Raw genomic sequence first — 72,089 nt, forward strand, 5'->3', positions numbered from 1 at the left:
CTTGCATCCCCCCATACTGCTTCGAGTGAGACTTCGGTCCGCGCTCCATGCACTGATGCCGAAAGGGCCAGTAGTGTAGGGATTTGCTTGGATGAAAAATGCTAAACCTGGGTCAGGGCACATCAAGCCAACAAATGGTTCCGTTTCCGGGACCAGGATCTGCATAACGAGATGTGTGATGTTGCATCATTGGAATCCAACTAAGAAGGAGATTGAAGACTGGTTGGATAGGAAGCTCCATGAATTCATGGCGCAAGAAAACAAGAATCCATGATTGACAAAGGAAAATTGGTTGGACAAACATCTGTACATAGAAATTCATGAAATCTTCTTTTTTTCTTTCTCGGTTGAATTATACGAGTGGATCGCGAAGTTGGCAGACAGCTAGGGAAGGTGGAGGCTTGACAATCCGATTGTCTAGACCATGGAGCTAGTGTAGAGATTGGAAGCCTCTGAAGATAAGATTGCGTGTGCCGTTGATCACTCACTCGACCATATCATAGGAGGGTTTGTGATAGAGTTCGTGGTTGATACTTCGGTCAGCTACAACGAAGCAGAGCGCCGCTTCTTCAAAGGACTGTAATGTAAGTATTTGAAATCACTAAATACTTGGATTAATATGCTCTTGTGTGAAAAGTAGGTTATGCAGTTACCTTGATGTTTGGAGCTATACGAAGTGGAAGGTCTTTTAGGGACAAAGGTAGAAAAGGTCCTGGGTATAGCTCACTGATTGAGCCTCCTTTGAGTGACGACGAAGGAGCAGCGCAGGCTTCCTTGCTAAGCGCGATTCAATTGATAAGACAAGGGTTCCCAAGAATACCTACACTGCCCCAATCTTCATCCCACCCATCCACACCACCTCCATCCTCACCTCCACCACTTACCCCATCACCCACACCACCGCCACCTCCACCACTGTTCAACATGGCGAACTTCATAAAGCTACCTGTATTCAAGGGCATAGGAAATGAAGATCCGGACCAGTTTTTGTTCGTCGTGAAGGCTGTATGGGAAGCTCAGGGTATCACGGATGATTAAATGAAGAAAGAAACGCTAGTTAGTGCTTTGTAGGACTACACACTAACATGGTACATTAAGTACAATACTGATAACCCAACGTTCGCATTGGCAGATATTCAGACTGCACTGAATAGGAGATTCAGTAGACGTAAGTATCAAGCGCAATTAATTGTGGGATTGAAGTAGATCATGATGAAAACTGGGGAGATGCCTTGGGATTTGGATCAAAGATTGAAGTGTACGATCTATTAAGGCAACATGAACCTAACTGATGGGAAGCACCTCGAATGGTTCGTGGCCTTGCTCCTACCCCACCTAAGGGTTGCACTATCACAACAGAAGATCGGGACCCAGGTAGAAGCTCTCGAAATCGTGATTAGATTGCATGAGACACCATTGTACGATGCTAATATGGGGGTTCAACAGATTCACGCGCAGTTGTAGAACCTTTTCCTCGAAATGCAAATTCTAAAGAAAGACAGAACAATTCGGCTGGAGGCGCGCGAAGAAGTCTGGTTCCTAAAATGCAAAGGTCAGGGGCATGACAAGGATCGCTGTCCCTTCTTTGTGAACTGTGTTGCAACAGGGGGACCAAGGCCTCTAAGGCCAGAGGCTGCAGCAGGACCAAGTACAGGGCTCGTTTTATGGTGTGCTATATGCTAGGTAGCTGGGAAACATGCGACCGACAATTTCCATTTGCTGCAGAAATTTGTAAATACACCACAACATCTCTTATGCAATTTCTGTCAATTAGTAGGTCATGATGAGTGCAATTTCCATAGTTATGAATCAATGATGGACATGAAACCTGCATATAGGGTGTAGGCAGAAACATGGCCTCCGGACCAAGGCGCTGGGGGAGCGCGAGGTGAGTATCAGGGGCGCAGCCGAGGCCGAGGTGGAGGGGGGCCTGGTAGAGGCCGAGGGAAACTTATTTGTTACAATTGTGGAGGACCAGGACACTACGTGAGAGATTTCCTGAATCCGACGCGACTGTCATGCCACTATTGTACTCAGTTTGACCATGCGACTGAGGATTTCCCTATATTGTTGGACAAGATTCACGAAAGGGGGTACAACCTCCATAGCCAATGCATAACCTCCAAATTATGAGGGCCGAGCCTCGTGAGGAAGACCCGAAGTTAAACATTATGCTGCGGAGTGGAATGACGACGGGCGAGGATAAAGGGAAGTAGCCTGCAGAAGGTGAGTGGGTCCGCAAAGCACCAGAAAAGGAGACTGGGTTTGATCTGGAGCGTGCAAAAGAAACATTTATGGAAGCAAAGAAAAGCTTCGCTGAGGCCTCTACCTTAAGAAGTCAGGAGAAACTAGTTGAAGAAATGGACCCATCCATGATTACCACGTTCTTAGAGACCTGCATGAAACTACTCCGTGATAGTAAGGCTGTGAAGGGACTGCAAGAACTGATCAATTGGTGTGCTGGAAAGGACAACGCTACTGGTGAACTGCGCGTAGTCAGAAAGCTTGGTAAACATAAGGCAAGGACTAGACGTGAGATGAGACTCACCGTGCAGATAGGGGAATACAAAATGGACCAAGTTATCTTGGATTTGGGGTTCGACCCGAATGTTTTTCCAAAACAAACATGGGAAAGGATGGGAATACTTGCACTCCAGTGGTCTCCGATCCAGTTAAGGATGGCGAATCAACAAAAAATCATCCCAATGGGGAGCTTGTAGGGGGTAACATTTGACATTGAAGGCACGAGTGCACTAACAGATTTTGAAGTAACATAGATTGTGGATGATAGAAATCCCTACCCTGCACTCCTTGGGATCGATTGGGTCACTGAAATGAATGGGGTAATCAACTTGAAGAAGAAAAAGATGATATTTGAAAAGAAATCACTCCGCGTAGTGGTGCCACTAGATCTTGCAGAAGGACTGCACTATACAGAACCAGTCCGTGATTATGAAAGTGATGATGATTTGGACCAGATTTACAAGATAAAGGCATGAGACCAAGATTGGGTGAATCTGACAGTAGATGGACGTATTGCATGGGACCATGAGAGCTCCTGCACATTGGATTCGAATGGGGAACTAAAGCACTGGAAAAACCGACTGCATGAAGTATCTACACTGCGCTGTAATATGATGACAAAGTCATTGCATTGCGTATCATTAGAGGTAAGGAATCTGCCTCACTATGATGGACTAATTGACGTTGATCGCTTTTTGGATGCATTCGAAAGGGAAGTGCCCGAGAAGCATCGCTTCCAGGCATTAGATTGGGTGCTGCACGCTACACTTGCAAGATGGTGGGGTACGCACAAGGGTAGTTTTGATGATTGGTGCGAATATAGGAGGATGATGAGGATACGCTTTGGCCACCCGAAGGTATGACTAACAGAAAAATATGATGGGAGGAATGATCCATGTGATCATTTGGCCAAATGGACTGAAGTATATGGAGCGAAGCCTCAGCCGGAGTGGGTCCATCTGTTTTGTCATACCTTGGAGGTTATACCAATGAATTGGTACTTGGAGACAAAACTCCGTCATGGCACTGAAGAATGGGATGTTTTACACCAAGGATTTCTGATGATGTTTAGTTTTGAGGATGGATTTGAGTCCATCGATGAAGTGTTGCAGGAGGTTAAGACAACCATCTTTAGGATACTGTAGGATCCTCTAGACCTGATTCAACCTGATTGGACTACCCAGCTGAGCCACGCGCTGGAATGTTACAATGTAAAAATGGAAGAAGAAGACAAAGACCTTAGAAGGTTAATATCCCAGAGACTGAAGGTCACTGTGGAGTTGAAGGACCACAACTAGAGAACCTAGACATAACTGGGCTGCTCAAGACCAGGTAAGTGAACATTGGCATGGAGGCAGAACCGAAGTTTGCAAAGGATGGGGACTATTGGGACGACGCGACAATAGATAAGGTCGCCGAACTGCTCCGCGAATATCAAGACTTATTCCCCATAAAGTTTTATGATCTGAAAGGGATAATAGGAGACCTGGGCATCATGAAGATCACCCTAAAGCTAGACGAGAAACTTGTGAAGCAAAGACCATACCGCCTCAACCCGAAGTATAAGGAAAGGGTCCGAGTTGAGTTAGATAGGACGCTCACGGAGGGTATTATTGAAGCAGTGGAAGAATTTGATTGGGTAAGCCCAATAGTGGTTTAAGAAAAGAAATAGAAGGAAGAAATAACGATATGCGTAGATCTTAGGAAATTGAATGATGCTTGTGTGCATGATCCTTTCCTGACCCCGTTCATTGACAAGGTCCTGAATAATGTAGGTGGCCAAGAAGCATACTCTTTCACTGATGGGTTCTCTGGGTACCATCAAATCAAATCACATATGAGGATAGAAGCAAGAAGACCTTCGTGATTGAATGGGGATGTTTTCAATACACTGTAATGCCTTTTGGGCTGAAGAATGCTCCAGCGATATTTTTGTGCGTAGTCATTGCAACATTCAAATAATTCATTCATAAATTTATGGAGGTATACTTTGATGATTAGACAGTGTTTGGAATGGTCAAGTGCCATGTGGCAAGTCTGCGCTTGATGCTAGATACATGTAGGAGATACTAGATCGCGCTCAATCTGAAGAAGTGTCTATTTTGTGTCCCTTTTGGGATCCTACTAGGTCATGTGGTATGCAGACAAGGATTGATGGTAGACCCTGCGAAGATTGCGGTGATAATCAGATAGGAGGCACCGAGGAATGTAAAACAGCTGTGTGCAACTCTAGGGAATACCTGATACTATATAAAGTTCATCAAGAGCTATGCCCAGATCACTGTGCCTATGGAGAAATTGTTGAAAAAGGATGCTACATTCTATTGGAATGATGAATGTCAGAAGAGCTTGGATGTGCTGAAAGAAAAAATGGTCACTGTGCTGATCCTAGTCTTCTCGGATTGGAATAAGGAATTTCATGTGCACGTGGACGCATCATGTATTGCGCTGGGGGCTGTACTGACACAAGATGGTGAGGGAGAACTGGATCATCCTATAGCGTTTACAAGTAGGAAGCTATCTAAAGTAGAGAAAAATTATTCCACGATAGAGCGCGAAAGATTAGCTATGGTGTATGCGCTCCAGAAGTTCAGGCACTATTTATTGGGCGAACACTTTAAGATGTATACAAATCATTCCGCGTTGAAGTACCTAATCAACAAGCCTATGTTGGGGGGGAAATGTGTAGGTGGATGTTGTTTCTCCAGGAGTACGTCTTTGAGGTTATTGTGAAGCCAAGATGGTTGAATGCAAGACCTCATCATTTGTCACACATTGAAACTAGAGAGGAACCTATTAATTTGGAAGGACTTACTGATGCCCATCTCTTTGCAGTGCGTGTTGTGGACAACCACTTTGAAGATATTATCTAATTCCTAACGAAAGGATTGGCTCCGGAAGGTTATCCAAGTCAACAGAAGAAGGAACTGGTAGTGCGTGCGACAAGCTTTTCTATCATTGCAGGGCACTTGTATAAAATGGGGTCAAATGAAATATTGCGACGTTATGTGCCTGACTTTGAATGAAGTAGTATCCTTGCTGAGGCTCATGGAGGAGCTGCAAGAGGACATTATGCAGGGAAGTAAACAGTGCAGAAGATTCTAAGCGTTGGGTTGTGGTGGCCAACCATGCATAAGGATTCAAAAGCATATTGTAGGGCATGTGATGCATGTCAAAGGACTGGTAAGCCGTCGCGAAGGGATGAGATTCCTCTGATGCTGCAGGTGATGTTACAACCATTCGAAAAATGGGAAATTGAATTTGTGGGGCCAATTCAGCCATAAGGAAAGAAGACGGGTGCACGGTACATTATCACCGCGAATGAGTATTTGACCAGATGGGCGGAGGCACAGCTTGTGAAGGACTGCACAGGCGTGAAAACAACAAATTTTTTTTTTGAGTTTGCCCTAACGAGATTCGAGTGTCCAAATTACTTGATGAGCGATTGCGATGCATACTTTCTTAACAAAACAGTCAGCACGTTGACAGAGGAATTTCCAGTGTATCATCAGAAAAGTGTGCCTTATCATCCATAGGATAATGGGACGGTGGAAGCATTTAATAAGATACTGGAGAGCGTGCTGATGAAGGTTTGTAATGCTCAGAGAAATGACTGGGATGTGCGTGTACTTGCTGTGCTATGGGCCTACAGAATGACTTGCAAGAAGATGACTGGAAAAATGCCTTTCAGACTCGTGTATGGTGTAGAAGTTGTGATGCTAATGGAGTACATTGTACCTAGTCTGTGCATAACGACACTCACAGGAATGGTGGATCGCGAAGCCCTAGAAGAGGGGCTCACGCAGTTAGCAAAGCTTGAGGAGTACCAATTTCTAGCTGGATTTCATCAACAAGTTCAAAAGGAGCGTGAAAAAGCATGGCACGATCGACACATCAAACTGTGCACCTTCAAGATAAATGATTTGGTCTTGTTATATGATAGGAAATTTGATAAATTTCCAAAAAAATTTATGATGCACTAGCTAGGGCCATATGTCATCAAGGAGATTACTGATGGTGGAGCAGTTCAATTGGTCAAATTGAATGGAGAACCCTTCCTAGGGAAGGTGAATGGTAGCCGATTGAAGCCATACACTAGTGATCCAACTAGGTGATATATGAGGGAAGCACGATATTAGCACTCCAGGCAGCTGAAAGGAAGCTTGGGACTATAAACTACACTGTGTGGGTCAGAGAGCTATGCGATCAGGGAACTGCGCGGAACGAAGAAATGTCACATAGCTCACAGAAGCGCGCAGGGAGTCGCGCTACCAAAGGGAAAACCGTGCAGGATAGCTGGAAAATGACCGTTAAAGTCATTGTTCATGATTTGACGATGAAAAAATGGCCAAATGGGGAGGGGGCGACATTTAAGTTAGAATTTATGGACTAGATCTTTGAAAATCTGCTGCCAATCTAGCATTAATGAATCAATTGTGGGGCGAATGGTCGGATTTGAATTAGAAAATGCCTATAAATTAAAAAGCGTTTCCCAGTAGAAAACACTTGGCATTTTGAGAATTGAGGTGTTGAGCTCTCAGACGCACATGAACCATGAAAAATTTGAATATTTGATAGCTAGTTCAGTGTTTGAGACGTTGCCAATGGAGACACATGAGTTGTTGCATAGCATAATGTCGATGTCGGTTGAGACTGTAAATGTTGGGGAAGCAATGACGGCCGAAGGAGATGTTCTAGGGGTAGCCATGGCAGTCAAGGGAGTTGCGCCACAGGTTGTAACTGCAGAAGTACCACCTGAAGTACCTAAGTCACCATGGTTGTCTAGGTCGAGGCCGACCCTGACCAAGGAGGGTCCAAAGAACAAGAAATGCAAGTAGGCCGTGTTACTGCAGCTAGTGCATGCATCACCTAGAAAGAACCCACAAAAGGATACGCCCTCCATGCAGGAAAATGGCAAGGTGATTGACTTAGAGTCGAAAGAAGAGGTCGAAGAAATCCCCATGGATGATGAGGATATTACGATGGAAACTGAGGACGTTGAGGTTGAGGGGTCTGACCCAATTTCTAAACTACCTGAGTACATTCCTCCACGCAGGGGTAAATCGAAGGTACCGAAGGATATTGATGAGAGTAAGGTCACCCTGCACATACCCTACTTCTAGAGAAAATTGTATTTGAAGGACCGCGCTTGGGGTGTGTCCCCCTTTTAAAATTGGAAGACTCAGATTTCACTGACACAGAGAATTTCTCTCATTTAGCAATAGACCAACTTATGCACCATGTCTTCCACAAAAACACTGGAGTGACTGCTTTGGAGCTGAGGAAGTGGCTGAAAGGCGTGGATAAGGCAGGTCTGCTAAGCCTGCTATGGGTGCCACATTACAACTGTGCACCCATCACAGTGATCGTGATCAAGCAGCTGCTGTGCTTGGTGCACAATGGGTGTCTATGGCTAGAGGAGTCGATACCCATCACTGACATGCTGATCCATAGGGTCACGTGGCTACCACACTCAGGAGAAAATTCGGCCATGGCATTTGGCGGAAAGCCTGGCGAGCATGCCCTTGTTAAGGCAATGAAGGAAAAATTCAAGCTAGTAAAGAAGCTGTGTGGCTATACCATCACGAGTATTTGTGACACCGCGGTCAAAGTGGTGATGCAAATCTTGGTAGGAAAGGCCATGAGGAAGTGTCATGCAGATGAAGTGCCGGCACCAGTGATAGCCTTGGTGGCCCAATGTACGGAGGGCATACAGTTTAACTAGGCGTGCTACCTCTGTGGTGAATTCCTTGCAAACTTTCGTGAGGCGTAGGATCATAGTAAGGTATTCCACTATGCATGGTTACTGCTGTCCATAGTGCTAGTTGCGTTGGAGCTTCCCGAGGATAGCCAGTTTCCTCCATTCGTGCCAAACCTACAGGAAGCAACGAAGTTCGCTTCGCTATGGGCTACGAAGGATCGTCAATGGATCAACGCAAAGAAGGTATTCTGGATCTTGATGGAGATGAACATCCATATGGCCATCAACCGCAAGCCATGATTGTCACCAAAAAATTTTGATAGGCTGCAGGAGTACGTGGAATTCAAGGCCGACTTCCACCATGTCTCAATACATGTGTGAAAGGACCCTGAACAGAAGTGGCATGACCTGCCATACTTGGCCACAGATGACATGATTGCAGTGATCCTCAACCGCTGGCCAGTAGATTGGCGCACTGCCACGGACTTGACAACAAGATCTAGCAAGTCCGCCACGTAGCGAAAAAAGGAAGAAGCCAAGCTGAAGATGGAATAGTTGGCCATGAAGAAAATAAAGGAGGCCGAGGATAAGGCCAAGGCGGAGCGCAATGCTGTGCATAGATAGGTGGGCAAGCGGAGGAAGAGGAGCACGGCTTTGATCGGAGTCAAAAGTCGCCTTCCCTGAAGCCAGAAGAAGAGGATGAACAAACAGAGCAGGGAGGAGCAGACCTAGAGACGACTCTGTTCTACACCAAGTGCACAAGAGATCTAGAGAAATTAGGGTTGTAGAAGAAGTCCAAAGCTAGCAAGACGTCTCTTGACTCAATCACGGTGAGGGATGCCACCGCGGAACTACTGCAGCAGTTCGAACAACAACAAAAATTAACTTTAGGTGCTATCAAGACGGGTCTGTGTGAGCTGCAGATCCACATATCATAGGTATAGATCGATGCGAAATTAACCAGTTTGGCGCCTGGCACCTCCGAAGCCGTAGTCCCTGAGCAATAGTGCTACCGGATGGAGCACTGACTACAAAGGTAGAAGTTGACAGGCCCGCTGTCAACACCCTCAAGGGAGTTGGACTTCACTTGGCTATGCTTCCCAGTGAGGTGCTTCACCTTTTGCAGGATGGCGTGATCATGGAACTGCAAACCCGTGAACAACGTGCGTTACAGGTCATCAGTGAGTAGAAGATCAACAACGCCCAGATGGCTGTACAATGAGACTCTGCCATTGACCTCATGAAAGACCTTACAGACAAGAGTCAGCGCATGGCTAAGGTCATGGCTGAGGCATGCAGATCTGTCCTGGAGCTGGACATTCCCGAGGCTGAGCCAGTAGATGTGTGGGTTCAAAAGCTCACTGCTGGAGTACGCGACACACGCACAGAATTGGAAAAGGTCCAGTTGGAACTGAACCTCAAAATCACAGAATTTTAGTTGAAGGCCTAACCTTTGACTCCCCTAGAAATCAGAGAACAATGTGAGTCAGTCATGAAAGACGCCATAGCAGCAGTAGACACCGCAGTAAAGGACTGCATGACACTCTTTGAGTAGTCACTCGAGGTGGTCACCAGCCTACAAGAAGACCCCACTCCGCAGAGGCTGGAAATAGAAGCGTGGGAGCTGAAACATCGCTACGATGACGTTAAAGTGACGACGCGCACTGTCGCCATCACACAATGAATGGCAAAGATGCAGGAGGCCAAGGCTTTGAAAGAGCAAGTAGATGTAACTCAACACAAGGAAGCAGTGTTGAAGGCTCACTTACAACCTTGGTTGGACAAGGCCTATTTGATCACGACCACAATTGAAGGCAAGATGGCTAGTCTACAGAAGACCCAGTAGAATATTTAGTCAGACGACATAGGGCCAACAACGAAGTAGCTGGTCAAAGAGATGAAGCAGGTGGCAGCATAGTGTACCGCTGAAGTTACAGTAGTCCAAGTCGAGCTAGGAGTTCTTCGCGACAAGTTCTCCACGCTAGATGAGTGACTTAAGGGCGAGTCACCATGTTTGTGTTGGGGGTCTGTTGGGAGTGGGTCCCTTGGGGTCATTTTTGGGATTAAAAGCCTAAGTTTGGGGCAGAAATCCCGAATTTTGTACAAAGGAATGTACAGTCTGCACATTTTGCAGCCACGAAGATAAAAAGAGTCAAAAAGGGTTTCCACCCTTAATTCAGATAGCTTGTGTCGGCTTTAGAGATCTACCCTTGGTTTGTGGACCATGGGATTGTATAAAAAGGGAGTCTTAGAAGTAGAGCAAGTAAGTTTTTAGTGCTTGAAGAGTCCGTGAAGAGCTAAGAGTGAGAGTCTTAGCATAGGAAGAGGCTCTGCAACTGAGTGCGTAGAGGCCTAGGGTGGAAGTCCATAGCTGAGTGCGTAGACCCCTGCAGTTGTGTGCGTAGGGTAGATAGAGTCTGTATTGAAAATCTGAATCATCAATAAAGAGAAGTATTCTGAAATTACTGTGTATTTTTCCTTTATGGATTACTTGTGATTATGTTATATTAAGTTCTGGGTTTATGCTATAATGCTAATTTGATGCACGAATGTATATGTTTCTACTTGTTATATGAATGCAAATAAGGATATATGTTTATCCGAAGATAATCTTAATTGCATGGTAATTTGGCGAACACTTAAGATAATTCATGAAATTATAAAAAAACGCAGTAACAAAGGCGTGTAAGTACTTGAGCCACTAGTTAGGGTTGTGTGAAGGATGATCTTATACCTTTGCGGGGGTTCTAAGAGATGGAAGATAAAGTACATCGATAAGCCCTAAAGTCTTACTGATCAGCGTGAAGGAAGGGTTTAAGTTATAAAATAGACATCACAACCATCTCAAGGTAAAAAAACTTGGTTCCTGCATCCCACCATATTGCTTCGGGTGAGACTTCGGTCCACACTCCACAGACTAATGCCGAAAGGGCCAATAGTGTAGGGATTTTCATGGTTGAATAATGCTGAACCTGGGTAAGGGCCCATCACGCCAACAAAATTGAAGATAAAATTGATTTTCATACCTCTTGTTCATGCACATACTTGACTAGGGTTTCCTTGGCATCATAAGTAAGATCTCCTTCTCATGCATCTTTTCAAGAAGCTCTTGCTTCTCCTCCTTCATGGACATCAACTGCTATTTAAGTTTAGTGTTCTCCTTCCTACCTTCAATCATCTTTTGCACCATATCTCTCATGATTAAAAACTCCTGCAACATCTCTTCATCAAATAATCTTGCTAAGGAAGAGAGCTTAGAAACATCACTTGTTGAAGCTGCCATCACAAGTGTAATGAATTAAAGAGATTCAAAACACTTCAAAAAGCTTCACAAAATTCTTTACTGTGATTTGAGAACCAAGCTCTCAATCTTGAGCTTCTCCTTGCTTCAAATTGTACACACAAACTTGCACATAGTTAAATGATCCTTTCGCAATTTCAAAACCAATAGCTAATTCTCTAGCTAACCTTGGTAAACCGTCTCAGAGTTCAAATGAGCTAACAAGTGCTCTGATACCAACCTGATCTGAAATCTTGGACAATTTTTTTTAATGCTATGCAATCTTCCTCATCAGTTAAAACATGTTTATGATCATCTCATTTACCCAGTTATGCAAGAGGTTTATGCGTCAAGTTATATGTATTTTATGTGTCATGTGTGAGAAAATTCTGAGTTAATTAGCTTATTAAATAATATGGATAGAAATAAATGTAGAGAAATATACACAGAAAAAGCTTAAGATAAATCTGATGAAGGAGTTCACCCTCCAGTACTGGGCTACATCTCCTAGGACCTCCTTCAATGGCTAGGCCCTCTTGGAATTATTTGGTCAAATGTCTGATTACAAGATTATTCTCAACTCTAATGGATTTTAAAACTATACCATTGGATTCAGAGGACCCAAAAACCCCAAAAATGACTATTAGATCTCTAAAAACTGACTCTCGCTGATTTGGGCATGACCTCTTTCCCTGGTGGCCCTAGGCTTCCCTGAACTTCCCTGTGGAAAAATCACATGTAGAAGTCTTCTATTGCCTCTGAAACCTATTCCATTGTCTTTAGAGCATCAAAGTCATCCAAAATTTACTATTAGTTTTCAAATATTGGTCGAAATCCCATCAAGTTATGGTCTTTTCAATGTTTCCCTAGGAATCTCCTCCAAATCTGGAAAACTTCAGTTAATCCCGCTAAATTTGGGGGTGGTTTTGGATTTGGCGGAATCCGCCAAAATCTCCGCCAAGTTAACTGCATGTTTAATTAGTGGTTAAATGTGATTAGTGCATAATCCATGTTTATGGTAAACTGTTAGTGGTTAAGTCCTGTAGTGGTCACATGCGCATTTAGTGTTAACCACTAGTGGTTAACTCCTAACCTTCACACTTAACCTTTAACAATGTGTGCATGCCATTACATGTCAAGTCTTAAGGTTTGGTTTAGCCATAAGAATTGTGGTTTGTGGAGGGGTGGTCATGGGTTCCAACCCGACTACCACCGAAATTTTGCCCAAAACGTATTGACCCTATTCAGCCATTTGGGAGGTGCCACGTGGTGGTCTCCGGGCTTGCCATGTAGTGGCCTCTCATTGTCCCATCCAAAACCAATAGAATTGCGCCACATCACCCAACTGGAAACCAACCAAAAGATGACACTTGGCATTCCCTCATTGGGCATTGACCACCTTTGACCTTCTTAGTCATCTGCCCAATCACCTACCACATCAACAGTACAGACTGCTGACTGTGGAATACCTGCAATTGTTTTTTGCTGTTTGGAGAAACGGTCAACGGGCTCTAACTTCCTCATACGAACTTCGTTTTGAGTGAAACGAGTTGCATTGGGATTGTATCACCGAGACGACACGATTGTTCATGTTTAGAGAAATTATAGAAACTTTGATTTTTGAGCTATTTCTTGCCCCTAATCCAGATTCTGATCACCATCACAACACGGAATTTGTCTACTACATCCATAGGTCTCAACTCCTTGGTTGGCCTTTCATTCAATAAATGAATAAACCTCTGGGAAATCTGGGAGCTCTTTATACTTATTTCTTTGGTGTTCACGATTGATGATTCATAATCCCTGATAATGACCCTTTTCTCATGTATTAAAGTCACACATTCCCATTTGCGATTCATTTCCTCAATAATTTCATCCCACACCAATTTCCTAGCTTCGAGGAGAGACATATTTCACTTAAATTTGGTCTTCAACTCATTTATTTCTTGTGTTTTAGCTTGTAGGTTTTTATTAGCATGTTCAACATTGGTAACTGTGACCTGAAGTTGTTTTCCTTCTTACCTAACTTAGCGTTTTCAACATCTAAGTCCCTTTGTGTCTTCTTCAGTTCACTTTTAGAAATATGAACCTCATTCAAAGCCTGGGTGAGGTGCTCAATGGGGTTTTGGGGGTCTTTAGGAATTGCTACCACACATACATGAGTGTCGATCTTCTTCTGCAATTCGGCGACCGTTTGTTCCAGAGCCAATATTTTGTCTCTTCTACTAGTCAGCTCCTTCATCAATTTCTCTTTCTCCATATCGACCTGTGCCAACTCCTTTGTCTGGGCATATTCACTTCCAGGAATTTTTAGCCTATGCCTTAATTCCTGATTCTCTTTTTGAGTTGATTGGAGAATGAATTCCATAATTGTTTGTCATCTGGGTTTACACCCAATTTAATTATCAACTCTTTATATGATTCCTTCTGGAGATATAAAGCTCTGGAGTTGGCCGTCTCCATTTTTACTCCATTGGAGACTTTTTTTATAAATGTCTCATATTTACTGATGGTCATGAGGTTCTTACCCAGATCATTACATAACATCTCCCTTAGTTGCTTATGTAAGTTGACCCTATCTGACAAAGGGACACTGGTTAAGTTTAGAGAGATATATAAGGTTTTGAACTTGGATCCTGCAGGAAAAGATTGTACTGATGGATGTTGTAGTGAAATTCTCATCTCATCCCTCTATAGGTCCATAGCAGTCAGTGATCGAGTGTGACGAGGTGTTGATTGGGAAGCCATCACTCTCTGTATTCTCTCCTTGACCTTTCTGTTGCTTTCCTCAATATATTTTCCTATAGGCCAACTAGATCCTGTAGCAGTAGAATTGTCCTTAGGGTCTGTGATAACTACTTCATTGGTGGATGAAGCTGCAAATGGTGGTAGATTTTCTAGAGTAATGTGAAAGCCTGGATGATCCTCCACTGGTTCCTCTAGCTGTATCCCCACTTATTCTTCTTCTTTTGGGCTTGAATCCTAGCCTTTTTATTTATATGGGCCTCTTCTATCTCGATATCCCCAGCTGAGTCAGTGGTCCTCTTTGACGCTTTGCCCATGTTTACTAGGGATTTAGTCTCCATTTCTACATTAAGAGTCCATGAATCAAAGTTAGATTTCCATTCAATTTCGGGCTTAGGGTCATGTACGTAAGTTGATGCTTTAATCTTTTCTCTCCTTTGGGAAATGATGCCTTGGGGATCATAATGCCAAGTGTCTCCCTTTTCGAGCTCCATGGACTCAAGTAAGGTATCAACTATTTTAAAAGCTTGCCTTGTGTTTAACACAAAAGGACCTACAGGCTATCCCATTTTAAAAATGTAACCTTTCTTTGTTGGTACAAAATGAAGCAGGTCTACACTAAGGATCTGTCGAATAAATTCAAGGGAGAAAATCCTCATAGGCATGAATACTGGTAAGCGATATGGATGAAGTTCACAACCGTAAACCCAAATCTCTGTGTAATCCTCATAGAGGTACTAGTCTCCTATCATAGCATCCTTGCTGAGTTGGAGGAACTCTTTTTGCTGTGGGAAGATTCTGGGTGGCGGGGTCCCATGGATGATCCTATATGCAATGGCCATGAAGGTCGAGATGAATTGGGAATACCTGCCTAGGTCAGGTCTTCTTCTTACAGATATATTCTAGTCAAAGACAAAATTCATTGTTTGTTGGGAGAAATCACATGGAGGTTCAAACATTGGAATTATTCAATATGGGTATATAGGAATAGGTAGAAAAAAAGGGAATAATAGCGAAAGTAAGAAGTGGTGGGGAAGTAATGAAGCTGGAAACATATGGCCATGGATACATAAAGCAGGATGTTGAGAAAGCAATCAGGTTGTTTCATTTTATGTAGACACCCCAGGATGCCATTATTTATCATGTGCGAGCTATCTTCGCCCATCAAACAGGCAATTACATATAGGATGGGTTGAACGGACTCTTGGAAGAGGGATATTGGGAAAAATTCCTCTCAGGGAAGGTATTTAACTTCAGGGGCAAATATTTGGTCTAGGAAGGACTGTTGTTCATCAGGAGGGAGAGTAATGAAGTGATGAACCAGGGTAGCATTGGCGAATGGTTGCATTATGGAAGAAATAGGGAAGATTAAAGCTCTTTGGATCATGGTAGGGGTTACTTCCAAAATTTTATTTCCTGAGGTAGAAACAATGTAGTTCTTGTCTTCTTGGTATGTTGCAACAAGCCAGGATATAAATTCAGGGAAATGATGAACTAAATGTGCAATTTGAAAATACAAACCCGAGTCGACAACCCTAAAAGTGTATTCTTCCCTCACATGGTTATAAAATTCTTCAAAGCAGAAGTTAGTGAGATGATAGGAACAAGTGGGGTTTGCAATTTGACTCTCGGAATCCATTAAGGGCTTGATACCAGAAGACTTGACTTCATAGGTTTTAGGGGTTGCGGGCACAGTTTGCTTCATTTTATTGAGTGAATCAAATTAAAAATGCAGGTGTTCAGGGTGTTGGGTTACCTAAAGCCCAAAGGAGTATCTGAAAGTGATGTTGAGAGTGGTGCTTATATGGTTTAGGTATGCGGAGAGGGAGTTCCTGCACAAATGATCAGGCAGGGATATTCTTGCTGGGACTGTAGAGTAGCTATTGGGAAAGGTAGGTTTTAGCGACAAGTTACTATATAGTAAGGAGAGAATAGTCATCCAAGTGGTGTGTTTAGGGATCATAGGAAGGGTACATGGCGACATAGGTTTGGTCAGGAGAAAAGGGAAGCAAAGAATATGAGCAGGAGCGGATAATCATGAATTTACCTTTATCTTTACCTTTGGGCCATGTGGCTGTTGGTCATGAGGAGCCAATGGGAGGAGCTCATCTGGCAGGTAGCTCCTACTATTCTACTATAGGCAGTCCCATGAGTGGAGTGAACTCTCTTCTTGCCCCCAGAACTAATAATAACGTTGGACTGGGGTTTGAATTTTCAACGCTGACTTTGTTCCTCCCTTTAATCCTCATGCAAGTTATGCCCTCAGAGTTGGTTTAGGAGTGTTGGAGGGTCATGAAGGATGGTGGTCTTAGTGAAAGACACATGCCCTTTACCTCATGCTCAAAATAGCATCGGGTCCCTTGATCATTTGGGTCAAGGTTGATTCTGAGCCTCTGATTTGCAATACATGCTTCACTATGGATTCGATACCGAAAGAGGTTGGCCCTCATGATTTATCTTGAGAGTGATTATTCCCTTTAACTTATACAATCACAGTCCTATTGCAATATTCAAAGAAGCATATCAGGGTTGGAGATAAAAATTAACATGTAAGATGACCTCACTAGGATCTCTTCAAGAAAGGAACAATTTAGGTTCAAAGCTCCACATGGAAACAATTTTCCTTCTACGATGAGACCTAGGAAAGAAGGAACAATACCTAGAGTTTGATAATTTTGATGAGTGTTGGAGTTTCTAAATGTCAAGTCTAAGAGAAAAGGTTTCTAACAATGTGTACTAGTAATGCCAAGGCTCATGAAACCTTCTAGAAATCCATTAAGTTGAAGCAAGGAAATACAAGGGTTTCCTTCTTAGGCAAACAAATAGGGAAATAAATTTTATGGATGAAATTGAAGTGGATTCCCATTGTTGTAGTCTAGCAGAAAGCATGCATTGGCTACCAGTAGAAAGGACAACAAGTACTTACATAATCATATGCAACATAAGAAGGATAGAAGAGACATAAAGTAGCAAAGAACCAACAAAGCAATAATTTTATATTATATATTCTTAATGAGAAAATCGAACCAGTACATTGATGTGCATACATTCATATATATATATATCTATATATATATATCTATATATATATATATATATATATATATATATATATATATATATATATATATATATATATATATATATATATATCTTATCAATACAGTTATAACAATTTACTTTTTGGAACTGACTTTACCTAACTAACTCAGACAATCGACTTGACTAGGGGATCAACCGACTTTACAATATATGCTTTCCTGTTGAATCAACTAGGCTAGTTGACTAGCCCCTCCAACATCTCCCCCACCCTCAATGCCTGTTTCATCTCAAAGAAGGGGGAGATTTGGAGACGTACAATTTTTTACAAAATTTGATACAATAGAAGAAAAATAAGAGAGAATAAGTATTGGAAAATATCATTGAGCTGTTGAGGAAGAAGGTTGCAATGGCACTTTTTCATGAGATGGTTGTTCCTCGGTTGTGGTTGATTGATCAACTGATGCTTCTTGTCCTCTACCGGATGGTTTTAAGATTTGATTTCCCCTTATTTCTCTTTCCTACATCAACTGTCTCCTTCTACCTCAATTTATTGTCTGTTTGGTCTCTGTTTAGGGGTTTGGCCGTATCTTGAAAAACTTGGTTCAAAGAACTGGTACTTAAGTCGAGGAGAATTTAGCTCAGATGATCGTGTTGGGCTAGAACCTCTAGACATGTTGTCTAGTGAATGATGGGTGCGAGTAAATGAAGGTACCGTATTTCCTCTGGGATCAATTGTACCTGCATCTTCTTCTCTTGCACAAGCTTACTTTCTAGTGAAAACTTTGCTCGAGGGCTAAACACTTGTTGTGAAGATAGGTCATGGATATTGAGAATTATATTGAGTGTGGCACCCTTGTCAAGTGTTGGTTCCAATTCCCGCTTTTCTTAGGCAAATTCTCTACAAGAAAATTGAATGAAAACCAACATTTCCTGATTCCCATGTGTTGTTACATGTTGCTGGAGATTGATTATCTGAGCACTTAGTTGCCCCTCATGGTCAATCGATTGATATAATAGTTTTTTTTTATTGCAGCAAGTGGATCTTAAACTTCAGTCGAAATGTCAATGTTAAGTTTTTCTACTACCTGGTTCATATAGTCTAACCAAACCTCCGTTTCTTTTTTCTTTCTGTGTTTGATCTTGTTACTGTCTATCAAACTCTTCTTCCATATCCTCTTGGCTTCTAGAACAAAATTTTGTAAGCAAGACAATACTTGTTGGTCAGAAGCATCCTTGAGTTTAATTACCCTACCAAAAGTATCCTTTAGTAGAGGATTTTGTATCGACGATGTAGAAGTACCAGTTGTAGTCGGTTGATCCTGTGGACTATGTCATTGGGTCATCAATGTACTTAATGTATATACCATTTATGGATTAGTCTTTACTGACATACCTTTAGTTATATTGTCCAACTTAGTGTGCTCTAATGAGCCTACTTATGAGTCGATCTGTTGGGTAGTTTGTGTGTCGACCTATTGAGTAGTTTGTGTGTTGATCTGCTGAGTAGTTTGTGTGTTGATATATTTGGTGGTTGTTTTCCCTTGTCCTCCATTTAATTCATCAATAATATGTGTTGAAGAGTTGGGAAATGAGTCTGAAGATAGGTCGATTTCCATGTATTTTTCCTTTTCCTTATCGACCCCAATTGATTGGACTTGGGTCTGTTGTTGAGTTGGAGTTTCCTATGGTGTGCATGACTTTACTATAGTAAGATGTTGTTGTACTTGTGTTTTTTTTCTCATCCATTAATTATTGCTTGATTGTTTCAATAAATATGTCGTTATTCTGCCCCAAGAACCATAAAATAAGAGGTCCAATTGATGACCCAAGAACTTGTTGTGATCTCCTTGGATTCTTAATTGCTTTGCTTTTTGCTTGAGTCTCCTATAGGACCTATTTTAAAATGGCGTCTAATATATTTTGCATTTAAGGATCATCAACAAATACTTCTTTCTAGTTTATCCTGACTACTAGTGATTTGACCTAAGTCAAGCTATGTACTTCTTTGCTTGTAGTATTTTGAGGAGATTCCGACAGAGGCACTGATAGGTTGAATTTGAATGGTTCTATGTAGAACTATGCCTCTGATTCTTCTTCTTTCTCTGCATATGAAAGTGGTATAATTACATTTGTTTGGGGCTCTGTAGTCGATGATGGAATTGGAAACACTGTATTGGTTTTCTGACTTAATTATGCACATATCTGATCGATAGTAGGTTGGTATGGTAGTTCTTAGGGGTCAACATCATTGATTTCAACATTCTATACCTTAGTTGTGTCCAGAAACAATTGAATATGCAACGTAGTGGGAAACAAATGTCATATGTGTGGGGAACCCTCCATCTATTTGACACTGACTTTGAATTCAATAATAAACTTTTAAATATTTCATGGGGGCTAACCGATTGTAGTTTTCATAACCACCCATGTGAAAATATTTTAAATTTATTCATAAGGGGAATGGATTTCTTGGTAAATGAAGTTTCTCCAACTCGAGAGACTTGCCTCATAGCTAGCCAAATTAACAAGGATGGGAATCTGATGGACTTCACGAAGTTTTGACATTCTTAGTAGTTAGCTCTAACCATGTCAGATACATGTTGTGCCTAATTGTATACCTTCCCAATCTACATGATTTGACCAATTTCCTCAAGCATATTCAATTTGACATAAGAGGCTCTACCTGCCAAAGTGAGGCAAGCAGCGACAATGATGCCTGCTCATTTAGCTTGTTACACACGAACTTGACTAATAATTAACCCCTTAGAGTTCTTGGCTGTTGTTCTTCCTATAAAATTATGGATCTAAGAAGTCATATCAAATGTTTTTGGAATCTTACCTCTTGGTGTGGTAGGCCAGTGATGTTGTGAATGGTTGTCACCAAAATATTCAGTGGTTTTTCTAACCACAAAATACCATTGTGGTACAAAATAGTGATAGAATTAGTAGCTTCTTCCTTCAACTTGTGTAAGTTTGCAAATAATGGCGCGCTTAGGATATATCGGGTGCCAACTGCATGTAGTGTTTCAAACTCCTCAATCCACTTGTTATCATTTTTCCCCCATTTCTTGAATGACTTAACGTATTTTTCCCAAGAGATCTCATCCATTTTTGTTTGTTTCTACAACTCTATTGTAGTCGACTAGTGAAATTGAGCCTTTGTTCTTGGTTCTACAGTGACATCCTACTCTTGAAATCGCACTTAATTCTTTTCCATTTTGAAATATTCTTGAAATTATTCTATTCTCAAACACTCGAGTAATTCATGATTAGAAATAATTGGGCTCAGAAATTTGGGGATTTCTGCAACTTCAAATACTATGTTTGGTGAGAATTCAGGAAAGATAGTAGGTAATGTTGAATGTTTGTCTGGGTTTATAGTTGTTGAGTTAAATGATTCATTAAGTTTAGCCTTGGGCTCTATTTGGAGATGTGTTATAGACATTTTTGGGCACTAAAACCCCAATCATAAATGTCCATAAACTAAGGGCTCCTAAGTCCCTAAAAGTGTTGTTCCAACCCATAAAAGAACAAGGTTAACTGATTACAGCATCCCCCAGAAGTTCTCCATGAAAAACTACTCAGAACTAATCAAGACTGGACCATCTCACCTACTCCATGGTCAAAGTGCGTTGCATCCCACCTAAATGCACACGGGAGGTGCAATGCATACTGAAAAGCCCTTCTATGGGGTACGATGGGTGAGAGTGGACAAATGGCAGGGTCAATCTGTGAGGCAGAGGATCATGGAATCTTCCAGAAACTTCTCCTGTGACACTTGCCTCTCTGCATTCGCCCAGGGATGAGTAAGAGATCATCAATCTCCAAGTGGAATCAAGAAGTATCAGAGAGAGGACACTAATCAAATCTCAAAAGCTGACTCACCCCCGTTGCAAACATCTATATATGGATCCCTCATCCCAGAGATCCGGAGGCTGGAATTTTGTATCTTGTACGGAAGTGCTGCTGGTTTCTTGGTGTAACATCATAGTGTTGGGTGATCTAATCTTTTCATGAGGTGAAGAAGGGCTTTCTTGCTGAGAGGATGACGCTGGGGCAGAACAATTGGTTGTAATCCTCTTTGCTATTCTTGATTATTAATAAAGCTATTCGAGTTTTCCTCCACATTCTTGTATGATTGATGATATATGCATTTGTGTGGTCAATATATATCTGGTCCTATATTGTTTATGATAGTAGATCTTTATTCTTGGATAGTGTTATGCTGCTTTGATTCTATAGGTACTCTCTGAAGCTGGGTAAACGAGGAAGCAAGTGGCAAGGGTCTATCAGAAGGGAGAGGAATCAAGCAAGGAACCAAGCGCAAGACAGAGGTTGGTCTCCTTCTTTCCCCTCTTATCTACTTCTCATAAAGGAAAACGAAAGTGGTTTTAGTTTGTTTGTTTCTAAGGTAGCTACTAGCCTTAGTGGGACTAGCAGCTCTGCATAGACACTAGATTTCCCGATAACAAAATGGCGACTCCGCTGGGGAGCGAATAGATTGTTTGTTTGTCTATATTTGTTTGCTTTATAAACTTACAGCCGGAGCCTGAAGTCAAGCCAACTAGCCTTCGAATTTCATTTGCTATGCAAGTGCGAAGTAGATCAATGCTGCTTCAGTCTATCTCCAGGTTTTGTATATGAATTGAACAATCGATTTACAAACTCTATAATTTCCCTTGTGGTGGCTCTAGTAACCTCCTTAGATCTACCCCCGTGATTTATTTACTGATTACCACTTGCTCGGCCAAAATCCCTAAACTGTGCTGCAAACTATGATCAAGAACTGGATCAAAAGTCTCGCACTGTACCATCGCACCCTCTCTTCAAGGATCTCAATATGCATCGCACTTCCCATGTGCTGTAGGTGGGATGCATACTGGAATCCCTGTGTAACAGGTGCGCTGATCAGAAAGGGCTAATTTTGCCTTCAGACTTTGGTTTTTTCACTCTTTTCAGCTCTATTCAGGAGTTTTGCTGTCTGTAGTCAGTATACCTCTGTTGGAAACCCCCTTCCTTGCCATTATTCCGCCTCCATTGTGCAAAGAACTGTAAATGTTTTTATGTATTGTGATCCATTTTCAGTTCTCTTTTACAAAGAAGTAGCGTGACTGAACTATCATTTCTTGATCTGGAAGTGTCGCAAGTGTCATTTTCCGTCATAGAAGAGAATCCGATTGTTCTTGATAGTCGATTACACTGTTACTCTTGTATTTGATTTGAATTAATAGTTTTTCAAGTGTTGAAAGCAAGTTTTCAATTCCAAATAACAAAGTGTCGTCATTGTCTTCATTTTGTCTTGAAAAGAAACTTGTTAGTAATGTCGCTTTGAAAATGATTCAGATTTGTGCTTAGCTTTCTTTTTATCATTCACACATTAAGAAGGCTGAAAACAAATACATGCATGTGAATTTGCATTTAGACTGTTTGTTGGTTTGATTTAGGACAATGCATATAGTGTGTGCTCTCTGCTCTATGTTGAAAGCATATCGTCTCTCTTTCCTTAGTAGCTAGGATTTTCATTGCAAAAAGAAGATTAAATGATTGTTTATCATCTTAGATTGCATTTTAGGAATTGTATATCTACAACCTAACGGACAACATTTAGGAGTCTAGGCTAGAGACGTATTCCGACGTCGTAAAACCTAGTAACTGTTGTTTTCATTGCTGGTTGGATGATTCCTCCACTTTGAGACGATAAGTGCCAGTATGGACTTGTGCTCCCACATACCGTCGAGTATATATTGGGAGACCACAATAGGCTTTATCCTTTATCCAGAGGAAGCCGTGTTTGCCGCCCTATCGATCGCAATGCACTGAACAAAGCATTTGGGAAGATTGACTGCCGTACCGTAAAAAGTATTCTGCAGTTTTGCGATTGGTTTGGTAATCCCTCTATCTAGATTTCCAGAGTAGTCTCTTTCGTTCCTTTTCAAACTCCTTAAAGGAAAAGGTCCATCTGAGCACTTGTCACTTCAAGCTCATAAAAATCGAAGGTGACTAGAGTCATCTTTTGTTTTTTCTCGACTCTTAAAAATTGAAAAAACAAGTTGTGTCAAAGCGTCTAAAATTTATTTTAATTAGAATAAACATCACCTTTCCTACGTTGGTCTTAGGTTGAGAAAAATGGAGTCCATCAACCAAGGATTTCCCCTTGGAGGAAATCCTAGTCCTTTCTCCTCTTGGGGAGATGTTGGTGCACCCCATATGGCCACATTGTCGCTTCCAGGATTGACAATCGGCTTGCCCGTATGGCTTTTCTCGACCTCTGTCGTTCAGAACATCGTGATTCCTGAACAATCAAGTCAGCAACTAAACAATACCAAAGTTACCCCCGAACCTTCTACTTCGTCCAATTCTCCCTCTCCTTCTTCCTCTTCGCTTGATAAAGCTGGTAAAGCCAAAAATCAAGTAACTGAGAAGAAGAAGGAGAAGAAGAAGAAAGAGAAGAAGAAGAAGGAGCCAAAGGTGAAAAGGGGCAACCAGGCATTGTCTAGTGAAAATCCCCACACTGCACTGTCCAGGCCTAAATCGCCATGTGTCATTTGCAAAGGAGACCACTATCATCAAGATTGTCCTTGCATCCCTTGGATCTTAAGGGACTGATCTCCTTGTTTGCACAATCCGGTGTCATCAACCTCTGATGATCATGTTGAAAATACACCGTTAACTAGTGAAAGTGAAGCCCCTGGACAAAAAGGAAAATGTAAATTTCCTTGTAAACTGTGTGAAGGCAATCATGTCGTCCACCGTTGTCCCTTCTTAGACGAGGCTAAAAGAGTTTTTGACGACCGTCCAGTTTCACCGTTACGGCTTCCTCCTGGATATAAGAAGATCTTACCGAGTCCGTCACTAGTTGAAAATCTGGCTGACACACCATTGTGGTTGGCCGAAGCATCTATCATTGAAGATAAACCATCTGAATCCACACCAGACGAAAGTCAAAAGGTCGAGGCGGCAGTTGACCCGGTCTTGCCTTCAGAAGGTCCATCTTCGAATGATATAGTCACCGGAGAGAACAAGAACGACACCGTCCAAATTCTCTTCGTAAGCACAGACTCCGATGAACATGGGGGCAGTCTACCCATTCCTTTATCGCAGGAAGGAAGTTCGTCAGAGTCGTATCTGGTCGTCTATTCAGTCCCACCTCCAAGAAACCTAGTTGTTTCCTTCGATTGGAATCTACCAGGCAGACCCCGCTTACCGGCTAGTGTACCATTTCGAATCATTGCTCAAATATATAGAATGGTCATGGCTAGTACCATCATAGATGAAGGGGCTTCTATGAGTATCCTTTCCTCAACTGCTTGGAAAGCGCTTGGTTCACCATCACTTTTGCCTGAAATGAGAAATCTAACAGGCTTTGAAAAGGGAACCAGTCGACCGTTAGGGATCCTTCCCAATGTGCCGATAACATTGAGAAGGAAAATTGTTCACATGAATGTAATGGTAGTCCAAGGACCCCTAGATTATAATCTACTCCTTGGACGCGACTATATTTATTGCATGGGAGCCATTGTCTCCTCACTCTTTAGAGTAATGTGTTTTCCGCATGAAGGAAGTCTAGTCAAGCTCGTAGACCAGCTTTCATTCCCTGGTTCACGCATAACAAATAGTCAAATACCATCCCTGAATGGTCTTTTCACACAAGGAATGTCTCATCAATCCCCAATCCGTCCACCTGATGAGCGCGAGTGATTCGGAGGACATTACTAAAACCCAGGGGGCATGCACCCTGGCCTGTTTCAACAGGAAAACCTTGGGTATAGAGTAGGTTTCCGTGAAGGATATATGACTAGTTTATGAGATTAAACTGGAATAAGATTCCTTCATAAAAGTTATGTGAGTGGAGCCAGTTGCGCCATTCACCTTTGTTTATTTCGGTAGACATCGCCGAGGAAGTGTTTTGTCTGAAGTGGATAGAACAATCTTTGGTAACCTGGAAATTTTTCGCTATACTTGGGGGCATGCAAGCGAAGAGCGACCATTTATTTTTTAAATTTGTAGGTCCTCTAACCCTTTAAACTCATAGGATTGGCCATTTCCTAACTTGCATAAAGAAAGGATGCGGGGTAAAGCTTTGGAAAATGCCATTTTATATGAGACATCCTTATTATACGGCTAGATTGAGCAGTTTTAACGCGGAATTCAAGCTCGTTAAAAAATAAACATAAGCAATGAGAAAACTTTCCCCCAGAGTTTCAACTCATTAAAAAATGAACCAATTTTCGGTAAATAACCATCGTGAATGCATTATCATCAGCCTTTGAAGCCTTGGTCATGTTCTCATCATCACCTCCACTCTGTATTGGCTGATCATTCACATCCATTTGATTGTTTACCCTTTTTGAGGAACAGCTGCGAAGAGTGATCCTGTTAGCCATCCTTGTGACACTGCCGTGATTGGAAAATTCCAAACCTTACCTGGAATTAGCTGCTACCCAAATTTATCACTCGTTCCTCAAAAAATGAGTCTCCTTTAAGCTCTTTTCAACTGACTCATAAAATATGAAAAGATTGCCGAGTAATTGGCCTCTCCAGCTCGTTAAAGTGACCGGAAGTGCTATCCCTCCTTTAGATTTTAATCTTTTTTGATTTGAGGGATTATTACACAAAAAGATCGAGCGCTTGTTTTGTTCGGCTCGTTAAAATTACCGAAAATTCATCCCTTCTGTATTATTTTATACTTTTTCGGACTTAAGGGATTATATGACGAAAAAGGATTATTGGAGTTTCCTTTACATCCCTTTTTCAGACTCTCTAAAATTGAAAAGGACCGAGTTATCTTTGTCATTAAACTCGTTAAAACCAAATAGCGACAAACTTGTCCATACAGACAAGAACAAGTTTCACTATCGCTAGGCTTGTTAAAACATAGCGATGGGTTTGCCCGAAGGGCAGATTACAGAACAAGCATATGTTATCCTCCTCAAGCTTGACAAAAATAAAGAGGTACTGGTCAGCAATGACTGGGGAAAAATTGGGAAGAAAACTTGAAGAAACTTTATTGGTAGCAAGTCACTCTTGAACATGATACTTTCACTCCGCATCCGAGTCGGGTTGGGTTGTTCCGTTCACTGGTCATATCACCATTGGTCCATCACACCATCCATATTTGGGGTTAACGCTACCAATCCATCATGTCAGTGTCGCCGATATGTTCAAGAGAAGTCGCTCAGAGAATTCACCTGTGTCTCATCCACTGAAATACATTTACGCTCCATTCTTCCATGACCGCCACCCTGAACCTTATATCATCAGATCGTTTTCACCTCCATTAAAATCATTTGCTCCGTTCCGTGTCATTGATGTGGGATTCACTAAGGCCCTCCTATGACAGATCGCTTCTTTTCGACATCAGCTCATTATCCAAGAAGTCGATCTAGGAACAACCCTTTCAGTACTTTGAAGCTTGCATGCCTCAATGGCAAGTTTCTCACTTCCGATGACAGGTTTACATCAATGACCTTCGACCAAAAGATTTTGCGTGGTGTTCGACGCCAAGTCCCTTATTCACACCACATGAATTGTACTGTAGTACCTTGAGGGTCATCATCATTATCAGTGATTCCTCTCGTGCCTGTTAACATCTTACATCATTGGTTGGTAATCAGGCGATGTCTTTCCATGTTAGACTCCAGAACATCTCTCACATGGATTGACTTGTACTTTGAGTGAAGATCGAATGAGATTGAAGACCCCAGATCTAGTTTCATCCATCTGGGCTGCGATATATATTCAGGAAAATAAAGACATCAAATGTACATCATTGCTACACAGATAATCATCCAATCCAAGGGATGATGGCTCTACCAGAATCATCAGTCTGCACTCAGACGATTGTCTGTCTTATGTACATGAAAATGAATTTATAAATTTGAGCATGGGAATGCCCACCTCAGCTAGATCATGAAAATATTATGAAGATAATGTATTGTATTGTATCTTATTACAAGTCGCCTTCCAGCTCGAAAAAACTTCGGATCCTCATGATAAAGCATTTCACCCGACATAAAAAAAAAAGATTAACGACCTCATGCTTTAGGGGGAAACTGTTATAGACATTTTTGGGCACTACAACCCCAATCATAAATGTCCATAAAATAAGGGCTCCTAAGTCCCTAAAAGTTTTGTTCCAACCCTAAACGAACAAGGTCAATTGATTACAACATCCCCCAGAAGTTCTCCATGAAAAACTACTCAGAACTGGTAAAGACTGGACCATCTCACCTGCTCCATGGTCAAAGTGTACTGCATCCCACCTAAATGCACACGGGAGGTGCGATGCATACTGAAAATCCCTTCTATGGGGTGCGATGGGCGAGAGTGGACAAATGGTAGGGTCAATCTGTGAGGTGGAGGATCATGGAATCTTCCAGAAACTTCTCCTGTGACACTTGCCTCTCTGCATTCGCCCAGGGATGAGTAAGAGATCATCAATCTCCAAGTGGAATCAAGAACTATCAGAGAGAGGACACTAATCAAATCTCAAAATTTGACTCACCCCCCTTGCAAACATCTATATATGGATCCCTCATCCCAGAGATCCAGAGGCTGGAATTTTGTATCTTGTACGGAAGTGCTGTTGGTTTCTTGGTGTAACATCATAGTGTTGGGTGATCTAAGATTTTCATGAGGTGAATAAGGGCTTTCTTGCTGAGAGGATGACACTGGGTCAGAAAATTGGTTGTAATCCTCTTTTCTATTCTTGATTATTAATAAAGCTATTCGATTTTTCCTCCACATTCTTGTATGATTGATGATATATGCATTTGTGTGGTCAATATATATCTGGTCCTATATTGTTTATGATAGTAGATCTTTGTTCTTGGATAGTGTTATGTTGCTTTGATTCTACAGGTACTCTTTGAAGCTGGGTAAACGAGGAAGCAAGTGGCAAAGGTCTATCAGAAGGGAGAGGAATCAAGCAAGGAACCAAGCGCAAGACAGAGGTTGGTCTCCTTCTTTCCCCTCTCATCTACTTCTCATAAAGGAAAATGAAAGTGGTTTTAGTTTGTTTGTTTCTAAGGTAGCTACCAGCCTTATTGGGACTAGAAGCTCTGCATAGACACTAGATTTCCCGATAACAAGATGGTCGTTGCATGAACACTCAATTTTTTTATATCTATAAACTCATGTGACACACATGGCTCACTCACTTTTTTCAGATTTTGCGGTCGATTCTGGTTTAAGTTTCGATGTGACATCACATAGTCTTAAATGTGATGTGAAAGTACTGTCAAATGAGGTATGATGGTTGAATATATTCATTTTGTTTTTCCAACTTTTATATTTTTATCTTTCTTCTTTTTTCTGGGTTGAGTCGAATACATTTGTAACAAAACTCAATTTACATACCATTTTTTTTTTCTTTTATATGAAAATAGTCAATATATAATACTCACATGGCTTATTCGATGTGCACTGATTGCATGCCTTTGATTTTACTTATTGTATAAATTAGGCTGTAGATTTGCAACCGCTCATGAAGTTTTAATTAAATCACAAGAAACATGGCCACACTACTGCTCTGCAGATATTAATTCACAATTTAGAACAAAAACTTCAGACATGCAGGTAGGAATAACACACATGCAACAAGTATTTTTATTTGGGGAAAGCAATCTGTTAAAAACCGCAATGCCTCTATCATCAATCAAATGAAATAGAGATGTATTACAATTGATTTTCTCAATTGAGCTCAACCTGCGAGTGCACAACCTGTCTCTCTGCTCACTGAAGGCCTTTGACCTAGACTTAGTCAAAGTTTGCCTTGGATTGAGCTCCTATTTCCTTGCGTTGTTACTTGAGGAATTAACCCCTATTATTTAGGAAATTACCTCAATTTAATTGCACAATTCCTTTAGGTTGCTCATCTGACTGCATGCAACACTTGTACACTCAAGACTAGTCTACAACTAATGTTACAATTCCTTGGAATCTCCACCACAAATGGGTAACTAGAATTCTTTGCATGCACTAGCTATTTTGGGTTGGTTGATCAGTTAACTAGACGATCAATGAGTTTTACTGAAGTCCCACTACTTAATTCACCTTCCACTAGTTCTTGAAAAGTTGGAACTAGTTTAACTAAAAGAAACTTGAAATAACTGACCTTGATTGCTACAAATTAGCAGTCGCACATGTAGAACTGAACTCTAACTCCTCTAACTCGAATTTACTAAGTAAAATTGGTGACACAAGCCATATCAAACAAGTTAACATCATCCAAGTTGTCTGCTAAGTAAAATTGGTGACACAAGCCATGTTACACAAGTTAACATCATCCAAGTTGTCTGCTGATGTGGAAATTCGATTTTTCTCAATTTAATCAAGGCAAAATCAAATTGAGAATTTCTTGCTACATTTTTCAAGACTTCTGTCTATCTCATGTTCTTAAAATTCTCTATATGAGTATTTTGTTTACTTTCTTATCTAGTAGGACTCATATTTGTGGCATGTACTCATTTTCCATCTAAGACATACTATATAATATGTTTTCTATTTAGGAAGTATTTATTCGGTTACAATGTTTTCTCAACACTTCTTCAAATTCTTTCCCTATGTTATAATATACCCATGGTAATTATGCCGTAAGGCGTTTCCCTCTGGGAAGAACTCCCTTATATGCCACCGTGTCCTATTTTGGACCATTGATCTGATGTGTTAGACGATTAAAAGAGATTGTTCCGTTGGATCAGATCATTATAGTTGGAATTTTAATCAGTTAAGATTGCATGTGCCTGTTGAACTTCCAGATAGACGGTGATCACCTGTTTCTTCTGCTCCCGCACCATTTCTAGCTTCCAACAACACTAATGGGCCTCCATCACTTCTGGATCGTCTGCTCTTATGGCCAAGCTATGGGGGAATGCTTATATTGGTGCATACGAATCGCTCATGATTTTGTATTACCTCAGTTTTTTGGCCGATTGTTCCATTATGTTAAATTTCGGGTTATCCTCTTCTCTATACTGGATGTTGTAGAGTCTGTATAGTAAGGGGAAAGAAAATTCATTGTAATAAGCAGCCCTGTTGTGGGGTATATTCCAAATTCACGGCTTGCTGGATCAGTTTTCTTCTTTGGAACAAGTTTCTTGTGCATGTGCATGCCTGGCTCTTAGCCTTTCACTAATGGGCCTCCATCACTTCTGGATCGTCTGCTCTTATGGCCAAGCTCCGGCGGAATGGTTATATTGGTGCATACTAATCGCTCATGATTTTGTATTACCTCAGTTTTTTGGCCGATTGTTCCATTATGTTAAATTTCGGGTTATCCTCTTCTCTGTGCTGGAAGTCATGCGATGGTGGTAGGTAAAATGCCAAAGGCAGATTCAAGGACAATATTTAGAAGCAGTCCAGACATTCTTTATGTGGGGGAGTTAATGATCACATTGCCAAACATTTCCACTGTAGCCTCTGCAGAAGACTTTAAGGTGGATATTTTGGAACCTAAACCTGGATGTCAAGAAAGGATGGTAGGTGAAATGGAAAAGGTGGATTTAGGGACTTCATTTAAATGCTTGAAGATGATTGCATATGAAAAAATCAATAGAAGTGGGGAATCTCCAAGGGAAATGAGTGACAAAAGGCCTACTCTATGTTTCTTTGCTTGGCTTAACAACAAATGAAGGGTTGCAAAGGGCTCGAACAAGTCAAGGAATAATTGCTAAATTTTCAGTTTTATTGGTTTGCTAAACTACAGCTCTTTTGGGCCTTACCTGTGGACAACAGTATTCTACGGCCTGGTTTCAAGTGTCCTTATTGTTGTTAAGGCATGCTTGGTTATGGCTTCTTCCACATTAGGAAGCCCCTCAGCAGAGTCAGGAGGTTTCCAATTTCCATGGAGTATGCTGGAAATGCTCTTGTTGTCTATTGCCTTGGCTCTTGGTCACATTGTGGTGGCATACAGGACTAGATGTAAAGCTAGGCGTAAAATGCATCACTTCCAGCAGCTTGATCCTGAAGCGGTAAGATAATCTCTGATGGTGAAATGGGTTTTCAAGCTACATATTTGAGGTCTTTTTAGCTTTTTGTAAGAACTGATACTTATATATCTTTGAAAAAGATGCAATTGCTATCTTTTCAAGGAGTAAATGTGAACCCATCATCACATTAAACAGCCATTTCCCTGCCCATACCTACTCTGTAGTGCATAGAGATCTAATTCATATAACTATTTTTCTTGAGGTAATCATGTGGCTAAGCATTGAACAACTATTAAGTCCAAAATCAGGAATATATCAATTTTAGTTACCCATTCATCTGGAAAATCTTTAATCTTGTCACACATCTCTTTCACCTCTAGAAGTAGAGAGTCACCACCCTCATTGCCTATCAAACATTCTAGTCAGATTTGTGGCAGAGCCAAAGGTTCCATAGAAGGACAAACCACCAGTAAAGTTTATATGTAAACATATTGGTGAACAAGCATTGTATCCAAGTCTAGGCCTCCTTAACGAATGGCCAAAAAACATGGCCAAGGTCTTCAGGTTTCCTCAAATAGCTGCAGTTTTCCATTGTTAATCCCATTTTATGAACTCTATTTTTAAGATTTGGTGCAATAAGTTTAAATCAATGTTGCACAAGACTGGGTGTGAGTATTGGGTATTGGGTATGGTATGATTAAGGATGAAACATTTTGAATTACAAGTAGGGGTAGTGGTTTTGGTAGTTTTCCTTTGTAAAGGGGCTTATCAGCATGTGGGTATGGCCCAGTGGGATAGAAGTGGCCCAGGGGAATAGAACTATGATTTGAAATAATTTATGTATCTTACAGGTTATCTTATTTGTCATATAAAAGCTACACTGAATAGGGCCTCCAAATGAAAAGAAAAGCCAAATTTCTGCACTATGAATGACTCTATCTTTCATAGGTCTACAACATGTATGACCTGCAAAGGAAATAGAAACCAAAGTCCGAACCTCGAAAGTAATATGCATGTTAGCTTTGCTATGTTTTCTAGAGTCTAAGGAGCGTTTTTCCACCATTTGAAGACTGCCACATAAGCAAGGGTGTTACCTGGCATACATTCAGTTATGATGTTTGTACCAAGGTTGCTATGATATAGTGTGGTGGTATGAGAAGGCCATATTGGGCACTGGTGACAAATTTAAATGCTGAGAATTCTATGATATCTGTGAAACGTAAGCTCTAATATGAAAGGAGATAGGCTTCTGTTGCCATAGACAGCTCATAACTGCATTGTTCAACTTTTCTCCAGTTTCATGTACAATAGTAATTCTTATTCCTTTTGATCTTTACATTTTACTCCATTCAAGAGTATCATAAGCATTATGTATTAACTGTCATTACTCATCTCGATCGATAATGAACTGATCTAGTTATTGACCATGTCTTGCATTTTACAGGTTCCACTTTACAACACTGTTTTCCATGGTTATAAGAATATTCCTTGTTCTCCCAACCCCAATATGGGTAGAATTGTTAAAGCTAATTCTGAAGAGAAATATTTCTTTGATGGAGGGAAACATATGCCTTCAAGAATCCTTCCTGATGATGAGAGTCTTTTCATGCTCTGTGAAGGTCTGGTTATCCATTACAAGATTACAAATAGTCATTCTTACACTTCCAGCGCTTTCCATGATAGTAATGGTGAAAATTATGGGTCTATGCTGAGAAGGTTAAGATTTGATGACCATTTGCTTCCAAGATCTCATAATCTTGCCAGGTGTTATAGACATTTTTGTGCCTTACAGCATGAAGCATGAAATGTCAATAATCTAAGGGATCCAAAGTCCCTAAACATGTTGTTCCTACCCCTAGAGGAACAAGGTCAGCAAACCACAGCACTAAATATCAGTTCTCCACCTGAAAACACTCAAAAACAAGCTAATTCTGGATCATGTCAACTGCTCCACTGAGCATCTGCGCTGAATGTCAACTGCTCCACTCTGTACCTGCGCTGAATGTCAACTACAAAGAAGGCTACCTGCGCTGGGCGAGTTTGGCCAAGTGGCACAGTCATTCCTCAAGGTGTCAATGCCCAGGAAGCTTCCAAAATGACACTTGGATCAGGGAATTCGCCTAGTGATGAGTAAGAGGGTCTAGATCTCCAAGTGGAAGCAAGAACCTCCAAGTGGACTCAAGAACTGAAGAATAACTGAAGTGGGAGAGGACACTAGTCAGCTCCATGCCAAGCTCAAGCTGACTCATCCTTTCTCCAAAAATCCTATATATAGATCTCTCTCATGAGGTCTAAGGGGGCTGGAATCTTGTGAATGTAAGGAAGTGCTGTTGGTTTGAGTATAGAACTATTGGGTGATTTGCTTGAAGGAGGTGAAGAGGAGATTTCTTTCTGCTGGGAGGTGATGCTGGATTGGGCCTTTTATGGTTGTATCACTTCCTGAACTTTACTTCTTCCATTAATAAAGCATTTGAGGTTCTTCTATATGCATGTGTCTGAATGGCGTATTGATACTTGTATATTTGATTTATTCTAATCCTTGAATCAATTATGAATGTATGCTTCTTGTAGTTTCTCCCTCTTGTGATTTTGCAGGATCTTGGTGTAGCTGGGCCAGTGAAAGAGCAAGGAGCTGGGAGCAAGCAGCAAAGAGAGAAGATTGGATCAATCATTAGCGGAAGACAACGGTTAGTGGATCTCTTTCTCCCCTCTCTTACATCTCATAAAGAAGTAATCTCGAATAGCTTTGCTTTGATTGTTGCTGAGGTACTATCACCCTTAGAGTGGGATAGGGTCATTCCGTATTGGATACTTTTCCCAACAACAAATTGGCGACTCCGCTGGGGATCGTATCTTGTTGGTTGTTTGTGTTTTTGCTATTCATTTCATAAACACAGGGAGTACCGAATCGAACTGCATTTGGATCTTTCAAATGCAAAGTAGAGGGCAGCTACTCTAGCTCAGTTTCTGGGCAAGTTTATGATTTGAAGAGCTGATCCAAAAGGACTCTAAATAGCTCTTAGTGATAGCTTTTCATCCTCCTTTTCATCCCTTAGTGTGTACTTGACTGATAGCTTCTGATTTGGCCAAAAACTGTGAATTTTTGAGCAATCTGTGACCCAGAAACTGAGAAAAACGAAAGTTTGAATCTTCAGTGCAGGCACTGTGAAGGCAGTCTGCATTTCAGCGCAGTTCCCGAAGGGGCTACCTGCGCTGAATGTCAAATTGACAGTGTACTACCTGCGCTGAACCAGTTTTGCCTAGTGCTACTGGGGTTCCCTCCTGTTTATTGCCCTGTTTTCACCCTTGTTTTTGCAGCCTATTGTCTGTCAATGTACCTATCTGAAACCAACTTTCCTTGCCACTATTCCGCCTCGGTTGTATAAAGAAACTGTGTTTGTTCTTTGTGTATTTCTTATATCATTTACAGTTTCCCATAACGAAAGTGAACTAGTCTTGCTGTGGCCTCTTAGATCTAGACCTGTGATAAGTGTCGTTTTGATCTTAAGAGTTAGTTTATGTGCTGTTCATAGCTGATTGAGCTTTTGCTTTCGTCATATGGTTTGAATTTATATATTTCTAGTGTCGAAACAAGTAAATCTTAAGGTGTCTTTTGATTTTGGACAAGCTTGTTTGCTTTCACTTGAAATTGAATTCAAAGTTATACAACAGCTTTCTTTTTGTCTTGCACCAACATTAAGAAAGAGAAAAGAAATACCTGCATTGTGCATGTGCATTATGACAGTTTGCATGTTGATTTAGGAAAAGTGCATTAGTGTGTGTTCTATGATCTGTGTGAAAAGATGTTGTCTTTCTTTTCCCTCAGTAGTTAAGATTTTCAAAGTTGAAAGATTGAAAAGCTTGCTTATCATCTTAGACTGCATTTAGGAGTGTTACTATACATCTCGTGGTGATCCATAAAGGCAAACTGCTAAACAAGATCAACCTTAAAATAAATTGAATTTACATAACAACGCATTGAAACATAACGCAAACACATAGAGGTCTAAGCTAGAGACGTGTTCCGGCGTCGTTAAACGTGATATCTTAGCGTTGAGTGGTTGGGTGATTCCTCCACGGTGAAGCGATAAGTATCAATACGGACTTGTGCTCCCACGTACCGTCGCGTATATATTGGGAGACCCCTATAGGAACAAAGCCTTTATCCATAGGAAACCGTGTCGGCCGCCCTACTGATCGCAATGCAATGAACACAACATTCACGAAGATCGACCACCCGTACCGTAAAACGTATTCTGTGGTTTTGCGAAAGGTTTGGCACACCCTCTGCCTAGATCTCCAGAGTAGTTTCTTTTGGCCTTTTTCAAACTCTATAACTGAAAAAGTCCATCCGAGCATTTGTCACTTCGGGCTCGTTAAAACATCGAAGGAGACTAGAGTCATCTTTAGCTTTTTCTCGACTCTTAAAAAGTGAAAAAGCAAGTTGTGTCTAAAGCGTCGTTATAAAATTTATTTTAAACGGAACATAATCACCTCCTATTCTTACGTTGATCTTTAGGTTGAGAACATGGAACGCCCCAACCAAGGAATTCCACATGATGGAAATCCTAGTCCTTTCTCCTCTTGGGGAGAAGTTGGTGCGCCCCACATGGCCACATTGTCGCTTCCAGGACTGACAATTGGCCTGCCTATTTGGCTATTCTCAACCAATGTAGTTCAGAACACCATGGTTCCTGAACAGTCGAGTCAACAGTTAGATCAGTCTAGAGCTGCCCACCAGCCTTCAACTTCCTATAACTCTTCCTCCAATCCTTCATCTTCGCAAGGTAGAGCCGGCAAAAGCCAAGTTCCCATGGAGAAGAAGGAGAAGAAAAGGAGAGAGAAGAAGAAGAAGGAGCCTAAGGCGACTGGGGGCAAGCAAAAGACATCTGACAAAAATCCACACACAGCACAGACCGGGCCTAAATCGCCATGTGTCATATGTAGAGGAGACCAATTCCATAGAGATTGTCCCTGTATTCCCCGGATACTAAGGGACTGGTCCCCTCGGTTGCACAATTCGGGAGCATCAACCTCTGATAGCCATGTTGAATGCTTACCGTCAACCAGCGAAAGTGAAGGTTCAAGACAAAGAGGGGGAGCAAGATCCCCCTGCAGACTGTGTGAAGGCGATCACGCCATCCACCGTTGTCCCTTCTTAGACGAAGCGAAGAGAGTTTTGGAAGATCGCTCGGTTTCACCGTTGAGACTTCCTCCTGGATACAAAAAACTCGTGCCAAGTCCTTCGTCGGTTGAAAATACAGCTGGCCCGCTCAAGTGGTCAGCTGAAGCGTCAGTCATTGAAAATGAACCTACTGAATCCAGACTAGACGAAAGTCTAAAGGTCGATACGGCAGTTGACCCGGTTCTTCCTTCAGAGGTTTCATCCTCAAATGACACCGTCACTGAAGATTCATCTTCAAATGACACCCTCACTGAAGAGAATAAGGATGACACCATCCAGATTCTTTTCATCAACACCGACTCTGATGAGCATCAGGGCAATGCGCCCATTCCTTTATCGCAGGAAGGAACATCGTCAGGGTCATATCCGGCCGTGTATTCGGTCCCACCACCAAGCAACCTGGTTGTGTCCTTTGATTGGAACCAACTAGGCAGACCCCGGTTGCCAGCCAGTATACCATTCAGAATCATAGTCCAAATTTACAGAATGGTAATGGCTGGAACTATCATTGATGAAGGGGCATCTGTGAGTATCCTTTCCTCTATTGCTTGGAAAGCACTGGGTTCCCCGGAGCTTTTGCCTGAGATAAGAAATCTCTCGGGTTTTGATAAAGGAACCAGTCGACCATTAGGGATCCTCCCCAATGTACCTGTTACATTGAAAGGGAAGACCGTTCAAATGAACGTGATGGTCGTTCAAGGACCCTTGGATTATAACCTACTCCTTGGACGAGACTATATATATTGCATGGGAGCTATAGTCTCCTCACTCTTTAGAGTAATGTGTTTTCCACACGAGGGAAGAATGGTCAAGCTCGTAGACCAACTTTCATTTCCGGGATCACGCATCGCAAATAGTCAAATACCAACCCTGAATGGTCTGTTCAATCAAGAAATGTCTCCACCCCCAGTCCTCCTTCCCGATGAGTGCGAGTGATTCGGAAAGATGGGACTGGAACCCAGGGGGCATGCATCCTGGTCTGCTTTGGGCAAAGGAAACCTTGGGTATAAGGTAGAATTTCCGCGGGAGAATATGACTAGTCCGTACGCCGTCCGAAAGAAGGAAGAGGGGTTGTTCTGGAATAGGATTCTTTTGTTAAGGTTACTTGTTTGACAAAGGTCATTCACCATTGTCTACTTCGGTAGACAGTGCCGAGGAAATGTTTTCGTTTGATGGTGTTAACAAAACAATCTTTGGGTAACCAGAAAGAGGTATGCCTCTCTCGGTGAAACGAATGTTTTGGCGGAAAGAAGTAGGGGTAACCTTGAAACTCTGTCTTATACCTGGGGGCATGCAACCTTTTGGAGTGCAAGCAAGGGACGACTATTTATTTTTTAAATTTTTAGGTCCTCCCTTTAAACCTGTAGGTCTAACCCTTTAAACTCGTAGGATTAGCCGTTTCCAAACTTGCATAAAGAAAGGATATGAGGAGCATAGCTTCGTGAGATAAAGCTCCATAAAAAATAGCTATCTCACAGGAGACATTTCTTATCTTATGACTGGTATTATCGAGCAGTTTTACCGCGGAATTTATGCTCGTTAAAAAATAGAAAAGCGAGATCCGAGCAGTTTTAGCACATAGTTCATGCTCGTTAAAAAATAAACATAAGATTGAGCAGTCAAGCTCATTAAAAAATGAACATACCCCGGTAAATAACCATTGTGATCGTAAATTTATTAGCCATAAAAAGCCTTGGTCGTGTTTGCACCTGCCACCTCCATTTCATTTGGCCAATCGTTCACCTCCATATGATTGTTTACCCATTTTGAGGAACAGCTGCGAAGAGTGATTTCACCTAGCCATCCTTGTGACACTGCCGTGATTGGAAAATTCCAACCTGTACCTGGAATCTGCTGCTATCCCTGTTTATCACTCGTTCCTCAAAAGACGAGTCTTCTTTGAGCTCTTTTCTCCTGACTCGTAAAATATGAAAAGTTTGCCGAGTTTTGGCCTTCCAGCTCGTTAAAGTGACCGGAAGAGCTATCCCTCCTCTAGATTTTAATCTTTTTGGACCTGAGGGATTATTACACAAAAAGGTCGAGTGCTTGTTTTATTCGGCTCGTTAAAGTTATCGAAAACTCATCCCTTCTGTATTGTTTTATACTTTTTCGGACTTAAGGGATTAGATGACGAAAAAGGAATTTTGGAGTTAACTTTCTGTACCTTTTCAGACTCTCTAAAAATGAAAAGGACCGAGTTTTCCTTGTCGTTAGACTCGTTAAAATGATTAAATAGCGACAAACTTGTCTTTAGACGAGAACGAGTTTCCCTATCGCTAGGCTCGTTAAAACATAGCGATGGGCTTGCCCGAAGGGCAGGTTATAGAAGAAGCATATGTTATCCTCCTCAAGCTTGACAAAAATAAAGAGGTACTGGTCAGAAATGACTGGGGAAAAATTGGGAGAACCTCAAAGCTTAATGGTAGCAAGTCGCTCTTGAACATGACACTTTTCCTCCGTATCACATCGGGTTGGGTTGTTTCATTCACCGGTCTCATCACCATGGTCTTCGCCAAACCATCCACATTTGGGGTAATGCTACCGATCCATCACATCAGTGTCGTTATATGTTCAAGAGATGTTGTTCAGAAAGAGTCAACCGTGTCCCATCCACTGCCATACATTATCCTTCATCCACCCATGATCGCCACCCTGAATCATATTTCACAGATTGTTTTCACCTCCTCTAAAATCATTAGCTCCGTTCCGTGTCAATGATGTGGGATTCATTAAGGCCCTCCTTTGACGGATCGCTTCTTGTCGACTTCAGCTCATTATCCAAGAAGTTGATCTAGGAACGCCCCCCTCAGTACTTTGAAGCTTGCATGCCTCAATGGCAAGTTTCTCACTTCCGGCGACAGGTATACATTAATGACCTTCGACCAGAAGATTTTGCGTGGTGTTGGACGCCAAGTCCTATATTCACACCACGTGAATTGTACTGCAGTACCTTGAGGGTCATTATCATTATCGGTGATTCCTCTCGCGCTTGTTAACGGTTTACATCATTGATCGGTAATCAAGCGATGTATTTCCATGTTCGACTTCAACGCAATTCTCACATGGATCGACTTGTACTTAGAGTGAAGATCGAACGAGTTTGAAGACCCCGGATCTAGTTTCATCCATCCGGGCTGCGATATATATTCAGGAAATATAAAAACATTTGACATGTACATCATTGCAGCAGATGATCATCCTACTCAAAGGATGATAATTTCAGCAGAGAATTATCAGTCTACCATCAGACGATCGTCTGTTCTATGTACCAAAATGAATTTATAAAGCTGAGCATGGGAATGCCCGCCTCAGCTAGATCATGAAAGCAGAATGAAAAATAATGTATTGTATTGTATTTTATTACAGGTCACCTCTCAGCGATTGAATGAACTTCGGATCCTCCTGATAAAGCATTTCACCCGATAAACGACCTCATACTTTAGGGGGCAACTGTTATAGACATTTTTGTGCCTTACAGCATGAAGCATGAAATTTCAATAATCTAAGGGATCCAAAGTCCCTAAACATGTTGTTCCTACCCCTAGAGGAACAAGGTCAGCAAACCACAGCACTAAATATCAGTTCTCCACCTGAAAACACTCAAAAACAAGCTAATTCTGGATCATGTCAACTACTCCACTGAGCATCTGTGCTGAATGTCAACTACTCCACTCTGTACCTGCGCTGAATGTCAACTGCAAAGAAGGCTACCTGCGCTGGGCGAGTTTGGCCAAGTGGCACAGTCATTCCTCAAGGTGTCAATGCCCAGGAAGCTTCCAAAATGACACTTGGATCAGGGAATTCGCCTAGTGATGAGTAAGAGGGTCTAGATCTCCAAGTGGAAGCAAGAACCTCCAAGTGGACTCAAGAACTGAAGAATAACTGAAGTGGGAGAGGACACTAGTCAGCTCCATGCCAAGCTCAAGCTGACTCATCGTTTCTCCAAAAATCCTATATATAGATCTCTCTCATGAGGTCTAAGGGGGCTGGAATCTTGTGAATGTAAGGAAGTGCTGTTGGTTTGAGTATAGAACTATTGGGTGATTTGCTTGAAGGAGGTGAAGAGGAGATTTCTTTCTGCTGGGAGGTGATGCTGGATTGGGCCTTTTATGGTTGTATCACTTCCTGAACTTTACTTCTTCCATTAATAAAGCATTTGAGGTTCTTCTATATGCATGTGTCTGAATGGCGTATTGATACTTGTATATTTGATTTATTCTAATCCTTGAATCAATTATGAATGTATGCTTCTTGTAGTTTCTCCCTCTTGTGATTTTGCAGGATCTTGGTGTAGCTGGGCCAGTGAAAGAGCAAGGAGCTGGGAGCAAGCAGCAAAGAGAGAAGATTGGATCAATCATTAGCGGAAGACAACGGTTAGTGGATCTCTTTCTCCCCTCTCTTACATCTCATAAAGAAGTAATCTCGAATAACTTTGCTTTGATTGTTGCTGAGGTACTATCACCCTTAGAGTGGGATAGGGTCATTCCGTATTGGATACTTTTCCCAACAACACCAGGAAGTTCAATCATACTTCGACAAATGAGCCCTTGTACACTCCACTATTGAGCGGCTCTACTACTATAGAAGTGAATCCAAGCGTGGCTCAAATAGCTATTCTGGTTTCTTTGAGCATATACCCTTACTGAATTTGGAGAAATATAAGCATGAATTAGAGATCTAATTCATATATCTATTTTTCTTGAGGTAATCATGTGGCCTGGTTTCAGGTGTCCTTATTGTTGTTAAGGCATGCTTGGTTATGGCTTCTTCGGCATTAGGAAGCCCCTCAGCAGAGTCAGGAGGTTTCCAACTTCCATGAAGTATAGTGGAAATGCTCTTGTTGTCTATTGCCTTGGCTCTTGGTCACATTGTGGTGGCATACAGGACTAGATGTAAAGCTAGGCGTAAAATGCATCACTTCCAGCAGCTTGATCCTGAAGCAGTAAGATAGTCTCTGATGGTGAAATGGGTTTTCAAGCTACATATTTGAGGTCTTTTTAGCTTTTTGTAAGAACTGATACTTATATATCTTTGAAAAAGATGCAATTGCTATCTTTTCAAGGAGTAAATGCGAACCCATCATCACATTAAACAGTCGTTTCCCTGCCCATACCTACTTTGTAGTGCATAGAGATCTAATTCATATATCTATTTTTCTTGAGGTAATCATGTGGCTAAGCATTGAAAAACTATTGAGTCCAAAATCAGGGATATATCAATTTTAGTTACCCATTCATTTGGCAAATCTTTAATCTTGTCACACATCTATTTCACCTATAGAAGTAGAGAGTCACCACCCTCATTGCCTGTCAAACATTCCAGTCAGATTTGTGGCAGAGCCAAAGGTTCCATAGAAGGACAACCCACTAGTAAAGTTTATATGTAAACATATTGGTGAACAAGCATTGTATCCAAGTCCAGACCTCCTTAACGAATAGCCAAAAAACATGGCCAAGGTCTTTGGGTTTCCTCAAATAGCTGCAATTTTCCATCGTTAATCCCATTTAATGAACCCTATTTTTAAGATTTGGTGCAATAAGTTTAAATCAATGTTGCACAAGACTGGGTGTGAGTATTGGGTATTGGGTATGGTATGATTAAGGATGAAACATTTTGAATTACAAGTAGGGGTAGTGGTTTTGGTAATTTTCCTTTGTAAAGGGGCTCATCAGCATGTGGGTATGGCCCAGGGGATAGAAGTGGCCTAGGGGAATAGAACTATGATTTGAAATAATCTATGTATCTTATAGGTTATCTTATTTGTCATATAAAAGCTGCACTGAATAGGGCCCCCAAATGAAAAGAAAAGCCAAATTTATGCACTTTGAATGACTCTATCTTTCATAGATCTGCAAAATGTACGGCCTACAAAGGAAATAGAAACCAAAGTCTGAACCTCGAAAGTAATATGCATGTTAGCTTTGCTATGTTTTCTAGAGTCTAAGGAGCGTTTTTCCACCATTTGAAGACTGCCACATAAGCAAGGGTGTTACCTGGCATACATTCAATTATGATATTTGTACCAAGGTTGCTATGATATAGTGTGGTGGTATGAGAAGGCCATATTGGGCACTGGTGACAAATTTAAATGCTGAGAATCCTATCATATCTGTGAAACGTAAGCTCTAATATGAAAGGAGATAGGCTTCTGTTGCCATAGACAGCTCATAACTGCATTGTTCAACTTTTCTCCAGTTTCATGTACAGTAGTAATTCTTATTCCTTTTGATCTTTACATTTTACTTCATTCAAGAGTATCAAAAGCATTATTTATTAACTGTCATTACTCATCTCGATCGATAATGAACTGATCTGGTTATTGACCATGTCTTTCATTTTACAGGTTCCACTTTACAACACTGTTTTCCATGGTTATCAGAATCTTCCTTGTTCTCCCAACCCCAATATGGGTAGAATTGTTAAAGCTAATTCTAAAGAGAAATATTTATTTGATGGAGGGAAACATATGCCTTCAAGAATCCTTCCTGATGATGAGAGTCTTTTCATGCTCTGTGAAGGTCTGGGACTTACTTCTTGTCCCAACAAATCAGAATGGAAAGTAAAAGGACTACCCAATTCATGTGAACTTGAGTTCCAGGTGAGACCTGGAAGCCATGTGGATTTGAGTGCCATCTCATCAATTCAGAGTTTTAACTATTTTCCTATTTGATTTTTTATCTGCTCTTTCTTGTAATTTCAACCAAACTTTGTTTTGTTTGTGATTGTAGCACTTTTATCCCTTGTATTCTGAGAAAAATATTGTTTTATTTCATTTCCTTTCCTAGACTTGAATTGTAATTGATCTTTTGGGAAATTTAAGTGCTTGATTTAAATATGGCTGGCAATGATTTTCATTATGTTTGCACTGTCCGTGGTAGATCTAATTTTGATGCTTCTTGCAGGTTAGCCTGTTATCATCATTTTGTCAGAAGCTGGCATTTTCTTCTGTTGTGCTTATTGGTCATGATGATGGTGGATTTCTCGCCTTAATGGCAGCTGAAAGGTTGTACAAACGACAAGATATTTCCAATGTGAGTTTCCAGGGTAGTTTGGTGACCTGTCACATAATTTTCAAAACCGAATATGGTATTTACTTATCAGCTTGTTACATAATAGAAAGGATGGTAGGTGAAATGGAAAAGGTGGATCTAGGGACTTCATTTAAATGATTGAAGATGATTGCATATGAAAAAATCAATAGAAGTGGGGAATCTCCAAGGGAAATGAATGACAAAAGGCCTACTCTATGTTTCTTTGCTTGGCTTAACAACAAATGAAGGGTTGCAAAGGGCTCGAACAAGTCAGGGAATAATTGCTAAATTTTCAGTTTTATTGGTTTTCTAAACTACAACTCTTTTTATAATCATAAAACTTATTTCCTTCAATTTTGTCCGATTCTTGGTTGTTTGGCCAGGCCGTTCTAGAAATACCACAGATTAGTGAAGGATACAATCCAGCGACATGGGCGTCGGAAGTGAGTTCCATAGCTATTGAGGAAAAACTTGGTGTAGAGTTTGCTGAGATCTACAGAAAATTAGCACTCTATGAGTATGTTTAACATAATTGTAGGAATTTGTTTCAGAACTTTGAGCTTTTTTTATTGTGCATCTCTAATTTTGTTACCCTATCTTTAGTTACATAATTTCTCCCAAGAAACTGTAAATTTTTTTAAAGCCCTATTTGATAGTTATGTTGTTCTGTTTTCAGATGGAATCAACACCTTATTCAAGAGCTAAGAACCCCTGCTTTTGGCTCGTAGAATCTGAGTTTTCCAACACAATATGCATGATCCTTCAAGGTTCAGTGCGTGGCATGCCTTTGGAAGCAATAATTTCTCCCAAGAAACTGTAATTTTTTTAAAGCCCTATGACAATTATGTTGTTCTATTTTCAGATGGAATCAAGCCCTTATTCAGGAGCTAAGCACCCTTGCTCCTGGCTCGCAGGATTTGAGTTTTCCAACACAGTATGCATGGTCCTTCAAGGTTCAGTGCGTGGCATGCCTTTGGAAGCAACATTGGTCATATTGGAGGAATCCACACTATAATGTTGTGCGATTTTTCTTCACTACAGTCATTGCCCTACTGTTTGGGACGATCTCTTGGGACCTTGGAACAAAGAGGCTAGACACTCTCTTGACAGGCATAACAGACTTATTTGTAAAACTGGTCCCGCCTCACTTTGACATTTTATTTTCTCTATCATTGATTAGTTTATTGTCTATTACATATTTGAGTTAATAGAGTGACTTATCATATTGAGAAATCAAAGCATTATATGTGTAATATATCAAAGCATTATATGGTATTTGCATTCACATTTTTTATTTGATCTTGTGAGCTTAGATCTGGACTAAAAAAAAAAAAATTTACCCATTGTCAATTTGGTCAACTGATTCAAACATTTCGATTTCTAGCACTTCTGCAGATTCACATTCTTCCCAATGATAGCCTTTTCATTTGAAGACCTTGTTTGACTCTCTTTCTCTGGAAGAGCGAGCAGGTTAGCAGGGCAATTTTGGTTTCAAAGAAAGGAAATTTCCTGTACCGAACAAGTTGTTCAGGAGTGTTCATCAATATGTAAGGGTAAGGTATGAATGGGGAGGTTACAATACAATATGCCACATTGAGGAATTTGTCAGAGTGAAATGCAATTAGGTCGTTCCTTCAATAGACAACGAAGTGAGAAACTTGAATGAACTACATAACTTCTCTGTAACACATTCTCTCAGACAACTGAGTGAGAGACATTAGAAAACCTTTGTGCTGATCTTGAATTAGGCTCAAAAGCACTGTTTTTGGTTTTTCTTGAAAGAAAATATGAAAAGATTGAACTATAAAGATTGCAATCTATAAAAGTATATAACCTATTCACATCCAAATCTTTGAAAGTATATGATAAAGACATGTACTATTCTTTCATATATTTAATAATTTTTTTAGTCATGTTTACTTGTTAGAGAGGAGAGATAATCTAACCTCTGAAGAAAATTCTACACCTGGTAGAGAATTCAGTCTCACTCATGTCTTGACACAATAGAAGAAAGGAATGATCCTTCCTTTAAGGCCATTGTCGATGGCTTTTGAGAACATAAACTATTATGTTAACATGCCACCGATATGTGTATCTATAAATTGTTCAATTGAATTGGTAATCTGCGAGTAGCTTGACATACCTAGGTTCTCTTCAATGGAATATCTGGAAATAATGTTTAGTTTCGTAATAGGAGATGAAAAGTGAAGGGTTGGGTCAAGACAGGCTACAACTCCTTTCCAATGTAAGTGGATCCTTTAGACCAGGGGTACATAGAGCCTTGATGGGAGTTAGTGGTGCTGGAAAAACTACCCTAATGGATGTCTTTGCACTTTTGTAGATTCAAATTCTTCCAAATGATAGCCTTTTCATTTGAATACCTTGTTTGACTCTCTTTCTCTCGAAGAGGGAGCAAGTTAGCAGGGAAATGTTGGTTTCAAAGAAAGGCAATTTCCTGTACTGAACAGGTTGGTTAGGATCGTTCATCAATATTGCTTCCCCGTTGTGGAAGGTCAGGTCAGGGTAAGGTAAGGGTAAGGTATATCCCATAATGAAAATATATGTTCTTATATCCTTCCATGTCTTGGTGTCAACCCATACCTTGCCTTACCTTTAATGAGAATATTTTGGAACTTGAATCTGAAAAGAAATCAAGGACACCAGTTGAAATCACAAAGCTAAATTCAAGAACTTCGTTTAACTACATCAAGATGCCTGCAAATGATGAAATCATCTGCAGTGATCAATTTGCAAGGGAAAGGAATGCGACCCCAAATTACAACGCACAAACATGGAGAGTAGAAACTGAGCAATCAGATGAAGCTATAAACATGAAAAGTGATGCAATCAAGAGAGAAAGGGCACACCGTAAGAGGGCTATTTCGAAGTTTGAATCACAAATACAACCAAGGAAGATTCCTGAACAATGAAATGAAGCTATAAACATGAACCGTTATGCAATCAAGAGAAAAAGGGCACATCATAAGAGGGCTACTTCTAAGCTTGAATCTCAAATACAAGCAAGCAAGTCTGTTGAAGCAGAAAAAACAAGTTTGGAGATGACATCAAATAAATTAATGGCCATTCTAGACATTATTTACAAGCAGGAATTAATGACAATACAATCTATGTTGCCAAATGCTTCTTCTGAAGCCTCTCTAGAAAATTTTGAACCTGAATTTGGAAGTCACGCGATGGTGGTAGGTCAAATGCCAAAGGCAGATTCAAGGAAAATATTTAGAAGCAATCCAGACATTCTTTACGTGGGGGAGTTAACAATCACATTGCCAAACATTTCCACTGTAGCCTCTGCAGAAAACTTTAAGGTGGATATTTTGGAACCAAAACCTGGATGTCAAGAAAGGATGGTAGGTGAAATGGAAAAGGTGGATTTACATTCACTCCCTAAATCTCCATTCACCATATTCATAAATTATCATCTACCTTTTATCCATACCAACACTTCTACCTATCATCCATTTCATTCCAAGCCATATTCTTAACTGCTACAGGATCCTACAGAAGTATGCATCTACAGCTCTTCTGAATGAGAATTCCGATTATATATACAGAAGTGTCCACTTCTAGCATCGTACAGGAAACTTAGGGGGTTTATCAAACAAATTTTGTTCTAATTATAAATGGTCTACTAGAATTTTATGAAGAGACTATATTTGATGGTTTTTGTCAAAGTGGCTTTGTTTTTATGAGATTATTCTTTTAGGAACTCTGATTCCTAGTTAAGAGGACATGTATTAGGTGAAGAATTTTGATTACAATGTTTCTTTAGTATTGATAGATTTGGGCAAGAATTTTGATAAATTTGAATAACGTTTTGATAAGATTAAATAAAGGTTTTTTTTTTAACAATTCTAGGATACAATATACTTAATTGGAGAAAATATTAGGGTGATCATATTTACTTTAACGATAGACTTTATTGAATCTACATTATAAGATTTAATATTTCAATAAAGTTTATAAGAATGATTAGTGTTTTGTTCAAAGATGTTTCTACTCATTTGGAAGTTAATGACAAGCTATTGATAATGTTTATCTTCAAAGTTCAATCAAATAATGTTGTCTTATTATTTTAGTGTTTTGTTTCATATGTTGAAGCTCCACATTATGTCACAAGAGATATATTTTTAGGGCCCAAGTTTATTCTTACCTAATGAACTATTTTATTTAAAATTGGGTTGTTTTGTTCCAATTTTTTGGGTCTCGACCTTTCTCGAGAAAGGCTCTTGGATACTTGTTAGATTGGAAAGTTCACTAGGTGAGGTGAACAAATATCTATTTCTTGGGTCAAATGTCGAAGACCTAAGTCATGGTCACTTTGCAAATGATCCCCCTTCCTCATAAGAAAAAGGAGACTTCCTCACAAGAAAGAGGACACTGAGTGTTTAAAAAATGTGATGAAATTCCTAGATATCTTTCATATATCCCTAGGGTCTGAAGATTCCATGGACCAAAACTATGTCATATAAACAATGCTAACAAGATTCTAAATTAATTAATGTAAGTTGGTTGTAGATTCAATTTAGGTATATCTTTAAATTTCTAGGTATCCCTTTCTTTTTAGGCCCCAACAAAAGAGTTGTGGCAAGTTCTATTTCAATGAAAGGAACAAAATGTGACAAAATAGATTATGAAGCATATGTTCTCGGTGGTTAGACATTAAATTTATATGAATGTCCTGGCTTCCACACATGTTTATTATTCCCTATGCTAGTGTTCCAAGGCCTTGATTTATAGTATATTGGAAAAGGTTATGAGATATTTTACAATCTTAAGCCCAATGCATGCCTTGTCATATAACAATCACATTGCCCAAGAAAAATCAACCTCTCAGATAAATTTTGTATCTTTTGGGTGAATTATGTTAGGGCATGTATAACTTGTCATGCATATCTTCTCTTGAAATCTTCTACACACAACCTTAAATAACTAAGCTCGAAATATCGTCTATGTCAGTGTGATATGATCACATGATGTGTCACCATTGGCATACCACCTAACAACACTGCATTATGCAAATTGTTAGCAACACTATACTCAATGCAACCCCTATTACAAATCTTATAAATTTGTTCTAAAGCCAGCTCATAAATTACTGTGAATTGCATAGCCATTACGTTGCTTCATGTCATCTTATAAAATTTTAATATTCTATCAAAGAGGATATATTGAAATTCTAGGAAGATGCTATATTTGGTGGCGTTTTGACTAGAGGTTTTAATAAATATATTCCCAAGCCATATGATGGATTAGTTAATGTTTACAAATTTCAAGTGTGTAACCCTTGGTGATTTTTTTTGTCAAAGTGGCTTTGTGTTTATGAGATTATTCTTTTAGGAACTCTAATTCCTAGTTAAGAGGAAATGTATTAGGTGAAGAATTTTGATTACAATGTTGTTTTAGTATTGATAGACTTTGTCAAGAATTTTGATAGATTTTGAATAACGTTTTGACAAGATTAAATAAAGTTGTTTTTTAACAATGCTAGGATACAATATACTTAATTGGAGAAAGTTTTAGGGTGATCATATTTACTTTAAGGATAGACTTTATTGAATCTAAAATATAAGATTTAAGATTTGAAGAAATTTTATAAGAATGATTAGTGTTTTGTTCAAAGATGTTTCTACTCATTTGAAAAGTTAATGACAAGTTATTGATAATGTTTATCTTCAAATTTCAATCAAACAATGATGTCTTCTTATTTTAGTGTTTTTTTTGAGGAACCAATTGTGCCACTTATCATTGACTTCTTAAATGATATTTTCACAAACAAGGATTATGATGCCAATATTTAGAATGCGTATTTCACAATTGTGCCACTTATCATTGACTTCCTAAATGATATTCTCACGAAAAGGATTATGATGCAAATATTATCATGGTCAAACAACAATTAGAATGGAGAATTTCATAAGTGGGGAGAAATTTAAAACTATTATCCATTGCATTGTGAATTAAGGTGATATGAGATTACTTTGTTATGAAATATTTGATTTAAATCATTTACTTATAAAGGTTCCAAAATCTCAATGAAGAGCATTTTCATAAATCCTTCACTTTGACCCTGAAACATAACATATGATTAAAAAGAAACACCAATAAATAAACAAAATTGCATAAAATTTTGACTTCTTTCTTCTATGCTATTGTTTCTTATGCCATTGCCTTACGGTGTTTCCTTTGCAACATGTGGTGCAAATACTAGTTTGTAATCTCCGGCCTTATAAGTTAGGCTTTAGGGCATTATTATTTGGACCATATCATAAGATTTGTTTCTTCCAAGCTATACCAGGTATATTATTTTACAACTTTGAAAAAACACTCATTATGGCGTATGGTGACTTTGGTTTAACGTTATAACATTCTGCCCTTACCCTTGCAATATTTACCCTGAACATGGCGCTCATATGAAATGATGATGTACCTGGTGGCACGTTTTCTTTCCACATGGTCCTATAATACACATCAATGAAGAGATGATGCATGGTTTCCACATGGGGAATTGTGGAGCATGGTGACTTGTAGAATCTATCGTGGATGATCCAAATTACTTTGGATGATCCAATAGCGTGAGAGCCTAAGGTTTTAGGGTTTTGGAAAGATCCCTAACCTCATTTCCCTCTCATTTTTCATTTGGATATATTTTGTGCCTCACACCCCTCCACTACAGGGATACTTCTACTATACGTGAAACTTAGTAATAGTATTCTTCTATTTCCTTTAATTGATTGACATGGATCCTTTGTTTTAGTTCATCATGTGTTCTTTTGTATTTTCTAGTAGCGTTCAAAGGTCTTGAGGGAGTTTCAATGGTAAAATTTCTCCATTCTTGTGCTCTAATTAACCTTTGTAGTTTTGATATGGATGTATCAATTTTTAATACCAATTTTCGTTTGTGTGTAGGACCCTTTTCAAGGTTTCCCTTGAGGGTTCTCATTTGGGGTGTAGAAAATACTCTCTCCAATTTAATTTTTTCATTTGGAAATTTAATATCGGTTCATCTCTATTAGAGGGTTCTACAGGTTGAAATTTCATTATACTAGTTCGTCTTTGTGACTTCATTCTCTTGCTACGTGTATATTCCTTCTCTTCGAATGGGATTTAATATTGGAACCTTGCAATAGTGTTGTTGAGTAAGAGTTTTGAATGTTTGCCACTGCAGGGTGACTATGGAGTATTTATTTTGAATTAATGCCAAGAATCTTCTCTTGAATCCAAGTGCTTTGTGAAGGTTGTGGCTTTTTTGGACTCACCTTTTCCAAGGTTCTTCAAGCTCTTAGGTAATTTCTTCACTCTGCTCATTATAATGTTTTAGTAAGCTGCTTCGTTTCCTCTGAGGATTTTAATCTTTTTTCTCCATTTTCACCCCATCACAAATAAACCCTGGATTGCGACCGAGTACTTTTTTTTGACATATGTATTTGTATTCTTGTGTCTTGCAAGTGTCTAAATGAATTTTGGTTGCAGAACTTACATGTAGTCACACCAACAACTCTTGGACTTTAATATCAATAATGAATTTTGTCTTAACACTTAAACGTATCTACTTTCGTTTTAATCAGTTTTCTAACAAGGTTTCTTTGTTATGTCATATGTACATTGTTATTTCCTGTGGGAATTTTGTGATTTAGCTTGCCTATTACCCTGGATGCTTCGTACCTTCTAAACTCCAATTCAACTTATATACCATAGGTTGGACGAATTTGAGTCAGTCTGTAATGTTCTATTTTATATACTAGTTTGAAATGTTATTGTATTTTACTTAGATATGTCTTGAAGTTAATGACCAAGGTTTTTCCTTAGAGTTATATTTGGATTCATTCACGAACCCCTACAGATTGTTTCCTTATGCATGATAAGTCCCTAGGGGGTTTTTCCTTTGCCATTCTTCCCACTGTACTATACTAAAAATTAAGTGGACCATAAGAAAGTAGGATGAATATGTGGACCATATCTTTATTGGATCCCAATATGCCAAGAATATATGGAAGTTGGTTTGGAAAATCCTATATATTAGAGAACATCCTTAACAGACGTCCTTTGAGGATTTTCTTCAATTTTGGGTGGGAAAATTTAAACAACATCTTACACTTCCCATCTTTGTGGCATGGAGTATATGGCTTCAAAGAAATAAGATAATCTTCAAAAATGCAAGTATAAATATCCCTTATCTTTCTTCCACAATTGTATTCTACTACAAAGAGTAATCTCAGCTTCGCTTCCAGACAAAATTGAGAAGAAGTCAATTTCCTAGCTAGCTCCAAGATAATCTGATTAGGTTTTTTGATGGTGCTGCACAAGATTCTTATTATGGAGGGCGATGCATGATCAAAATTACAAAAGGAAAATCCTTATATTTCAAATTTGGCCTAGGAGCTGGTGCAAATACAAAAGAAAAACTAATTTTTGCCTGGGTTCTTATGTTCTTAGCTTCAACAAAGAACATAAAAAACATTCAAATCTTGGGAGACTCCAAATGTGTGATTGATTAGCTGGTAGGAAAAGCTAAATTAGAAGTTATTAATCTTGCAGGATGGAAGAGGAAAACATAAGAGAAGATGAAGGACTTCCAAGTGATCAATTTCGAACATATCTATAGAGAGTTTAATACAATTGCTAACAATTTATCAAATAAATCTCTCCAAATGGAACCTGGCCTTATTTACTATGAAAAACTCATTGGAACTACCATTCAACTTGTCCACAAAATCCCACTAGACTGAAATCATTCAGTTGGCAAGCATATTTCTAATTCAATCTCTCCATGTACAAAAAAAAATGAAAGGATGGTAAATCAATTTTGATAATGTTGTCTCATCATTTCTGCCCCTATATATTTTCAACTCTTACAATCATTATGTAAGCTTAACCGGGGTAGTGCTTCAAACTGCAGTTTTTTAATAGGCATCATATATATACCAGCTAGAATAACTATAAATGCATATCTGAATTCCTTATTTCTCTAGATAGCTCATAATTTGTTTTTCTTGTTGTACTAAAGAATTTACAGTTTTTTTATAAGATTGACCGTACTTTTTTTTTATTCTTCCTGAATAAAAAAACAATATCATTTTCAATTATATATTATATATATATTGATATATATATATATATATATATATATATATATTCTTTCTAACATTGGGTATGATTAATGTTCACCCTTCCTTTCTTTCTAACATTGGGTATAATTAATGTTCACCCTTCCTTACCATTCCATGACAACCCCTAGTCAAAGGCAATGTAATTAAATTTAAAACTCCTGTTATATTTACTTCTATTTTCTTGAAAATATCACTAGGGTTTTTATTAATTCCTTCTTGCTTAAAGTCATACCCACTATTCTTGTGAGAAATACTTTGTATATAAAATAATGATATATAAACCTTGACGCTATATCAAGGTTGTCCTTTTTTCTTCGAGGTAATCATGAGAATATTCAAATCATTAGTTACTACATGCATGCTTGGGTATTTACAAGGAATACAAGACCTTCAAAACTAGTTTGCCTATATAACACCTATGACAGCCACATGGAATCTTATAGGATAAAATCTAGTTGATGTTTTTCAATTTAATATTTTTCTTAGCTTACATTAGCTATAAACATGTATACTTGGTTTATTAGAATTATAGTAACCATGCAACCTATGCCTTTAAGAAACAAAATATATTTTTCCTCTACAATATTCTACCATCACCCTCATGGTTTATTTATCAACTATTAAGATTATTCTAAAATCCATTCATATATTAATGCATGTGATTGAGTCTCTATGCATTATTATATTTTACCATCTTTTATTAGATACATTTTTGTACCTTTTTCTGTAAGTGGTATTGGAAGTAATTAATACACCTCAACGCATATGAGTTTACATAAATATTCAATCATTTACTTAAATTAACCCAATATACTACATGAAAATGGAGATAAGTCTGCTATTAAACATAGATAACAACTTATTTGAACAATAGAAATTCCTTGGGAACGATATGGGGAAATTCACGTTCCTCCCAACCAACAAGTTGCACTACCAACAACGCCTCCCGAGCTCAGGCTCCTTGCTTCCCTCTTGATTTATCCACAACCAAAGGTTATCAAAAGTGTTTCCACTCCATGGGATTTATCAATTCTCTTCCCAACAGATCTTTAGCTGCATATTTCTTTTAAGGTATGCCTACATTTTTGCCTAGGTTTTTTTTTTCCAAGATAGGGAAATATTTTTCCTTTTTCCAACTTAGCATTTCTCTCTAGCTAAGCTTATCTTGAATTTCTCCTTCATAAGGACACCTTTCTCTCCCACTGTTCTTATGCTTATATTTTTACCCAACTTAGCATTTCTATCCATCTAAGATGATCCTTGCACACAACATAATATTTCTCTCCCATTATGTTGTTTCCTATGTGGCAATCTTTCTCCCAATTTTTTTGGAAGAATTTGGGAAGGTCTACCATATGGAATTAACACTTAACAAAATCTTAGATAGCAAGGAAATCCACATCATTCACGTGCCATTTCCCATAATATTCCCAAAAGGAATAAAATATTGATTCATTATAAAATTATTTACATAAGTCAGTTATGGCCCCCTCAACTATTTGGTTCAATAATATTTACCAATAACTAAATAATCATGTATACAAAAAGTAGTGCACTAAGGGTATCACATATTTCCCCCTTGAAGTAAACGTTATCCTTGACGTTTCCACATTCTCATTCCTTTGAAAGAAGTGAAAGAAATGGCTTCTGCATTTCTTTTCCATTTTTGAAATAACCTCCTTAAGTTTAAGTTTCTTCATTGTACTTTATTTCGATTGATGGCTCAATTCTGGAGCAAAAATTTACTCCCGTCTAAAATTCACATTCTTTTTCCAACATGTTTTATTCCATGTTAAACATGTGCTATCAATTATCATTGATGCACCCAACAAGGGTCATCAACCTGCACCCAACAAGAGTCATCAACATGCACCCATTAAGGGTTAGCAACATTAGTATATCACATCAACAATAGCAATAAGTCCTTTTGTACACTTACCCAATGGCTATGCCAAGTGACATGGACCCCATCCAATGATTTTACCACGAAATTCAAAACATGGAATTACCAATTTCCTTTGATATCATTTTTCATAGTGGCAATAATAATTAAATAGCTATTTACTTGCTATTGAGAAATGTAACTAGTATTGGTATTCATAATTGCTTTTGAGTCATGATGTAATGTATTTGTCAAAAAGAAAGAAAATAAAATTTAATGTAAAAGAAATATTATTTATAAGCATGAGTTTCATGCTTTATTTATTTTATTTCTAGGTCAAAGCACCCATTGAGTGCTTCTAGGGTTTATGTCATGAGTCATTGTCCATGTCATTTTGTCCTAGACCCTTATTGGGCTCATTATGTCAAGGAAGAAAAGAATATTTTCATGTAAAAAGAGTCATTTGTCACTCCTCCACAAAGTTGTCCTACCCTCCAATTAAGTCGGCCTCATTGAAGGAATTCAACTTCATATAATGAATATAAAAGCAGTGCTACTCAACCTCATTTGGATATCCATTAAGTAAGTTTCAATCTATAGCTGTAGGAGCAAGAAAGAAGTGCGGAATACTGAGGAAAGAAGGAGAAACCCTAAAACAAAGAAGGATGATCCCTAGCAAAGGATTTGAAGATATTTTCTCTCTTTTCTGCCACATGTGCGAGTTTTTGGGTTTTTGAAAGAGGGTCAAAGTTGAAACACTGGAATAGTGCCAAAATTCTAAAGCAGGAGGGCCGAAATTTGAGTTTGTTGCAGGATTGAAGTTGTTTTACTAGAATTGACTATTGAAGTTTGACTAATAATATTGGGGGGTTTATTTGGTGGATTGGAGGATATTTTTTGGTTTGGTCAAAGGTCTTGGTTATCTCATTTGATTTGATTCTAAAGAAAGAGAAGAGAATTTTTGGGTTTTCCCCTAGAAGAGGGGTTTATCCCTAGATGAGAGCTTATATCTTGTGTCTCTATTGTGTTGATATTCATGTTCATGTTTTTGATAGCTGCTTGATGATAAGGAGATAAAATAAGATAATAAGAAATAAAAGAAATCACAAGTAACTATCAAGGTAAGAAAATATTTTTTCCTTTCTAATGTTCTAACATTTACCTTTCCTTTTCTTATGATTCACAGCTAGTAATTTGTCATACCATGAAACATTTTATGTTGTTATCTTGATATCATAATATCAATATGCATTATTCATTCATATATAATTTTTAGGATATCATCCTTTTTCTACCATTTTCATGGTTGTCATATTGTTGTCCACAATAGCAACACATGGCAAGGAAAAATAAAAACATCACTACTATACTTGCGATCTATAGTCAAACATCAAGGATTGTAATAACACAAACCTACAAACATTATTTTCTATGATTTTTCCACTATTTTCCCATAATTCACTCCCTTGAGTTTTCAATTCATCCTACATTGTAGGTTGTTGATGAAGATTATATACATATTTTTATTTCGTTTACAACCACGAGGTCTTTTCCCATTGCATTCCTATGCACATAGGCTTTAGTACATTTATCAATTTAGGAACATCCTCTCAATAATTTTAAAACAAAATGTTAACTAGCAAAAATAGGTTAAGAGTTTTCCCTTCATAGATATGGATAGAACACTCAACCATAAACTTTTACATTTTCGTTGTCTGTTTTTAAGCCATAAATCTATGCAATTCTGCTGGGTTTCTCTAGGGAATCTAATCAAAATCCACTTTTTTATCCTATGGCATCAACTCAAATTAATATTTAGTTAACTACCATTTCAATCTACTAAATTTTCCAGTCCTTTTGATTCCAGAGAATTTTAACACTTTTCTTTATGGACAATGCTATTAGTTATTGAAATTTCCAATGAGTCAACCATACTAATATGTAATCCCATATAGTTCTAAGGATCATTTCATTCTTTAGTTCTATGCCAAATCAAACATTTCTTTGTCCTTTTTCAGGTCAATTATAATTCCTCTTTTAGTAATTTCATGTTTTCACTCTTATTTTTTTTCTTTGATCAATTTCATGCTTACCCATTTATGCTTAAAGCTAATTTTTTTGAATCTTTTTTGCACTATTCCCAAGTGCTTTCATGTTTTTTCTTGCCTTTTGGGGCAACCCCAATGCCATTATCATTATCATTTTTTTTGATCTCAAAATGTTTTACTTGCGTGGTTATTTATGAGATTGATTTCTCATAACCATCAATTACTATGATATTCTATTACTGCCCTACCGACACTATTTTTTTTACAATATTTTTCAATTGGTAATTCTTAGGTGTCACAAAATTACTTGTATCCTCATGTTTTCTTCCCTAGAAAATTTGATTAGCCATGCTCCATGCCACAATTCTTAGGTTATTCAGGTATTCTAACTCAAATATTCAATCTACAAGGAAATCACTTTATGATAATTTTCAATAAAAAATGGTCACACAAGATTTCTTTTGGAGTTTCTAGAAATATTTATCTATTTCCTAGTGAAAATATTATTAGTTCTTTCATAAATCTTATCAGTATTGTAGACTAAACCTACTCATCATAGTCATTACTTTTATTTATCGCCATAAGTTACAACACTTACATACTAACACTTGAGTTGTGCTGTTAATATATGTTTTTTTTTCATGATAAAACTGTTCAAATTGTAACAACATTAATATTGGATATGCTCATAATTTTTATAATTTCTGTTCATTTTTCATCTAGCATGTTTCTCTCTACTTGAGAATATCACGTTTCACTAGGAGAAATAGTTCCCATATTGTCTTCTTATTAATTAGTCCAATCATAACATGTTCATTAACTTGGTCTCATATATTTTAATTTGTCATAGCTTATCCTGCTATAATCTCTTACTATATTTTACATTAAATCCTTACCAATATGCTTCAAACACTTCGAAATTAAAACTTAGATCCTTTTTGATCACCAAGATTTTTGATTAATGTCCACTACTGGTAAGTTTGTAGAGTCTAACACTAAAAAACCCTCAAGGTATATTTATTTCCTGGACTTTCAACTTGAAACATGGTTAATTTGTACATAATCATATGTATATTTTCCATTTGTGGCAGGTTTGCACTTCAAACCCCCATCCTAGAGTATTTATTCATTAACAATACTTCCTTGTTCACATATAAGCTTATCATGTCACCAGTTTTTGTTACAGGTACTTTCATGATAACCTAGGATGTCAATGTCTCCTCAAAAACCACACATATTTGTTACATGCTTTTGCTTAAATCTAGTACATACTCAGGCTGGCACTATGCCATTACAATTTGTGTTTCTACTTGTTCACATTATCCTATACATAGAACAACATATTATTTCTATTTGATTATATGCTTTTGACTAATATGATTGGAGATATATGCTTTTGACTTTAATGTTTTTTGTTTTGTTTGTTTTTTGTTTTTTGTCTTTTGTTTTTTTGTTTTTTGTTTTGTTTTGTTTTTTTGTTTTGTTTTGTTTTTTTGTTTTGTTATGTTTTCTTTTCAGATTTTGTCACTCCATTCTCCTTTGTAGTATTTTTGGATGATTAGGATAGTACTTAGGTTTTTTTTTCACACACACACCCATATGTATATAGCCTATTTAGGTGACCATCTCTTAAGGAAAATTGTTTCATTTTATAATTAGTTATTAGATGCACTTGGGTATTGATATGTGTTTTTCCATATCAATCGTCAGGTTTACCACATTCAATAACGAACAGTTCCTCTATACATTTCTACATTTCATACACAATATCTATAACAACCTTTCATGAATTGTAAGTCTTTCTACATCCTTCCTTTTTCTAATCCACTTCACTGTTACAGGAAATCATGCATAAATTGTATGCACTACTTCTACCTGTATACCCACAATATAGATCCATATTATAAAATTATGGTTTTTGTACATACCAACATAGTGTGTATGCCAATGTTTATTCTTTGTTAAAATCTAACTCTTACATTAATCGACATGTGTTGTCTTTTATTAAATTTGTTGTACATTGTTCCATAACCAATATTAGTAACAATTAAGAAAATGAGTTCCAATAGATTTAATATATGCATATTTTCATGGATGTTTAGTCATTTCCTGTGATTAAACAATTCCATACCACATATGAATAGAACACTTCTCTTTAAATACAACTAGCTATTTAACACAAGTATCCATCCATGTAGTCCAATATAATTGTATCTTTTCTGCTATCCAGTGACATATTGTTCTTCATTCCCAATTCAGAATTAAAATTTTCCATGCTATCAGTTGGGAACTTCATCTCCTATTGCGCCCAAATATACTCTCCTTCACTAGGATATTTGGGATACGCTTCTACCATTTCTCTCTTCTTACACAACAACTTTTGCTAAATTTCCGATGTGGGTTGGCCTATAGGCCTCAATGTTGAACCTATAGCTTTGATAACATATGTAATGAACCTCAATTTACATTCCATTTGTAATGTCCCTTAATAATAAATAATAAATAATAATAATAAAAATAATAAAAATAATAAATAATAAATAATATAATATAATATTAAAATACAAGAAAATAAATAATAAACAATAAATAAAAAATAGTAATAGTAAATAAATAATAAATAACAATACTAAATCTCTAAATAAATATAAATACAAATAAATAGAAAAATAGTAAAAAATCAGTAAAGCTATCAAAAAGTAAAAACAAAAGAAATAAAACAAGAAAGCAGTAAAGTTGCATTTTGACACATGGAGTGTGTGCATGTGGTTTCCCTTCCAATGTTTGCTCTATTTAATAGATGGTGAGGAAGATGAGAGGCATTCCATGATTGCATGATTCCACCATCCATTCTCTTGGGAGAATAGTGTTGTGAGACAAAGGATTCCCTGGCAGTAGTACGTTGATTGAGGGCTTGGGGGTGGCCAGTTGTAGCAAGATTTTGTGCAATTGAGCCTACGGTTGGATGGAGAGTCGTCCCCAAGACTTTGCTGCAGTTAGCAGAATTCAACTAGCATTCAACCCTGAAATCACGAGTGAGAAACATCATCGCCACAGGTAAGTTGTTTCTACTCATATTTTTGAAATTTGTTGTTAATTAATTGATAAATTGCGTGTTGATTACAAATCACATGATTAATCTAATTAATTACATGTTTTTATTTTGTGGCTGTTACAACATATTTTTCTTTCACATGAAAGTAGTCAACATATACTACTCGACTTATTTGATGTGCATTCAATGTTGATTGCATGCCATTGATTTTACTTATGTCTATCTTATATTCTTAATGTTTCTCTCTATGAGTATTTTATTTACCTGCTTAGCTAGTATGAATCATATTTATGGCCTATACTCATTTTCCATATAAGACATACTATATAATATGTATTTTGTTTAGGAAGTATTTTTTCAGTTACAATGTTTTCTCGATACTTCTTTAAATTATTTCCCTAAGCTATAATATACCCATGGTATTTTATAACCTTCATCCTTCTAAGTTAGGATTTAGGGTGTTATGCTTTGGAATATATCATAAGCTTTGTTTCTTCTAAGCTATACCATGTATGTTGTTTTACCCATTTGAAAAAAAATCATTATGGTGTATGGTGACTTTGGTTTAACGTTATAAAATTCTACCCTTAGCCTTGCAATATTTACCCTGAATGTGGTTCTCATATGAAATGATGATGTACCTGGTGGCACATGGTCTTGCCACATGGTCCTATAATATGCATCAAAAAAGTAATGCTGTATGGTTTCACATGGGAACTGGTGGAGCTCTACCATGGATGATATAGATTACTTTGGTTGATCCAATGGTATGAGAGCCTAGGGTTTTAAGTTTTTGGAAAGATCCTTATGTTAAATTGGCAACTAGGGACAAAACTTCATGTGGGTCATCTTATTCATGGCCGATAATATTTTTATTAGATTCCTCTCGTCGAGAGGTGTAGGATTGATATAAATATCATCCAATTCCGATAAGTATTCATGGAGATATGAATTTATTTTGATTATGGAATTATTATCAAGTCGACCTACAACTCATGTAGGCTCAGAAGCCCAACAATAGAATCTATTCAAACACCAACGTTGTGTATAAATATAGGAGGACTTTTCCTTATTTGGACTCACTCATCTCATCACATCTCTCTCTCTACTGCGTAGAAAAGAGTCTCTCCTCTACTGCGCAGAAAAGGGTCTCCCCCTCACACATGTGAAGCCGGAAGTTGCTAAAACTGAAGCTGCAACTGTAGAAGTAAAGTTTGACTTGCGTGGAATAGAAGATCTCCTCATCTGAACTGTGCTATAGGTTGATCTAAACCTCCTCTGAAAGCCACAACTTTTGGTGGTGGAATCAAGTCAATCTGATGGACGGTTTGCAAGATATCGACTGCCCTAGTTTGAAGGAAGTTGCTGAAACTGAAGCTGCAACTGTAGAAGTAAAGTTTTACCTGCATGGACTATAATATATCCTCATCTAAACTGTGTTGTAAGTTCATATGAACCTCCTCTGAAAGTCGCAACTTTTGGTGGTGTAATCAAGCCGATTCGACGATCAGTTTGTGAGATATCGTCTGCCCTAGTTTGATGATGAAGCTGCTAATGCTGATGCTGTTGATCTAGGGTTTGCTACTGCTGATTTATTGTACTATTTCTCTCTATTGAATTATTGAAGATAAAATAAGATTTGATCAAAGGGTTTCCCCACACATTGTTGGGTTTGTCCCTGGCTAGCCGCCACATATTGTGTCTCTTGTCTTGGCTTGTTTTTTGTCGATCGTTTAATATTATATCTGCACTTTACTTTATGTACATGTGATTGCTAATCTGTGGAATATAATAAGAAAAAGAAGTAAATTGTTATAATCATAGAACATACCATAACTTAACATGGTTTCAGAGTTGAGGTGAAGACAAAGCCCGAGCAAGAGCAAGATCAATCACTGAATAGAAGATTGGCAAGGCTATCCTAAAAGAACGATGGGGTCCTCAACACTCTTTCTTTTCGAAGACAAGCTCCGTGAGAAAGTTGACTATCATGGATGGAAGATGTCTATTGATCTAACCCTTTAGGATCAAGGAGTGTTGGATCATGTGAGAGGCAATATTATTGAGCCTCCATCAAATTCACCTCCTGCTGCCAGGAACAAATGGAAGAACGAAGAATTTAAAGCGAAGAAGATCATCCGAGACTCTATCGACAAGCACTTGGTGGCCTACATCTCTAAACTAGACACCTCCAAGGAAATCTACGATAGACTGGTAAGTTTATTTAAAGTTAATGATGCAAATCAAGTTTTGTTTCTTAGAAATAAGCCGAGGGAAATCAAGAAGGGTAAAGATGAGAGCATGCAAGCATACTTCTTAAGAATCACCGAGATCAAGAAAGATCTCCTATCTATTGGGGAGACTATTACTGACAGAGAAATGGCACTCACGACTCTTGGAGGATTACCATCCGATTGGTATGTGTTCAGGACTACTCTTCTGAACAATAATATAATTCCTGGTTTCGAGGAATTAATGGCTAGATGCATTCAAGAAGAAACAAGGGTAGAAGAGCAAGAAATTCCCATGCCTAAAGGTCCTCCTGTTGCCTTTTCTTCTCATGCTAAGAAAAGAAATAATTCTGGGACTAAACCAAAAGGAAAAGTTGGAACTAAGGGTGGAAGAAAAGGATGATGTTACATCTGCGATAAAGCAGGTCACTATGCAAGGGAGTGCCCTGATAAAAAGGGCTCACACTAGGACGATGATCAAAACCCCTCTGATGGCAATCAAAGGAATGAAAAATTCAATAGCAAAGTTAAGAGGAGAGTTGGGAATCAAGGAAGAGGACAACCATTCAAGAAGGCTAGAAATTCCAGGATGTATTAAATGCACCTGCCCTAAAAAAAAAAAGAACCTGGTGTCCATCTCGGTAATGGAAGACAAAGGCTACAAGGTAACCTTCAGCGATGGCAAGGTATGTATATGGAAAAATAATGTTAAAGATGCTTTCACTCTTGGGTTTCGAGTTGATTCTTTATATCAGGTCGGTGGAAGTACGCTAGGTGTCATGTCTTATGACACATCTCTTGAGTTCAAACTTTGGCATTGGAGGTTTTCCCACCTTCATTACAAAAATCTACCCGATGTAAGACATATGGTAACAGGTATGCCCAAATTCCGAGTAGAAAAAAGAAGGTGTATGTTCGGGATGTGCCAAAGGAAAGCTCAAAAGGGGACCATTCCCCTCAAGCCTAAGCAAGACCTCCGATATATTACAGTTGGTTCACTCAGGCATACCTGAGGTTGGCATTAAGAGGGAGCCTACTACACCACATACTCCAGAGTAGAATGGTGTGACACTGTACGATTGTGGAAGCTGTCTCTATGGGTAGATGATGTAACAATCCCTGATGTGGAAGAACCGATGGATCCTATTTATCCACTTGAGCCTTCCTCTTCCAAGAAGAGGCCTTCATGGCTTAGGGGGATACTTGATGATGCTGAAAGACATGCTGCACCCCAAGGAACCTTTCGTGAAAGTAAGAAACCTAACAGGTATCAGGGATACCTGACCATCATGAGCATGATCATACAAAATGAGCCTTCATCATTCTCAGATGTTGTCAAGCATAAAGTATGGAAGGATGTTATGACCAAAGAATATGAGTCTATTATGGAGAATGATGTCTGGGAAGTAGTTCCCAGACCCCAGGACAAGACAATTGTTACTTCAAAATCGCTTTATAAGATAAAGTTGTAGCAGATGGAAGTACGAAATAGTATAAGGCTCGTTTTGTGGCTCGTGGTTTCTCCCAGAAGGAAGGTATAGGCTATGATGTAATATTTTCACCTGTTGCCAGATATACGAACATCCGCTCAGTCATAGCCCTTGCCGCTTCAGAAGGATGGAACCTACATCAAATGGATGTCAAGACCGCGTTCTTGCACGACTCGATCAAAGAAGAGGTCTACGTGGAGAAACCCGAAGGATTTGAGATTTATGATCGAAAATCTCATGTATGTAGGTTGAAGAATGCTCTCTATGGGCTGAAGAAAGCACCCCGAGCATGGTATGAGAGGATTGACAGCTACTTGATGAAGCTGGGATTCACTAGGAGTGAAGCTGATCCTAACCTTTACCTTAAGGTTGAAAATGACAAGCCTCTCATACTGGTATTGTATGTGGATGACCTCTTTCTAATAGGTGTAGACCCTCTCATTCTCAAATGTAAGAGGGAGTTTGCTTCTAAATTTGAAATGAAGAACCAAGGACTGGAAGTGTAGCATAAGCCAAGGGAAATTTTCCTATCTCAAGGAAAATATGTGGTGAAGATTCTAAAAAGATTTGGTATGGTGGACTGCAAGCATGTGACTACCTCAAGGATATTAAATTTCAGAAGTTATATGGTAGTGATGCTGGACCATATTTGGGAAATGCCTCTGAGTTTCAAAACTCATTCGCGTTGATGTTCTTGGTGAACCTCCGTTCGAACATATGTTTTGCAGTTAGCATTGTGAGCTCATATTTGGTTGAGCCTCACTAGATTGGTGCCAAGAATCTTTTGAGATGTCTTTAGGACACAATCTCTCATGGATTGAGATACACTGCCAGAAATATGAAACTTCATGATTATTCGAATGCTGATTAGGCATGTAGTGTGGAGGATCACTGGAGCACTTTTAGTGCTGTTTCTCTTTGGATTCTGCTTTGATATAATTGATGAGCAAGAAGCAGAAGTTGGTTGCCATAAGCATCACCGAGACCAGATACATATCTACGAGTATGATCTCGTACGAAGCTGCCTGGTTGGGGAAGTTATTCAATGAGCTGTTTGAACACATACCACTGTGATTCTCTGTAACAACCAGAGGTGGGATTCTATTATTGAGGAATCTCGTATTCGTCGATTGCTCCAGCAGATAGACATCATCTTGGATATGGTAAGTAGATGAGCAAGGAGACTCCATCGCATTAAGATGATGTACAGGTCGATACACCTTGTAAAATCCCCGAGGAAAGATCTAATCTCATCAAGAAACCCTTGTACAAGGGTCTGCATGTTGCACACATTGAGATCTAGGAGCTCTGAGGGCTTGCCGTTCTTACTGGAGAAACATACAACCACAGGGTGACTTACATTCCCTTGGTGGTGCGCACTGGAACAAGATGATTCGCTCTCTTGTGGGACAAGATGATTCGCTCTCTTGTGGAACAAGATGATTTTCTCTCCTGTGTAGCAGGATGATTAGTTCTCCTGTGAGGCCTGGATTGATGTGTTCTCCATGGCAATTGTAGAAGGATTGATGTGTTCTCATGTGAGGCTTGGATTGATGTGTTCTCCATGGCGATTGTAGCAGGATTGATGTGTTCTCCTGTGAGGCCTGGATTGATGTGTTCTCCATGGCGATTGTAGCAGGATTGATATGTTCTCCTGTGAGGCCTGGATTGATGTGTTCTCCATGGCGACTGTAGTAGGATTGGTGTGTTCTCCTGTGAGGCCTGGATTGATGTGTTCTCCATGGCGGTCTAGATTGATTTGTTCTCCATGGTGATTGTAGCAGGATTGATGTGTTCTCCTATGAGGATAGGATTGATTAGTTTTCCTGTCGAGGCATCCTACCCATGCAGTCTGGGACTCATGGGAAGTACCTCTCATTTGATCAATGAGCAGGGAAATGAAGTTAGGGACCATAGTAGTACCGATGGATGCATCGTTGTATCTAACGTACTCCCTATGCTAGGATGACCTCCATTGATCTGGGATCAATGATACTAGTCTAGGACCAGTGGTAGGAGTTGTACCATACTATGACGCTGACTTCGGGTCGGTTGAGACTGGTCTGGGACCAGTGGTACATACTCTGAGACTGACTTTGTGTCAGTGCAGTACTGGTCTGGGACCAGTGAGAGTGGTACATACTATGACGTTGACTTCGGGTTGGTTGAGACTGGTCTGGGACCAGTGGTACATGCTCTGAGACTGACTTTGTGTCAATGCAGTACTGGTCTGGGACCAGTGAGAGTGGTACATACTATGATGCTGACTTCGGGTTGGTTGAGACTGGTCTGGGACCAGTGGTACACTCTCTGAGACTGTGATACTGGTCTGGGACCAGTGGTAGAAGTTGTACCATACTATGACGCTGACTTCGGGTCAGTTGAGACTGGTCTGGGACCAATGGTACATACTCTGAGACTGACTTTGTGTCAGTGTAGTATTGGTCTGGGACTAGTGAGAGGGGTACATGCTGTGACGCTGACTTCGGGTCGGTTGAGATTGGTCTGGGACCAGTGGTACATACTCTGATACTGACTGATGAGCCCCAAAAATGTACAATTATTTGGGCTCATTCAACCTCCTAATTTGGCTTAGTCCACCATTCTCATTTTTTTATTGCATGTTTTTGATTATATTTGTGTTAATAGAGTGAATTTGGTTAGTCATTATGCCAACAAGTCTAATGGGTGCTTTGTGTAGCCTTTTTGGTCAACTTGGAGACAAAATGGAAGGTCTTAATGAGCACTTGGCAGCCAAATTCGTGGGAGAACAAGCTAGAGGATTTGTAGGAAGGTGTCCCCCTCATTTATGGGCCCTTACCTCGAATTCTCCACCATCAGCTTGGAGTTCAAAGGCCACCAAATCAATGAGCACAAGGGCAACCAAGCAAGTCAAGTAGGACTGCTGTTAACTACAAGTCTTGGGCAGCCAAGTCCTTAACTTTTAGGAGGACTGTTGGGTCCTAAAATTGTATAAATAAGAGGGCTTGGGGCCTCATTTTGGTTAGCTAGTGGGTAGTCATTTTGTAGCTAGTTAGTCATTTTGTTTTAGCCATTAGTTAGCTAGTTTGTAGTTCGATTTTTATGCAATAGATTAGCTTTGCTTTCAGCTCATGTTCAAGTTCTCCTTGTGGACAATTTTGATGTACTTTTCATTTCTTGATTAATAAAGATGGATCCAGCTTTGCACCAGCTCTAAATCTTTCATGGGAGGCTGTAGCTCTTGGGGTTGGGCCCATCTCAAGCGCCCAGTACCTCCCTTGTTTCTCTCTATGTGTGTTTGCTGCGTTCTTGAGAAAAAAATCTGCTCTTTAGATTTAATTCATGCTGTGTTACTTAGGTTGCTTTCGATGGTTAAAGTAGTTTCTTATGTTTAAGATAGATTGGTAGGAGTTATTCATGCATTTATATCTCTTTGATAATGTTTTGTTCACAGGTTGTACGTGATTCTTTTCATGAATAAGGTTGCTGTCCTCCGATTTCACTAACTTGTTAGATAGATCACATGATATTTCGATTGCATGCAAGATGTAGTTGGTTTGATCAAGCAACCACTATGCAGGGCATCTTCATCACCTCCTCATTCATTTGAGCCTCGTTCAGATCAGCTCCTCCATCACCAAGTCTGTTCCCTCATCTCCCATCTTCTCTTTTGCCAAGTAACCTTACCTTCTTCCCCATTGTTGTCTCAACTACCTTCAAGCCAAGTCAGCTTTCCACATCATCTCACCACTCCATCCATCAGTTCCTGGGTCACTTCAGACCCCCATCCTACCTCCATAACCATCCATGCATCTTCCCTCAACCATCCATCCTCAAAAATCCAATTCGTAAACATCCTGTAGAAACTTCCTGTAGAAGCCCCTGCAGACTTCCTGTAGAAGTTCATGAACACGGTTGCATGTCATCCAGACTTTGTGAAACTCTCAGAAAGGATACTGGGGATCCCTTAGACTCTCTCTGTACCATCCCAACCTTTCCCAAAGCATTTCATCCCTTGATCCATCCCTGCACAGTGGAAAACTAGTTAGAAGCACATGCATGATAATTTCAACAACTTAATAAAAAATACAAAAATATGTTTTCTTCAGATAGTGATAACTTAGACACATGCATTTTACCTTCCTAGAAGTAATGGCATCTCTTTTCGTTGTTTGCATTCTTTCCTTTGCATCAGTAGGACTAGCTGGTAGAATTAGGGTTTGCTAGGGTTTGCTAGGGTTTGTGTTTCCTTTTGGCTTTCAGTTTCTTTTTGCAAAATAGGTTAACTTCCTTCGAGATAGCTTTCGTCCATCACTCATGAAGCTTCTTCTGAGAGCATATAGAAGTTGGCTTGAGCCCTAGCGGACTTGTGCCAGCTGACCAAGTGATAGCTACGACAAGAGCTAGTACTTGTGCATACAACACCGTCGCTTCCAAGTTTGTACGAACTACCGGGTTGATAAATTAGAGATAGGAAGCTCCAGGAGTTGTAGCATTATTGCTACAATACTGGGGCCCGCCACTGACTTTGAGTCAGTATGATACATCCTTGATCATTTCTTCTTCTTCATAATATGGACAAAAGCAGAGCAGAACAAAACAAAGCAGAGCAGCGCATAACAGAGCAGAGCCGTACAGATCAGTGTAGGGTAGAACAAGACAAAGAAACCAAGCATAATAGAGCAGAGCAGGACAAGGTTCAGGTTGTACAAGGCAGTGCATTTGATGGATGAATAGTAGCGACCGACAGACAAATTGTAGATGAAGTTCTCCCTAGATGAGAGGGAGTGTTAAATTGGAAACTAGGGCCAAAACTTCATGTGAGTAATCTTATTCATGACCGATAATATTTTTATTAGATTCCTCTCGTCGAGAGGTGTAGTATTGATATAAAGATCATCCAATTCCGATAAGTATTCATGGAGATATGAATTTATTTTGATTATGGAATTATTATCAAGCCGACCTACAAATCATGTAGGCTCAGAAGCCCAACAGTAGCATCTATTTTGTTATCACTCAGGTTGTCCTTAAGCTCCTGAAAGGATACGACCGAGGTAACCACAAACCAATCTTTGGACTGCAGGTTCTAGCCCACCTGCAATCAGAGAGGGCTCTCTCTTTCTGATTTAGCTTTGTTGATGATGATTTTAGGCTAGTTATTGAGTTCAAGGGGTTTTGTTTTGATTTTGGTGGGAAGATTGATGCTTTCAAGTAGAGAGGCAAAACATAGTGTGATAAGTTTCAAACCATTGGGCATGGAGTCATGGAGTAAGACTGCTGGTGCGTTTTCTTGGTCACAAGAGAGGAAAATGGAGCAAGACAGCTGCATATGAAACAATCATTCAAGGTAAAGAGATGGATTGAAGGGCTAAGGAATGAGAGGAATTAAGAATCTCTCATTCAGGTTAGCAGGGAGAAGATAAATGAGCTCTATCTAGGAGCAGCTAAGAATTCCTAGATAACAGTCATTCATATGTGAAATAGATCAAACATGAGCCATAAAAGAATTCATATTTATGCCTAAATCAAGAGGAAAAACATTAAGAAGCCACAGAAACTGAGCATAGAGTGCAGCTAAGCAAATTCTAAACCAATCCTTCGTTCTGCAACTTGAGCATATATGAAATTGAAATAACAGAGGTGAGGAACACTTATTGATTCATATTGCAGCACAAGAATTCCAAATTCATCCTTCAGAAACCATTAACAACACATCAAACAGTCCATTCTCCAAGCTTTCAACAATCTTTGATTAAGAAAAACATATCAGATATACAGTGCGAGTCTCTCTTGGAGTATATTAGCCGACCAACCCTTTTTACAATGCAGAGGGTGGTATATATACAAAAACTAGATACAAAAATATCTAGATGATGAGTTAATAGCTCATAACTTCTTTACCAACTCCTAAGGAGCGGTTGATGAGAAAGTAAATGCTGAAATAAAGACAAATGTAACAGCTGTTCTTTTCTGTCAGCGAATGTTGACCTTTGAGTTCATTCGAGTCGGCTGGACTGCGCTTTCAAAAATCCGCGCTCTTAGGCTTGCCGTCCCAGCTCTTTGCTTCGTGACTGCTCCAACCTGCTCTGCGTGCTCCTTAACTGCCCTGTCCGGTGCTTGCTGCTGACCTGTAGCTGACCGAGATTTTGAAATAAACAAAAAGGGGCAAAAGCTGAAATTACCTGGGCAAAATGGCCAGCATTGCCTGCCACCAATCCTCGGGAGGTAACTGATGCTTTTGTATTTTGACAAGTGTCTCATCGGCCTCTGTATACTTGTAATAGTTGGGCGGCATCTCAAACAGATGGTTAACTTCATGTTCCATGTAAAATAAGTTTTCCAGCCTGTCATAGAGAGTCTGTCCTGAAGGAGGTCCTGCTTGTGCTAGAGAACTTGATGCAGCAGTAAGCTGATTTGTGACATAATTATTGAGCCTAGTTGCATATTGGTCACGTGTCAATAACTTTCCAGCGCTGGTCAGTAGGCTGGGCAATCCTTTAGTCTGTAGTGCTGCAAGCTTTATTTCAAAATTGTCTACATCCCTTTGTATTTCCCGACATCTTGCTTCTAGAGTTTGCACAAAGCTTCTCAATGTGAGCACCCTCTTTGCTGTCAATATGGCATCTGTTCTGTTCATGATATGCAGTGCTGCCAGCTCTTCCTTAGTCTGATGATTTAGAAAATTGATCATTCTGTTGGCCTGCTCAGGCATGTTTCCCAATGCTGCTTTGGCTCTCTGAGTTTCAAACTGAGCAAGGCCAATTAGTTCTACCTGTTCATACATTGCCTGAATTGACCTCCATTGGTTGGTGATTGACTGATTAATTTTGGCCCACAGAATCTTCTTTATTTCAGCCAGGGTTTTGTCCAATGACAACTCTTTCTCCAAGGTTTTAACTTTGTCCTTCAGGGCCTTAATTTCCCTTGTCTGCTCAGCCACTGTCATCTTGGACTTATCATATTTTTCTTCCAGTTTGGCCAGCTTTTCTTTGGCCTCTTTTATCTCTGTTGCTTGCAGCTCTAGCTCCTTGACAACTTTTGTCAATTCATCCATGCTCATGCTAGAGTCAGGAGCTGTTGTTGTTGCCGCTGTAGCATCTGTAGCTATTGTGGTTGCCGGAATAATTGGAGGGGTCGCTGCTGCTGGTGCAGGAGGAACAGCAACAACAGTTGGAACTGTTTGAGGTGGCTGGGAGGTCGACTCTCCCTGCTTTTCTTGTAGTGCTCTCTCCAATTCTCCTTCCATCTCAATTACTCTCTGGTTCAATTGCATCAGCAAATCCAATGTATCCTCAACTTCTTTCTCTTTGACCAGTTCTCCTGTTTGAGGGTGCTCAGTAGGAAGCAACCTCAATCGCTTTTTTAATGCAGCAATATCATCATCTTTCTTCTTCATAAGGGCCCTCACACCCTTAGGATCCTTAGGATCATGTCCTAAGTCAATAATAATGTCCTCCAATGTTTTAATTCTGTTGTCTTTGGCTGTGGAGGACATTCTTTCCAAGTCAAGCTGAGTGTTTGTATTCTTTAAAGATTCCTTCAACTCATGGGCCAATGTGGCCTTCTCTGCAAGGGTGGCATAAACCATCTCCCCTGTTTGCTTATGTAACTCTATTTGATCCATGGGGTGAATGTCCTTGGCCAGGACCTCTAACCTTGTCTTAACAAAGTCTGCAGCTGACTGTGGCTGTTGAACCTTGGGCTTGAAGTGGCTAAGAACCATCTTTTCTTGCTTGATATCATATGCTGCCATCAACCTTTCCTGCTTGGCAGGTGTTGCCTTAAGAAATTGGTCATACAATTGCACTCTTAATAGCTCATTTTGAGCTTTGATTTCTTTGAAGCTGGCTTTGATGCTAGCTGGTCTCTTGCCTTGTTGTGTGGAGGAAGACACCTCCATGCCGTGCTGTCTGTCTTGCTCTTGCTGAAAGGAGCTTGTAGGTGTATGCTGGCTTGCTTCCCTTCTCGGGCTTTCTACGACCTCTTCACTGACCTCCTCCTCAATTGGAGGATCAACTCTTTGCCTCTTAGCTTCGGGCTGCTGTGTAGACCCACTAGCAGGTGTGGAGTCTTCTCGGTCTCGTTTTCTGCCTCTTTCTTCATTGACAGGAGTCTGTAAAACTGGCATTTGGGGTGCCTGTGTTTGTTGTGGAGGGGCCTATTCTTGGGAGTATTCCATTGAAGTGACAGGCTGTTCTGTGACCATTTCTTGCTCTGTCTCCATTGGCTCTTTACCTTTAGCTGTACCTGTTGCTGATGTAGATGCTCCTTGGGTAACTTGTAGAGCTGGAGCTGTAGATGTGCCCTCTTCAACTTGGTATGGCAGCTTGAAAGTTACCTGGTCAGCAGAATCCAAGTCAAGAGTTTTTTCAAGATCTTTAGCAGTTTGCTCCAAAATTTCCTCCTGAGTGAATTCTTCAACTAAAGTGCCTTGTGCCCATGCATCTTGATTAGCATATTTTTCAATGTGTGGGATTTTGCAGTGTTCATAGGGTGTCAATCTATATTTGACTCTTCTGGCATTAATAAAGCCAAGCGGGTCATAAGGGACCCACCAAAAACTTCTTTTCAACTTAAGTTGATCCTTGAGTATCAGGTCAGCATCTTGCCAACCTTCCTTCTTGTTCATGATGAAGGGGCCTAGGTGGTCTTTAAATTTCAGTTGAGCCTTCTTCTTGGTGCTGTGAAAATGAGTCAAATCTGAATTGATAAGCTGCCTGTAGTATTCCAAGGCAAACAACCTCATTGGTACATATCTTGGGAGCCTGTAAGGACAAAGCTCGCAGCCATAGATTTTGATGACAGTGTGATCCTGGTATAGGTACCAATCACCTA

The 72,089-nt window shown here is 39.4% G+C and overlaps 1 protein-coding gene across 1 annotated transcript; it reads left to right on the forward strand.

Moving 5' to 3' along the window:
- The first annotated feature begins 9,494 nt into the window (after positions 1–9,494).
- LOC149151529 (uncharacterized) lies at positions 9,495–46,365 on the forward strand. The gene is made up of 9 exons (XM_089443185.1): positions 9,495–9,628; positions 30,997–31,261; positions 32,664–32,843; positions 42,748–43,002; positions 43,307–43,435; positions 43,819–43,952; positions 44,112–44,159; positions 44,298–44,388; positions 46,084–46,365. Exons 1-9 carry the CDS (start codon positions 9,495–9,497, stop codon positions 46,363–46,365), a joined length of 1,518 nt encoding a protein of 505 aa, XP_089299311.1.
- Positions 46,366–72,089: the final 25,724 nt, after the last annotated feature.

Source organism: Pinus tabuliformis, chromosome 9, assembly GCF_031772625.1.
Source record: "Pinus tabuliformis cultivar Carrire ecotype Pingquan chromosome 9, CPIR1, whole genome shotgun sequence".
Taxonomy (NCBI): Eukaryota; Viridiplantae; Streptophyta; class Pinopsida; order Pinales; family Pinaceae; genus Pinus; species Pinus tabuliformis.

Excerpts from the sequence above, each read along its gene's own strand:
- LOC149151529 (XM_089443185.1), top strand. The coding sequence starts at position 9,495 with ATGGCTAAGGTCATGGCTGAGGCATGCAGATCTGTCCTGGAGCTGGAC. Across the intron at positions 43,003-43,306 it reads CATGTGAACTTGAGTTCCAG|GTTAGCCTGTTATCATCATT; the intron begins GTGAGACCTGGA and ends TGCTTCTTGCAG. Across the intron at positions 43,953-44,111 it reads AGAAAATTAGCACTCTATGA|ATGGAATCAACACCTTATTC; the intron begins GTATGTTTAACA and ends TTCTGTTTTCAG.